This window comes from Acartia tonsa, chromosome 7 (assembly GCF_053477335.1).
Source record: "Acartia tonsa isolate MP-2025a chromosome 7, ASM5347733v1, whole genome shotgun sequence".
Taxonomy (NCBI): domain Eukaryota; kingdom Metazoa; phylum Arthropoda; class Copepoda; order Calanoida; family Acartiidae; genus Acartia; species Acartia tonsa.
In genome coordinates, this window is record NC_137266.1 from 29,378,257 (window position 1) to 29,447,496 (window position 69,240).

Genomic DNA, 69,240 nt, shown 5'->3' on the forward strand with positions numbered 1-69,240 from the left:
TATGCTTCATCTATTTCAATCATTGTAAAATAATAAAAATCCCTTTATGAATTTAAGTTAATAAAATCATATTTTTTTCTTGAGTTTCTATTAAAACAAAAAATAATATCTCGGACTTCAAATGTACATGATTTATAATCTTTAATTCGTAATTCGTATCTATTATAAACATTTAAAATACATAAATTCATAGTTTGTTTCATGTTTACCTCGAAATAAATTATATAAAAATAAAATAACAACAAATAGCAATACAACAGTACATTCGTTACGTTTTCAACAGGACCTAGCGTTGTACTGTGTATACACTGTACACATATGGGAAAGGGAAAGGGCATATTTTTTTCATTTTGTTCATATAAAGAGTCAGCTGTAAATAGTTGCATTTCTTAAGATAAAGCTTTTCTCACGTAAATTATAATTTGTTAAAATTTATTTTCTAGTATAGTGTAAAGCATATTACAAATCCTTTAATAAGTTAGCTATGAATTGTTGAATTCCTTAATATAAAGTTAGCTTTCTAGAAATTATATACTCGAAAAATTTTAAAGTTTTTTGTCAGCTGGAGGAGTTCCTTTGTCAGATTTACGAAAAAGGGGTTCACACTATAGTTCTTCTCTCCTATTTCTATTGGGACATGGAAGGCAGAAAAATGAATAGCCAAAAACCAAACCCAGACTTTTTTTTATAAAATGAAATAGCCTGAAACCATTCCAATAAGAGGCATCACTGTAAGAGAGAACCATATTTGTTCAGCTGTTAGCGAGATCCTTCGCTAGAGACAAAAAAAGTTTACTACTTTATATAATAGCACTAGCGCCTGAGCCCTAGCATCTTGGGGCTATGTATTCGAGGGGATAGAAAAATAGCTTAGAATCATTTGTTGACTTAAATCTGTAAACAAGATAGCATCAAAGAACCTATGCGAAACTTAACCCTTAACGGTCGGGGGGGGGGGGCGTTGAACGCCCCCCCATCCGGTTTTTTCTATCTCATTTTCTGTGTGTGAAAGATAAAGAGCCCAAACTGCTTGACTTTTTAAGTATGGGTATGACACATAACTGAGTTTTGGAATTTTTTGAATATCTCCATCCTGGCGGGCACAGGATGCCAGGAAACCTGGCAGGGTCATCCAGGTAAAGAGCAAAAATATTTTTTTGACTAAAACAAAGCATTTTATCATACCAAAATACTAAAAGATCCTCTAGTAGTACATCCTTATATGAAATACAGGTGTTCAAGTCACTTTCAGGTTCCAGGTATGATCCTGCAGGTCCTGATCCTCCAGGTCTCCAGAAATCTTTAAAAGGCTCCTGTGGCCGCATTTTTTGACTTAGAGACTTCAAATTTTAAACTTAAGCTTTTCTTACATGTCTACATAACGTATTAAAATTTCATGAAGATCCGCCGCCGTTTTCCCGCCGACCGCCGACTGCGGCGGCTGGCAGCTGCCAAGTACAGCTGCGGCCGCTGAAATTTATATTTTGATATTTCTAATGTAAAATTTACATAAAAATAAACATTTTCTGGGAAAAAATTTTTCTTCTAACTTCAAAAATAAGAAAAATACAGCCGTTTGAAATTTTTAAATAAAAAAAGACCTAAAAACAAAGGTTGTTAAATAAAAGGGTGAAGGAAGCGAAAATTGACTTAGACTTATAAAAGGTCGGAAATTCATTATCAAACAGGGGACTTGCACAAAAAAAATTAGCCCTCTAGCTCTAATAGGAACTGAGATAATTAGGGGGGGCGTTGAATGCCCCCCCCCCCCCGACAGATTAAGGTGCGGCAAGGGGCCCGACTGTAAAGGGTTAACTTTTAAAAAAGTCAAATCGGTTTAGTGGTTATTGAGATACACAAGCTTAGACAGAAAAAACCTTATTACTTTATACATTAGGATAATATGTTCAAATATATTATTTATTGTTGCTATTATTTGTCCATGCTTCTAATAACAATAAGGAAAGGAAAATGATTACTGTTGACAAATAAGATAAATACCAATTATTGTAATTGATTCTTTGTGTAATATTAGCTCCCAATATATATCAGAGAGAGAGGAGACAAGGGGCTGTTTATTACACTAGTCCCCAAAGTTTTACAATAACGTTTTCTTATTCTTTGACTTAACAACTTTGGGGACCGTATTAAATTTTGATTGGTTGATTTATTAAATTGAGTGTCCCTAACGTTTCAACTACTATTTTTAATCTAAGGAATGGGTAATTTTGTGTATCGTCATCGGGGATGTAAATCAATTTATAATTTTATTAGCCATTTTCTTATTCCTTAATTCCCTATTGATATTAGCTTCACATTTATACAATCATCATTACTTTATCATTTTTATAAATGCAATGGATAACTATTTTAATTTCAGTAAGATATAGGACAATGGATTTTAAGGCAAAGAACTGACTAAACTTTTATTTTCTTAGCAAACTTTTAATAACTTAAGGGTGAGCGACTTGTAAACTCATTGTTCTGCTTACTTGAATAATTATTACAAAAAAAGCAAACAGTAAAGTTCAGAATATACAAATTACCAATCTATATTTTGGTTGGTTCCAAAAATGCCTTATATTCTAATAATGGGTTAGAAAAGACAGCAATGAAATAGTCTAAAATCATCTGGGGACCAATTTGAAGCTTCTCATAAAATGAAATTTTAAGCTTCTGACAAGAGAAAAAAAATTACTACTTTATATGTTAGGATTGTCAATAAAACATAATGATGATTAAAAACCTTTTCTAAGTAGAGGTAAAATACAAATAAAAACCTGATATATGTACTTAGAAAATAGAAAAGGAAAATTTATTTTAAATATACAATTAAGAGGAAACATTCACAGGTTATACAATTAACAGAAAATTTTTATGTTAAATAAAAGAATGTGTGTCTATCTTCCTAAATGAGGAAAGTTCAGAATATTGATCAAAGGCATGTTTAAGGTTTTTTTCATGAAAGGGGGGGAAATGTAATTTGTAGTTATGGCCCCGAAAAAAAAATCTTTAATCCTCTAAATCTTCAATATTTTTTCTATATTCATAATCAAAAACATTATGTTCATTTCATTGTAATGGATAAAAGTTTGTTAGGTATGAAAAAGCCATGGTAAGGATTTTCTGATATATATAATACAAAGTAGAACGATGACCGTCTGTCTGTCTTCTTTTCATCTGAAGCTTCATATATCGGTAACCACTGAACCTATCTTGTCGTGCTTTACATGTCCTGTGTTGGTTTTTATCTATTTTTCGAAAAAAAAATTATTTCTTTTTACATTTAATAAAATATTTGCTTTAAAAATTCCCCTCCATCTCAAAGCTCGAAGCAGATCATACAAAAATCATTCCTTAACTTACTTCAGATTCATCGTGTTTGTTTTTTTGAACAATTATCTCTGTACATAAAAAATAGATAAATAAAAAGATATAATACTTTGTATATATTTATGTGTATGTATGCAGAAAGCATCTTTCAATATATTTAGGATTAGACAATACCCAGGGGTATTCTCAAAGTAATTGATTTTTAGTTGCAGTTCTTCTCTATAATTCTATAGTTTGTATGTCTGTGAGCGTAAAGAAAACGGACTAAGTTATCATTTGTTTTAAGCGCAAAATATTCAATAATTTTTTTAGCTAGAGGAAAAATAGTTCTAAAAGTAATTGATTTTCATTTCTATTACTTTACAATTCTATAAGACTATGAGAATCATTTTAATCCTCCCTATATGAATATGAGCGAAGGTACAATTAAGAGTGATTAAGAATTAATTATTTAGTCATACGGTCGTTGCGTGATAAGAAAATTTATCAACCTTTTTAATTGTTTTACACTGGTAAATCACCTGTCTTGCTATAGAATTAAATATTGGCTACGCATCTAGAGGCCTCTAGCTGCACTTAAAATGTTTTCTTTCAAAAAAACCAAGCTGAGAAATAATTAGTCTATGTAAAGAGATCAGCTGTTTTATTCATGTCTTTACACCACCAGTGGCGCTGCCTAGTGGCCTATAAAATATTTATTTTTTTGTATTGATTTCTCTTGGGAGAATAGTGCTACACTTTTCCAAAATAGTTAAAAACCTTTCCATGACCTATTAGAAGCTACATTGTAAAGTAGAACCATATCAATCCAGAGGACAGCAAGATCCCTCGGTAAAAAGATGACACACACACACACAGATCCAGCTACTTTATTACAAGGATATACTCACAAGCTCCTCTCCTCTGAACGTTGCCATCCTTGTATGGCTTAGCAAACGTGTAACAAAATAGTATTATTTTCAAGTAAATAGCAAGCAAGCAAGGTTATTTGGAAATTAGTACTATTGCTTCACACATTTTTTAAGGAAAATTAAGTATATTCATGGTTTTAAGAAATATAAAGAAATATAACCCGCGACTGTGGCATATAACATAGCATATCCGCTCGCTGTAGGGAAGGTGATAGGTTCGTATCTCGGCCGAATTCCGCGTCATACTTGAAGATGTTAAAAAATAGTTTCTTCTACTGTCAGAGGCGAACCATAAATATTTAGATTACGGGGAAGTTCTTGGCACAAAACAGACGCAACTCATTACCATGCACAGGGGAGATTCAATCAAAGAGTTGGTTGTCCGAGGGACGTTTGACCGAATAACAATAGTCACCACTCAATAGTGAAGTCTTAATAAATTCAAACACCTCCCTCTTAATTTTAATACATTTTTCATTTTAAATCACTTTAAAAATAAAAGTTTCCTTTAATTTTTTTACCTAAGATATTAAGATAATGAAAATGTAAGTAACCTTTATTTTCCTGTTTTGATAGTAAACCAAAATACACCTTATAAATACATAAATGTCAGGGATCTAAAGGGATAAGACAATGGCGACTAAATTTATGTACATCCCCAATGACGATACACAAAACTACCCTTTCCGTAGATTACAATTAGTGGTTGAAACTTATAATAAACAGTCCAATGTCCCTTACTCTTTGCATGAATGTACTTAGCATGGAAATAATATCATAACATAGAATACTTTCATTTATATCCTATTATATACAGACTAATGTGAGTTAAGATCATGCTATTCACTGAACCGATTGGGTTCTCCTTATAAGAGAGCTTCACATATATATCTCAGGATGGTTTTAGGCTATTTTATTGGCTATGGGTGCAACCAATAATAATTATCTGAATATTTAGTTCCTATATTTTACAAAATCTTATTGAATATATAGACTAGCAGTTTATAGACAAAAAATAAATTAGTTTAACGAGCTACCGAACGAAAAGAATTAGATGTTAGAAAGATAATCTAAAAATCATTTATTCAGAAATAAAAATGTAGAAAACATTTACAATTATTTTATTATTATTCTATTTTATCAATCAACTTCTTCTGGGTCCGAAATATCATCGCTGAAATAAAAGAAAGAATAATTGGATCTGGTACAATTCACGGTAAATTGGTCCCGGGATCTAAATCTCCAAAACTCTTTGCCATTTAAAGGCTGTTTGCAGCACAACGTAAGTATTAGGTTCGCACAAAATTTCAACCGATAAAAGTAGGCCTTCGATTTATTTGGAATAGTCTTTACTCAATTAGTCTCATAGAGCACATTAATGCGCGAAAAATACTTACTCTAAGAGTATTTAATCCTTACATTGAAATAAAGTGGTTTTTGACAATTTTATTCAATTTAACTTTATCAAAGTGTTTGATGAATGAATAAGATTAATATTTGCACATAAGCAGGACTAAATGTTAACATTTAAACTGTGACATGAAACTAAAAATGAAAAAATGATTCCTGTGATGTTAAGGTACAAAGGTATGAGCATAGCATCTAAATAACTCATAAATTAATAGTGCTAACCCTATATCTTTGAAAAGTTCTAAGCATTTTATTTTAATAATTATCTTCTTTTAAAATTATTGTCTACCGTTTTAGAGTCAGTCATACCTTATGTTTTAATTATCATTAGAATAAAACATCATGTATAGTATATTAACAGAGTGCTCCCTGCATGAATGCATGATTACTACTTACTGCAAAAAGACCATGAGTGGATCATGTCGACATAACATCACCAAAATAATTCTAGAATATTTAAAGAACAAATCAATAAAAATAACAATGTAAAAGTTAGTTTTTGAAAATGTGTGTAATTCTCAAACAAGCTAAGAATATTTAAAAGATAGATGACTATATCAATCCCTTAAGTTTAAAAAAAACAAGGATGACAACATCCATAAGTAGCGAAGCACAAAAATTATGGGTGGATGTCCAGCCCGAATAAACTATGGAGCAGTTTCATCCCCACGAAACCTCATAAGATTTATAACTTGAAAATATATGAATTGATCTAGCACCTCAACCAATAAGCAAATCTTAATGAAACTTTGTAGGGATATGTAAATTTTTAACTTTTTTAATCCCGTAAAATATCAGCCGTCTATCTTAAATATGAGTAAATAAATCATGAAAACTTAAAAATCTAGGAATCGATCTAGCACCCCAACCAATAAGCAAATCTTGATAAAACTTGATTAAAGTATGCAGAATATGAAAGCATTCAATCCCTGAAAATTTCCGCAGACTATCTTGAATAGGAGTTGAGAAAATCATGAAAACTTAAAAATGTAGGAATCGATCTAGCACCTCAACCAATTGATGAATCTTGGTGAAAATATGAAAAATGTTAAAAAAATGAATACCTAAAAATTTCAGCTCTCCTTCTTTTATAGGAGCTGAGAAAATCACGTTTCCCCCTTTTTGTCTCAGACGGACGGACGGACATTTCGAATCATAGAGTAGCTTCGCTACTAATACTAAAAATTATGTTATGGGTGCAATAGGCATGATTTTTGGGAAGGGGGTGGTCGGTATTACCAACGAAATCCTAGCTAGAAAATATTTGTGCTTCTTTCTAAACAGTCATCCCCTCCCACCTCCCATCTCCATAAAGTTTGGACATCCTTGTCACAAACCTTAGAGTCTGTCGGTAATTCTAAAGTATTTGCGAATTTATGGTTTACAGAAAGAAATTTTTACAGTACATATGAGCTGCCTTTGGACGCAGTTGTCTCTGTTAAAGCCCTAAAAGGATTTTTTTCTAAAAATCTCTAATGAATTTATTGATTTGTTCTTTTCAAATTTCCTGTTCTATTCGTTCTGACCTGATAACATACTTCAAATTCTGAAAAAAATACATAAAGATTTAATTTTTATCAGCTATGGAAAATCATGGAGAGAACATTTTCAAAATATTTATGAAAATGGTTATAGATTACGCCAATCTTACACAATCTAATGCTTTTGTATTCGACACTCAACATTTTAACCAGCAAAGCTTTGTATTGGTCGAGAGAAAGATTTAGGCTATTTTATGGGGATATATCAAACCTATTTTTCCTTTTTTTTCTTATAAAATGAAATATTTTTACTCAAACCCGAGCTAGGATTTTTTGCCTAAAGTTGAAGTATGTCCCCCTCGAGCCCCCATCATAGCCTAAACACTTTAAGTTATCTGAGAGACCTATAGATATAACAAGACTTGTTTCATGACATCTGAATATAATAGTTATTCATCGTTTCGTATTATAGACATCTTTCCGATGATTGTAAAATGAAAATTTAAATATTAGTCTATAATATGATACATACAATATATACAAAATTTTCAACACGGTACTAATCCAACATGGCTCAGAACCGGTACTAATACAACATGGCTCAGAACCGGTACTAATCCAACGGAATTGTTTGAATTCTTAGCACCACTGTAAAATATTTACCTCTGGAAGGTTGTTGTTATTATAACTTGTCAGCATAGGTTTCTCTACACCAGTTTCGTGGCTTATTTTTATGAAAATCTTTCCCTTAAAGTGCATTGTTGAACACCCCCCCCCCCCCTTTTTTTTGTCTTTGATAGTTCATAACTATAGTTCAGGCTAGCTAAGATTATAATGGGTTCTGGGTAATCCCGCAGGGTTATCCACCCAATATTATTTTTTAAATTTATTTCGAGAATATCAGGGGGGGGGGATGGGGTGGTAATGCTCGAAATGCATTTTGGAAAATCTTTAAATTGGTGAAATTCAAAAATGTTAGTTTGTATAAAAATTAGTTTTATAAACAAATCCCCTGAATGTAACGACATAAAAAAATAGAAATAGAAGAATAGAAGCATATTCTGAACCCTTTTTTCATCAAATCTAAGAAGGAACATTTCTAGCAGACAAAAGTATTGTTTACTTTCGACTCAAGCTGATGTGGATTCTTAAAAAATTATAGACTCGCTACTCGATAGTGAGGCAAAATTATTTTTGTGAAAAATCATCCAAAAGCACATTAAAAATCTACAAAATTAAACAAAATCATATGTTAATAACCCTTTTAAGATTTTATTTAATTTTTGTAAATTTTTTTATTCGATTTTGGAGGATTTTTCACAAAAATAATTTTGCCTCACCAGCGAGTAGCCAGCCTAACTTTTTTTAAAGAATCCACCTCGTTTCGAAGCTTTCAAATTTAGACGAAATTTTTGGGCAATTAATTCTGATTCCGCAAAGCTTTCTACTAAGAAAGTATACTGTTTACAGCTGACTTTTATCTATGTATGAAATGAAAAAAAACATGCATTCGTAACAAGATGTGTACAAAATTTCAACCAATGAAATTAAATGTATGTACCGATGCGATTCTCCTATTGGCTCAATCAGACATTCCCTCTCTTTCTTAGTACCTTTATTCATAAAAATAAGACAGTAAGAAAATTGTTCATAAGAGTTCAAATTTGAAATTCTAATTTTTATGTTTCAATGCAGACATTGATAATAGTATAATTAATGTCTGAAAAAAGCTTTTAGAGCAAATTTTTTCTGCAATCTTCATAGACAAATTTAAAATAGAATGAAAATAATGACAATCAATAATATTAGATTATTTGGTATGCAGCTACTCTATAAATTAGATATCTACAAATGTTACTACGTCCGAGTAAGATATAGAAATAAGCAATTTATATAAAAAATTAAATAGGCTTCCTGATAAATTAGTGATATTAAGGGATTTATTTACAATGCCAGCTAAATACAGAAATTTTATTTCTTTACAAATATCCACCCTTTTATATAAAAAAAGGTTTTAAATAGTCTTAAAATGGGTTTTAAGAGCATATTAGCTTTTTAAGTTTTTAATTATTCATCTGTGGTTCATTGTAAAAATGATTTAATATGTTAAGATTGTATAAAATTTGAGAACAAAGAACTTATCAAATAATAGTTTTCTTCTCTGAGCTGTCAACATTGTATCATAATTAAATTATGTATATCCAGGGACGTGCAAATATGGGTGTTGAAACACAATTTATAAAATCAAAAAAGTGAAAGACCCTATTGTAGAAATGTTTCAGTGCGCTTCGCGCAGGAAAACCTTTTAAGCTACCTTAATATAGACCCCCATATAATCAGCGGAAATTACAAAATATTTTTTTTCGAATTAATTCAGTTGTTGTGATTAAATACAGCTGTTTTAAGATATCAAAAGCTTGCTGAAAACAAAATTTATACATTAAAAATGCTTTTATATCTTTAGATATAGGGCTAGGTAGAATTAAAATCAGCCTGTTAATCTAATGTAACTCGTTAAATTAAATATTTAAATCCCCATAGTATCCAATTAATACTCTCTAGATGATGATTTTAAACACCTTAAAAACATCTATTCTATAAAACCAACCAAAATTTTGATTCATTGGTGGGTCTTTCAAAATATTCGGTTTGTTTTTTAAATCTCCCCCTCCTCTGACAAAATCTTGGGCACGAACACCTGTTTTCAATAAAAAGTTTTGACAATGTATTGTAGTGATATGGTCTAATTAGATAAGTCTCACTCTTCCAAAAAAGTCAAGCTGTTCTATGATTTGATTTACCAATAAGTTTTAAAATGTGTATTTAAGAGATTTTCTGTAAAATGTAATATTAATTCAATTATAAAGTTTCTTTAAAAGAATTTAAATTAGAAATATATTAAACTTTAAGACAAATGTATGTTTGTCGTTATAAGCTTTTCTAAGCTAAGCTTTTCTTTAGATTTCTTGTATTTTTTATTAACATATTTTCTTTTCTTAATTAGAACAATCTCTTTAATGAATTAAATAAATTTATAGAATAGATGTATAACCTGGATCCCCCTGTTAAGGACCTTTTTTGTCTGCTATATATTGCTTTCTGCACTTTTGTAGCAACTTGGCTGTAACAATATTCCCAACGCCATTGGTGGATTTTCAAAGACCGAATTGAAAGTCGGCACCGGGTCCTTGGGAAGGGGACTTACAGTTATTTGACCCTTTCCCCCACTAGTGTTTTACTCTAATGTAAATTCAATTAAATGTGTCTAGTGTATATTTAGATAATTAATCTTATAACAAATATTTGATAAGTTTAATTACTAAATATGTTTAATTAACCATTCAATAGTTATTTTACTGAATAATCCTAAAGATTAATATCAATAAAATATAATACTCTACCAGTTTACATGAGGGATCTAAAGGGATAAGACAATTGACAATAAATTGTTAATCATGCCAATGATAATAAACAAGATTGCCCCTTCTTAAGATTAAGATTATTGGTTGAAACGTTTGGACACTACTGGTGTTGAACAAACCAATCAAAATTCAGTAAAATTACCAAAATATTTTGATCCTGAAACTTTAGGTACAAGTGTAATTAACAAGCCATTGCGCTCTTCTTTCTTGGTTATCAAGGAAGTTTTATACTGTACAGTATTAATATTTGAATCAGCAAAAAGGTATAGGCAACTAGCGAAATAAATCTAAAATAATATTTTGGGGGCAGTTGAAAAGGTCATCAATTCTACTACGAATGGACCCAAAAGACAGCTGAAAATTACGTATAGGTTTCGTGATTATTTTTTAAATTAATTTCTTTGTTGGTATTTGAATGATTAAGTACATTCTTGTCAGGTACAAACAGAAACTAGGAAAAAAAGAAAGGAATTGTCAATTTCAAAATAAGCCTATGCCTAGAAGTTCTGGTTTAAACCTGAAATAAAATAAATATTTGATATTTTTTTAAATATTTTATATTTAGTTGATACTTTTTACAGTTTAGTATAGTTCTGAAAAGTAAAAAAAATTCAAAATTTTAATTTCTACGATCATTACAAAGCTAATTTATTTTAAACTAACCGGAAGTAACTGTGAAACTATCAAAACTCAACTAGGTGCCTTTTATAGTTTTCAAAAGTTTAATGGTTCAAAATTACATTTGGATGGCTTTTTGAATAAAGGGCATCTAGTGTTCACTTCTTCCACCAATTCAAAAAAAATTAATGCCTTCTCGTCATTTCTATTGCCTTAGGGACTTATTCTATACAGGTACCCAAAAGGTTTGTCGGTGTGTGTGTGTGTCTGTGTGTATCTTCGTTTCTAAGAAAATATATTTTTTGTCCTGCTGTCTGTTGGTCATGCTTAAAAAGACGAAAACTTTATTTTTCAGTTCAAAATGGCATTAGATTTCATGAAAACTATTTTTGTTTGAAGTAAGTAGTTGCTGTTTTTTTTTACTTTTATTTATATTTTACCTTGTATTGTTATAAAAGAGTTGAATATTTTAAACATTAAAGTTAAAAGAAAAGAAAACACAAGCAAATTCACATAAAACAATATTCAAAAAAAAACTGCATAAACAAGCTCAATTTGGTTATATTTACATTTTCGAACATTATAAAATCTACTTTTCTTATTCTATTTTATTTTAGCTTAAAATGTAAATTTAAAAGTAAAATGTCATATGTTGAAATCTTTAGAAAAAAACAGACACCTATTTTAAATAGCAGCTGAGTAAAAAGTGTTATGAATAATGTAAACTTACAAATATTTTAACAAAATTTAGTTATAAATTAGCTGTGCAACTAAAAAAATAAAAATTTCAAACAATTACTGGAAAATGATGGAAGGAGCTTTTTAATTTAAGTTCAAAAGATGATATTAATCTTATATAATGTGCACTAAGATGATATTTAATAGAGCTGCTTTTCTATAATTAGGGTAGGATCATGTACGTCACTTTGTCTTTGTATAGTAACGGATCTTATAACATTCTATAACATATTTTTCTAAATATCTAAAAAAAACAGTGATTAATTTAAATGTCACCTCTATTATAATTTTCAACAAAGAAAAAATTACCTAAAATCTTATTACTCTTACATTAGAACTGTGATCACTTTGGTGATCAAAACTACTGTTTGTCAATTGTTGCTGCGTTGCTCATGAATATAATTGTTCTTTCCAAAGAAGGTGTATCAACTTTTTTTTTATAGCTAGCCGGTTCTTTTAGTAAGTAGTAGATGTAAAATTTTTCATAGAATTCAGATATGCAATCGTTTTTTTTGTAGACCTCTTATTTTTTAAGTAATTTAAGTTTTTTAAAAAGATAATTAAGTCGGTTTTAAGGTACTAAAACGCAACAAAATAAAAGAAGAAAATGGCCAGTAAGAACAAAAATAGTAAGATCTTTAATTTGACACCTTACTTTTAAAATTCTGTTGAGTAATTATTGAAAAAATCTATTTTTTTAACCTCGGGTTAATAAAAACTTTAGACCTAAATATTTTCTCAAACAGACATAAAAAACATGGGTTCATATATACCTTTAGAATCAGAAAAATATTACCAATCCATTGTAAGCAAAATTGAAAAAAAGTAAAAAATAAAAAAATAAACAAATGGCCAATTATATTTTTTGTTCAGGCAACACTATCGTCTTCCCTTTTTTACCCCCTCTTTACCCCCTCTTTACCCCCTTCCCATTTTTATACTCAATTCAAGAATTAAGATGTTGCCTGTACAATATAATATGATATTTTCATATAATTCCTTTTATTGTAGTTTATATACTATATTGTAAACTTTTTTTTTCAATTTTGCTTACAATGGATTCGTAATATTTTTCTGATTCTAAAGGTATATATGAACCCATATTTTTTTACCTGTGAAATAATAAAATTAAGTTCAAAGTTTTTATTCTCGTGGGTTTAAAAAATCGATTTTTTCAATAATTACCTGACAGAATTGAAAAAGTAAGGTGTCAAATTAAAGATCTTACTATTTTTGTTCATAATGACCATTTTCTTTCTTTTTTTTGTTGCATTTTAGTACCTTAAAATCGACTTAATTTTTTTTTAAACTTAAATTACTTAAAAAATAAGAGGTCTACAAAAAAACCGATTGCATATCTGAATTCTATGAAAAATTTTACATCTACTACTTACTAAAAGAACCGGCTAGCTTTAAAAAAAATAGTTGATATACCTTCTTTAATTTACTCACTAATAATGTCTCATTAAAAATTTAATAACAACATCTTTGATCATGGTAATATAAAAAAAAGCGACAGCTAGGTATCTTTCGTACTAGTGGCTTCGACCCTAGCCTTTTCAAGCTTGTTGGTAGGGCCTACTTAACATTAATATTTGTTTTCAATAAAAAAAAATTGAGATGGGATGGAAGAATCTTGCTTTCCTGCTTAATAGCCTAAAACCCTTCCTAAACCAATGTAAAACAGCCGTCTTCGAGGTTTTAACAGTCATACAGAAAGATATCCTGTTACATTTATTAAGGATTAACCACTTACTTAGGAAAGAGATAGATCCAAACTTTCAGGGCAGTGGAATCATTCTCTAGCTGTACTTCTTCCACTCTTCTCGTATAATATCTAAATTGAATTAGGTATGTAGAGTAGAATTAAGATCATACTTGAAAATTTCAATTATAAAAGTAGAACAAAATAAAATGTTTAAAAAGGGTGAGGGGTATTTTCCTAGAGGCGATATCTGTTAGGAAGGTATGATACTTCTCCCAAAAGAGATAAAATAACTTCTTAGGGCATACAAGAATCTTTAATTTAAATATTAGCAATTTCGGTTGATCAGTTAGTGAGATCTTTAATTACAGGCCAAGAAACAGACAGACAAAAAACAGATATCCTGTTACTTTTGTAAATTGAGTTTATTGACCATTATGAATAGAGTATGTAAATTTGTATATTTTGACCTAGGTCTGTAAAACAATATCATAAGTTTCTGTAAAATGCTCTCTTACATAACTTTATTGCAAGAGTCTACACAAAATTATTCAGGGAAATTAAGAATATGCCAATTAAAAAAAAAACAATTACAGTTTCCTTTCCCTGTAGAGCTCTATTCTTACAAGTATTTTAATCCTTACTTAACCTACCCTTACATGCAAAAATACGGATTTTCTTCAAAATGATTATTATTTAATATGAATCTTTAAAAAGAAGAAACACAATCAATCAATCATTTTTGTTTAAATAATAATTATTTTACCATTTTCTATCCCTTTTATCTCTCTGTAAACAAAATTTCAGCAATTTCATGTTTTCAATTTACACAAATAGTTTCCAAGTAATTAAAATACAATTTAGATTTTTCAATGTACTTTTAAAGGATTAGGTTTTTGGGGTTTGGTCTGTTTGTTTCGCTTAACTAATTGATTGGGACTCAAGGAGAGCTTAATATTGGTAATGTGCAGGCCTTTTTATGTGGTTTATTAAAAAGTTTAAATAAAAACGAATTTAATTATCCTTACATAGAAGTAACAGGATGTATGTCTGTCTGTACCGATGGTTCTCGCTGGATGGAACGTCTGAATCGATATCGTTTTCTATTTCACTATTTTGGGGGAGGTTACCACCACCATTCAAAGAGAAATCACCTGAGGTGGATTCTTTAAAAAATTTGCCCCACTAATCGATTAGTGGGGCAAAATTGTTTTCGTGAGAAATCCACCAAAATCACATTAAAAATCTACAAAAAATTAAACAAAATGATAGAAGGGTTATTAACATAAGATTTTATTAAATTTTTGTGATTTTTTATGTGATTTTGGAGGATTTTTAAGTGATTAGTAAGGCAAATTTTTTTTTTAATAATCCACCTCTGTAGAAAAAATGAACCACCTTGCCCAATATTATCAATTATTTTTAAAAATAAGATTAAAAATGGTTGGGGGGGTGACTTCCCTCTTTAATTTTTCTAATAAAAGGAATAAGACCGGTGTGGATAGTATCCCTAAGTAATAGGGCCAAAAAGGTTTCAAGCTTCCCTCGGGAGCTAAAATATGTTTCTTTTTATTAATCAACATTTCGAATATGGGTTAGGGGTTTCATAGTTCAAGAAAAATGTTTGAAATAAAGCACAAACTTACTTGGGATGGTCTTCAAGTACATCTAATCTAAAATAATAAAAGATTATTTTTAAGATATTGACTATGAAATACACAAAATTAACCCTTCTGTAGATTACATTTAGTGGTTGAAAAGTTTGGACACTCAACTTAATGAACTAACAAATCAAAATTCAATAAAATTCTCTAAAATTGTTAAGCAAACGAGTAAGAATACTTTATTCTGAAACGTTGGGGACTAATGAAATAAACAGCCAATGTCTCCCTCCTCCCTGTTAAAAAGTGAGGTATAGTTTATATTTTAGAGAAAAATATATTAAAAGCTCATTAACTTTTATAAAAAAAATTATTTTCATTGAGAAGTAAAATTAAATTTAAATCACAGAAAACTATTAGTTTAAAAAGGTAAATTAATTATTTTAAGTAAGTAAGATAGAAAATGATAATATTTACAGAAACAAAGAGCACAACTTCCATAAAAGCAATACTGTAAAACGGTAGGACATACAAACATTAACAAAGTCGAGAGGTAGAACTTACTAAGAAGTCTTAACACAATTGTATGTAAATTTGTTGCAATATTGTAAAAATATAGGATATTGTCAGGAAATACTTACATTTTTAAGACTTCCTTCTAGCTTATAACATTTTACCTTGTTGTCGTAGGTATCATTATTCCAAAAATCAGATGAATAAAATAATTACGTCAAAATAGTTGCAGAAAAATATGATTCAAATGGAATTTCTAGTAACGATCATAGAGTTGCTACGCTTTCTAAATCGTACCTAACTGTTATAAGACCTGTCATGACTAATTTTGATCGACTGGACAAATATGATATGCATAAATTAAGAGCTATCTATAACGGACGTATGTATATGCACTAATTATAGAAACGCTTCGCTTGTAACTAGTAATAAAACTCAAAAATCAAATGTACCTGGACAGCATTTGTTCGTCAACTTCATAAACCTCTCCTTCAACCCTAATTATGATGAGGAAATTAACAATATTCTAATAATTTTCACCACCGATGCAACTATACATATATTCTTTGTATGTTAATCGCTATCAGGGACAAGGGAATGCTATTCTGGCAAACAATGCTATAGAGCTGATTTCATAGATTTCCAGTTAAAACTAGATGATGAGATTAAGCAACTTTTGGCAGAATTTCATAAGAAACTAAAGTATTACTTTATCAGTTTTTGCTTACTTTACTAAGAGCCATGCAAAAATGATTGTCAGAGATTAGTTCCCTGTTCAATTTTGAATTAGACAGGCAGAAATAAAGATTTTACATCCCTTAAATATTTTATCTAGATCATAGACTGCTCATAAATTATATGTTAAATAGTGAATAAAATTGATTGAAAATCCCCAAAAGTGGATAGCTGTAATACTTTGAAAAATATTTAAAATTGTTTAAATATTTATCTCATCTAAAAATTAAAAATAAAAAAAGTTTTTACGACATCTAACAATGAAATTCTGAACTACATAACTATGCTGTTCCAAATCATACATTTAATAATATTTGTTGTGGTTTAATTTGGTATTTCTTGACAACATCTTGCCTCTAATTGCGAAACAAGTTGGAGGGAAGTGTCAAAATAGGAAATGTTAATAAGAAGCTTCCCTGAAATCATAAAATGATTTATCATGTCCTGCAATACTTGAACATAAAAACAACTAATCTTCTCGAATATTAACAATTTACAAACTTATTACAGAATTTAAAAATGGGTAATTTTCCCCAAAGTGCCTTGTAGAGCAGATAATCCCCCCTTTCCCCACCATTAACTTAAAACAAATTGTAAACGATCAAAGGGGCGGGGGTCCTTTTGGTATAGCATTAAAGGAAGCCTGCAAGAAATACCACGCTTTAACTGCTGAAAGACTGCCACAAGTAGACCAAATACCCCAAATTTGAAGCCTTCAGCTTCTATAACAAAAAAGTTCTAGGCATTTTAAAATGACATTTTATGTACAATGGAAATTTTGAAAGAATTGTAATGCTCATGTTGAAAACTTTGAAATTAAACTACGTGGACTAAAAACAAAATTATAAGCTTATTTTTGTCATAAATTTAGGTTTCCAGTAACTAATTATATTTTTACAATAAAAATACCCATTTTTATAGTCAAAATCATTAAAAAAAATTAAGTTTTACTTGCGTTGTACCGAATGTACTGTAGCCAATCAGAAGGCTGAATCAGCTTAACAACCAATCACAGCTAAGCTTGTATTAGTTTACCCCTTTGTTTCCGCTATGATTTTCGTTTAAAAATGCAATTTAAATCGAATTTTTTTCCATAGATTTTGACTATGAAATGTGGTGTTTTTATTGTAAAAATGTAATCAGTTACAGGCAATCTAAGTTTCTAACAAAGATAAGGTTATAATTTTATGTCTAGGCAACGTAATTTAATATTGTTTTTTCTTTTATGAGCATTGGAAATCTTTCAAAAATTCCATTGTACATAAAATGCTATTTTGAAATGCCTAGAACTTTTTTGTCATTGAAGCTGAAGGCTTATAATTTGGGGTATTGGGTCTTCTTGTTGCAGTCTTTTAGCAGTTAAAGCGTGTTATTTCTTGCAGGCGTCCTTTAAGGAAACCAAAAGATATAATCTTAATAAAGAGGGGGATCAGTGCTTAATAGGCAACTTTGTGGTAAGGCACCAATATATATATTTTTTATGCTTATTTGTTATTAAGGTGTTCATCAAATAGAATTTAGTATTTTATGTTTTATGTTTATTTATTTTTTTAAAGCGAAGCTTTTCTATAATTATGGTCGGTCCGTAAGTCCGTACGTCTTTCCGTTACAGTTAGCTGTTTCTGTTAATTTAAAAAGGTTAGAATTGTCCTATCAATTCAAACTTTACATGCTAATTCCTATAGCTGTTAGGTACCACTTAGAAAGTGCAGCAACTCTATAATCGTTACCAGAAAGTTCATTCGTTCATTTAAAACAGGCTGATTTTTTACTTTTTTTACAACAAATTTTTGTATGTTAAAATTATCCTAGTCATCAGATTTTTTGAATACTGATTCCTATTACAACAAGGTAAAGTGTTATAAGCGAAGCATCTCTATAATAAAGTCCTAAAAACGTCATTATGTCCTTAAACAGTAACATGTATTTAATCAGTTTTGCAACAAATTTACTCACAATTTTGTAGACATATGCATTAATATTCAGTTTATTCAGTTCTGACACTCTACTAGAGTTAATGTATGTTTGTCCTTCAATTTCAGAGCTTTGCTTATGAATGTTGTCATCCTTGTTTTAATAAGTAATGAACAATGAATTTTATTTTTGAGCTTTAAAGTAAAATGTATTTTAATCATTGAATCAATATGAAACTTTTGTCTTAACTTTCTTTAAGGGGTTAATAAAAGTGTTTGAAAATGCATCAAAGTAAAAATTTATCAAAATATTTTGTTTTTTGTCTTTAATCAGTTACAAATATTATGGAAAAGAAAAAAATTTAAAGATTTAAATTTTAGGAAGTAATTAAAAATACTACTTTTGAATTGTTTAGTAAGAATTCTTTTGTTTGTTTTGAAAAATGGTCTGCTAATTTCTTATTTAATATTGAGGTTTAGTGATGAGATTTAGCGAATTTAAACCCTTATGTTCTTTACTATAAACCCTTTTTGATAATAGTTGAATCATCCATAACATTCAAAACTTTTAAAGGTTTCGTGATGAGATTGAATGATTTTAATAGAATTGTTGGTCAGAAAGACATTCCCTTGTCCCTGATCGCTATGCTTATGAGTCATTACAATGCACATTGGGGCAAATCAAGCAAAAAGAGGATTTAATTATTTAGTACCCTTAAAATTCATCCCACAAAAATTTCATTTTATACTTTTTTGTAGGCAACTTAACAACGAACAAATTTGCTTTTATGTTTTTTTCTGTCATTTGAAAGGAACATGGAGATAAAGGTCATTTAATGAAGGTAGATAGAAAATTACCGGAATAACACCCCACGAAAATAGCCCCCCTTTACCCTATCCATCTATCTATTAATCTCTCTATCCATCCGTCTATTAATCTCTCTATCCATCCGTCTATCTATTCATCTATCTATCCATCTATCTATCCATCTATATATCCATCTATCTATCCATCTGTCTATCCATCTATCTATCCATCTATCTATCCATCCATCTATTCTTCTATCTATCCATCTTTCTATCCATCTGTCTATCTATCTATCTATCCATCTATCGATCCATCTATTGATCCATCTATCTATCCATCAACTATTTATCTATCTATCCATCAACTATCCATCTATCCATCCATCTATCTATCCATCTATCTATTCATCTATCTATCCATCTGTCTATCCATCTATCTATCCATCTGTCTATCCATTTACTCATCATCTATCAATCCATCTATCTATCCATCTATCTATCCATCTGTCTATCCATCTATCTATCCATCTATCTATCCATCTATCTATCCATCTATCTATCCATCTATCTATCCATCTATCTATCCATCTATCTATCCATCTATCTATCCATCTATCTATCCATCTATCTATCCATCTATCTATCTATCCATCTTTCTATCCATCTGTCTATCTATCTATCTATCCATCTATCGATCCATCTATCTATCCATCAACTATTTATCTATCTATCCATCAACTATCCATCTATCCATCCATCTATCTATCCATCTATCTATCCATCTATATATCCATCTGTCTATCCATCTATCTATCCATCTGTCTATCCATTTACTCATCCATCTATCTATCCATCTATCTATCCATCTATCTATCCATCTGTCTATCCATCTATCTATCCATCTATCTATCCATCTATCTATCCATTTATCTATCCATCTATCTATCCATCTATCTATATATTTATCTATCCATCTATCTATCCATCTATCTATCCATCTATCTATCTATCCATCTTTCTATCCATCTGTCTATCTATCTATCTATCCATCTATCGATCCATCTATCTATCCATCAACTATTTATCTATCTATCCATCAACTATCCATCTATCCATCCATCTATCTATCCATCTATCTATCCATCTATCTATCCATCTGTCTATCCATCTATCTATCCATCTGTCTATCCATTTACTCATCCATCTATCTATCGATATATCTATTCATCTACCTATCCATCTAACTATCCATCAAAGTGTTTAAAGTGTCAAATTTGGGGTCATAGAATTCATTTCAGTAGAAGGGGAGAGGATGGTGTAAAGGGGGTGGATGGGGATTCTTATTTTAATAAGCTACAAGTTTCACTTAATAATAAATCCATTATAAATGTGGGCATTATTGACATAGATTTTTATTAGCTAATATCTATATTTATAATGATATTATGATTCTTGTTTACTGTTTATATGTATACTAGCGGCTTCGCCCCTAGCCTCTATGGGCTTTGCTCCAAGAGGTAATTAAACAAGGATGACAACATCCATAGAAGCGAATCTCTGAAATGGAAGGACAAACGAACATTAACACTTGTGAAGTGTAAGAACTGAATATTAATGCATGTATATAAAAGATTGTAATTAAAACTGATTAAATACATGTTACTGTTTAAGGACATACTGACGTCTTTAGGGCTTGATTATAGAGATGCTTCGCTTATAACACTATACCTTAATGTACTAAGAATAAGTACTGAGTATTCAGTAAATCAGATGAATAGGATATTTTTAACATTCAAAACCATTATTTGTTGTCATAAAAGTAAAAAATCAGCTTGTTATAAAGGACCAGTAGATATATTCCCTGAAGAGTAGAATCTAATCGGTTTTGTGGTTACCGAGATCTATTGGTACGGACGGACAGACAAACATACATCAAGCTACTTTGTATTATAGATTAACATCCAGGGATCTAAGGAACAAAACAATAACCGATTAATGTATGTACTTGTACATCCCCAATATATGTAGATACATTAAATAATAAATTATTTTACAAAATTGATTGTCTGTAGATGACAATTAGTGGTTGAAAAGTTTTGATACTCATCTTAATGAACCAACCAATAAAAAATCAAGCAAATTTCCTAAAGTTGTTATGCCAACGAATACAAAAACGTTATTATAAGACTTTGAAGTTTAGGGACTAGTGTAATGTCCCCTCCCTTTCTAAATAAAACTGAAGACGCTAAACATGAAGACCATGTAACTACAAAACTTAAAAACAAAGCATTACCAATAGACAGATAGATAAACTACTTGCTAATTCATATTTAAAATGATTATAAGAACACTACGTTATTTGAATGTTAGCTTTACCTTTCCGCAGTGAGGGAGGGGACATTGGGCTGTTTATAACACTAGTCCCCAAAGTTTTACAGTTGTGTGTTCAAACATTTTAACTACTAACTTTGATCTACACAAGGGGTAATTTTGTGTATTATCATTGGGGATGTACATCAATTTATTGACATTTGTCTTCTCCCTTTAGATCCCTGATATTTGTAATAATCCATAGAAACGCTTATTTAGTTACATTAAAACATCAAACATAAAGAGGTTTAGATTTAGGTTTAGCACCCCCCCTTCCCTCCCCTCCCCATCATTTAGTCAATAGAACTTGAAAATATTCATTATCAACTTATATTCAAAGTCTGATCAAATAAATATTTCTCATAACTATGTTTTTGCGTCTTTTATTTATATGTATTACATCTTACAGTTGACTTTAAAAGCGCATTTAAAAGCTTTTTCTTACAATCTTTTCTTGCACCCACCTTTAGAAAACGGGCTAAAAACCCCTACGGGGGCGCGGGGGGGTAAATGAAACCAGTACAGGCGATTATAATATGTCTTTGGGCAATCAAATATCGTTTTTTTAGTCGGTGGCAACCAGTGAAAACATGTTTCCTGATACTGTCTACTTAAATGTTGATTTTAAAACAAACAAAAATAAACTAAAATCTTGACTTCAACTAGAATTATTTAGGACTAATTTCTTTAATTTGTGTTTTTTTCTTTTATACTGTCAAAATATATGTAATGCATGACTCATCAAAAGTTATTTTGTCTAATTACGTTAATTCTAAGAGATTTTATAATACTTTTAAAATTGTTGGTGAAACACAAAAAGTATGCCTTTTTCTGTAAGAAAATTTTTGCATTTCTTGACTTCCATGCATTAGAATGCTTACTTGAAAAGCGTATTTTTACGATTCCTTTGAAATCTGATGTACATTGGGTATGATAATACTCATAGAATGTTTAAAACTTGATTTGGGGGTGGTGAATTGATGCCCCTTGTTGCCCCTATGTGCAATGGATATAGAATTTACGTGGATATAAATTATAATGAAATGGGAAAATTGGTCAGCAATAAAGGTTAATATCACAAAACTCATTTAATGGTTAGTTCGTTCATCTTGTAGGAGAAGAAGGGTTGGGTAGAGAAAATCGTTATTTTAGCCCGATGCTAGTTTCACTTTATTAGAGAACATGAAAATCTGGTGCAATATCCAAGTAACAATAAAACCATTGTCATTACATGCAATTAAAATGAAAGCCTGCATATAGAAATAAATTAAAAGTAAACTAGAAAGACAACATCCAAAAGTAAAAACAGTAACAAGCCCTTTTCACTCCACAGGGGGAGCATAGGCCGCTGACAATTTGTCAGTGTTTCTGTAACAATTTGGCTTTTAATGGATATGGGATAGGGTTGTCAGCCCTAAGCCCTATGATTGCGGTGTAAAGCGTCCATATGCCCATCAGACAACCAACCCTTTGATTGCACGACCTTTGTCTGAGAAGTCCTTACTGTGCATGGTAGTGAGTTGCGCCTGTTTTGGGCCAAGGCATTCCCCCTACTCTTACTATTTATGTCGCGCACCTGACATAGCAGCAGTAGGAACCATTTTAAACGTCTGTAGTTATGACGCGGTGTCGGACCGAGATTCGAACCTATCGCCTTCCCGACGACGAGCGGATGCGCTACGTGTTGAGTAACGGAGCAAAAAAAAGTCTTGATTGGACGAACGGTCAAAGTCAGTTGTATGGAAAATAGAGAGAAAGGATATAATCAGGAATAGTTATTTCTCGCATCGTATTATAAACGGATTTCCGCGGATATAGAATGTACAATTATAAGATTAAATCTAGTTTTTTTAGCCCCGAGGTGCCGAAGGCACCGGCTAAAAAAACTGATTGTACATTTCTATATTCGTAGAAAACTGGATATAATACGATGCTAGACATAGTTTTTTCGTATGGATGAGAACCGGTTCCTATCCACCGGATTCGAATGAATACGAGAAAACTTATTATGGAACATGACCGACAGAGAAAGTCAATTGTAAACTGTAAGCTCATTGTTACACGTATAAAGGGTTAAGATAATTGGGTTTTAAATAATTCGCTGTCGAAGGTAGAATTTCTTTATGAAAAGGGAGGGGATTTTATTAGATCATTATATGGCTAATCCCTTAATCCAACAATTTTAAATATTTAAAAATTCAGAAAAAAAGTTTATCTGACATATGCACAATATACTCTATTAGGTTTGACTCTACAGAACTTTAATATCAATTACTCTAATAGCGTTTTATGTGTAATGCATTACAGAGATATTACAGTATGGGGGAACATAGAAGCTTTATAGAACACGCTTTGTGTGTTAAAAAATACAAAAATAGTTATTTCTCGTATCGTATTATAAACGGCTTTCCGCGGATATAGAATGTACAATTAAAAGATTAAAACTAGTTTTTTTAGCCCCGAGGTGCCGGAGGCACCGGCTAAAAAAACTGGTTTTAATCTTATGATTGTACACAGGGGCGTCCAAGCTTTTTATTTTGGGGGGGGTAAAAATTTTTTAAGGGGGGGGTGATTCGGTTTTGGGGGGGGTAAAATGGTGCGCGAAGCGCGCCGCAAATTTTTTTGGCAGGGGTAAAATTTGTTTACCCCCCCCAAAATTTACCCCCGGGGTAAAACTTTTGGGGGGGGTAAGTTAAATTTTATCAAAAATTTAGTATTAAAAATGCGCGCGAAGCGCGCAAAAATTTTTTTTTGTTAAAGATTTTCTATTTTGGGGGGGTAAATACCCCCTCCTAAATGGTTAGGGGTGCCTACGGCACCCCCAGGGTAGGGGTAAATTTTAAATGGGGGGGGGGGGGTAATCGCCCCATTACCCCCCCCCCCCTTGGACGCCTATGATTGTACATTTCTATATTCGTAGAAAACTGGATATAATACGATGCTAGACATAGTTTTTTCGTATGGATGAGAACCGGTTCCTATCCACCGGATTCGAATGAATACGAGAAAAATATGTTAAATTTCAATTAATTAAAAATTCCTTTGATTTGGGTACTTATTGTTCTTGTTTTATATAACCTCTAATTATATGATAATTAAAATAATTTTATATTTTATTGCAAACAATGATTAATCAAAACAATATTGTGGTTAATTCAGGGAGAGAGGGGACATTCAGCTCTTTATTACAATAGACCCCGAAGTTTTATTATAACGTTTTCTTCTTTGTTGGATTAACCACTTTAGAGACTTATTCAAATTTTGATTGGTTGGTTCATTAGGTTACTATCCAAACGTTTCAACAACTAATTGTAATCTTCGTCGGAGTAATTTTGTTTATCATTACTGGAGAAGTACATCAATTTATCGACCGTTGTCCTATCCCTTTAGATTCCTGGGTTAATTTCAACATTTATAAAACTCACTAATTTGATGATAATAAGGAAAATAAATTGATCTTTTGTAATTCTAAAGATGAAATATCACGTACTAACTAAACAGTTATATGATCCATTTTATGTTTTATTCATATTGTATTGATTGATTAGGCCGGGTTTGGACCTAAGTCGTCATAGAGTATGAGACACTTTTGTAAATTTGTATAGCCACTAGGGTCAACTCAAGCTCCAAGGTAAAGCACATTATGACTTGACACATAATCTCATAAGAGATCCTCATTATTACCTCACCCTCGCCGAGTATATTTTATAGAAAAGATTAGTCTCTAGATACAATTAGTGGCGTGCACTGGGTTCGACATTTTTGACACCTCCCTTAAACCAAAATCAAGGGGGTTTATGGGGGTCTTAGCACAAATCAAGAGCGGTGTTATTATAGGAGGGGGAGTGATCATTAGGGTGCAGGGTAGACAAAAGGAAGGGGAAGGGAGTTATTCAATATACTAAAAAGTCATACAGATAGACAGAAACTTTTAAGAATTGGCGCATGAAGGGGATGGACCCTTTAAACATCCTGTATGTTTGTGTGTTAATATTAAGTAATGCAAAATCTTGAGAATATATAAACAAATATACAATTACTTTCAAAATAGCTTTTGACGTAAAATTATTCTACTTGAATAACACAAAACCTTTAAAATTAAAGTTTGATTTTATTTTTAAGATTTGATGATTATACCTGTTTCCAGAACCTTCTTTGTCAAGCAGATATGGAATGTTGTATCTAAAAAAATCATGATTTATAATTAAATTTGTGTTAAAAGGCGATTTATGGACAAAAAAAAATCCTCTTTTTTAGGTATAGTCTTAATTATGAGGGCTCGGCAGTGTTAACTACAGCTGCCTGCCAAATTTCTGTCCACAAAGAGTTGTAAAAATTCAGAAAAAGAAACACAAAATAATTAGTGATTAGACACAAATTACCTTTAGGAGCACAGATATCTCCCCTTCCCCTTATTTTTCAGGTTAGGTTAGGCATAGAATAAAAAATCTAATTGATATTTCTAAATTTTTTTTAATAAGGAGGCAGGCACTTTATATTAAAGCACCAAGTAATTTTAGTGCAATTAACAAAAATAAGTCCTGGAAACTGTTCACCTGGAAGCTACCACCAGCGGAAAAGATTTTGATGTTTGAGCTATGCCAAGAAATTTCTGATAGCCATTTGCAGTATCTGATAACCAATGGTGATTTGGTTGTCCTAAAATAAACATCAATTAAAAGAAGAAAACATATTCTATTATATCTGGGATCTAAGGGGATAAGACAACGGGTGATATATTGTTACAACCACAATGATGATGCACAAAATTACCCTTTTTGTAGATTATGATTATGATAGGACCCTCAACTGAATGAACTAACCTATCAAAATTCAATATTAGAATCCAAGGTTGTCAAGCCAACGAATAAAAAAGGTTATAATAAGACTTTGTGGACTAGCATAATAAACAGTCCAATGTCTCCACTCCACCCTCCATCTATTATACAGAGTACAATGGGTGGATTATCCTATATTTATTTAAATTGATGATCTATTTTAGATTGTTAATTATCTTTAATTCAAGATTGTACATACAGGGAAATTATTTTTGGAGGAAGTGGACATTGGTGTTTATTAAATTAGTTCCCAAAGCTTTGAAATAGCTTTTCTTATTCGTTTGCTCAACACATTTCGGTCCATGTATTGAATTTTGATTGGTTGGTTCATTAAGTTGAGTTTCCAAACGTTTCAACCACTAATTGTAATCTACAGAAGGGCTTATGTTGTGTATCATCATCTGGGATGTACATAAATTAATTTTCCATTGTCTTATCCCTTTAGATCCCTGGAAACTATCCATTATAAATTCAATTACAACCAAAGGGAGATGGTAATTTTTGGCTTTCATTTTCATGTTGATTGAAATTAAAATCTCAAAATAGACAGTTTCGCCTTATATAAGGGTAACAGGATGTATGTGTGTTAGGGTGAGTCGATTTTGGTCATTTTTTTCTGAGACCAAAGCGGGGATCTGCAAATGGTTTTTATGAGTATAATACACCTCTGGATGATTTAAAATTAATTCTAATTCTTAAAACCGCTGACGACCAGACATTCAATTGTATACCTATTTGTAAATGGTGTTAAAAATTTAATGAATCAGAACTATGGCTTCATGGTGCTCCCAGGAAGGGCATTGTGGAGAAGAATCAGGAACTTTTGACAACTTCAAAAAATCTCGTTTTTAGTCTGAGAAAATCTCAAAAAACCTCTACAAATTGGACAATTCTCAATAAGCCCTAAAAAAGGTGTTTTTTAAGTCATTTAAGCCATATTTCTGATTCAATAAATTTTCGACTTCTATTTCCAAATAGCTATGCAATTGTATGTCTGGTTGTTGGTAAAAGGTTGGTAAAAAAAGGGTAAGGAAGCGAAACATGACTGATAGACTTTTAGGCGGAAATTCATTATCAAACTGGGGAAATGCACAAAAATATTTAGCTCTCTAGCACTAATAGGAACTGAGATAATAAGACTTGAATGTCGTTTTTGCATATTTTTTAAATGAAATAAATTTTTAAGTGGTTGCATTCTAAAACTCAATTTTTTTAAAATTCTTTTTCGGTCAGAAATTTTACTTAAGTTAGTTTTATCTGTTGCATATCCCCTCTTTGTCTAATTCCGATATGAACCCGCCCGTATGTGTGTGTATATCGAAGGATCTCTCTGACCACTGGGCTGATATGATTTTCTTTTACATTGTAGCTTCTCATGGGTTCTGGAAAGGTTTTTAACTATTTTGAAAGAGGCTACCACCACCTTCCAAATAGATATAGTTCCTAGAAATTTTTGGGGTAACATACACTGCTTTAATATATAAAAGGTATATTACCCACAATACCCTTCCCTACGTGGACTTAGTCTGTCGTTTAATTATGTTACTAAAATAGTACCTCTTTTTAACGTGCCATAGACAAATACTTTTGCTAGATTGTCTGCCATTCTATATCTGAAATTTATAAATAATAAAGATAAATTACATGTATTGAAGGATACCTTTAAAGTAAGAAATAAACATACTCGCTTTTTAAGACTCAAATATAGAGATCGTTCGCTTACAACATTATACCTGTAGTTCTAGGAATCAGTAAATCAAAACCAAGACAATAGTATGATGTTATTGTTATCATATATAAAAAAAATTTCAAAAAAACTACAGCTTTCAGTTGTACCCAATTGTGCCAGGAATTATCATGACAAGTTTGAAATCGATCGAAAGTTCGAAAGGACAATTCTAACATGGGTAACGATATGAGCTATTCATTACAGACAGATCTACCCTCAATGAAAAAAGGCCGCGCTTTTGAAAAAAAGAATACATTTCTTATCATCATTTTTCTTTCAGTATTTTCTCCTTCAACAATTCAAATTAAACATTTTTTGGAATCTAAAATTAAGGAGGAAAAGCCATCAGTTGACCTATAAGGTTGAAGATTTATGAAAACTTAAACTTGAAGTTGAAAGGAATATTAATATTGCTAGATACATAATTTATGCTGGCTTCATTCAAAGATAGATAGTTATATTCACAAAAACACAAATATTTGGAATATGTAAAATCAATGGCAAAAGAAAAAAATCAACTGGGGTTACTTTAAAATAGGTATGATATGGTTAGAATAATGTACTATTTTCTTTCATATTGAATGTGTGTATACTTCAAGGTCTCGTAAACGACTAGATTTTTCGTTCTAAGATTTGAAGTAAAGTTTATTACAGGATAATGTAAGGTTTTTGGCTATTTGACTATTATAAGAGTGGAGATTGTCACACCAATAAAATATCCTCCAAATCAAAAAATAATTATTCGCTTTCTTTTCAACAAAATGGATTAAGGGGTTGAACCCTCACCACATTATGGGCCAAAGTCCTTGGAAGATTATGATGGAGCCACTAGTTAAAATATGAAGTTTGTTGTCAATTCCTATACCACGGCTCTGGCATATATTTAGTCAAAGTTGTAAATGTTAATTTCCAATGCACTGTGTTGTTCAGTACATATGTATTTGCTAGGAGCATAACTACTCTTGTATTGTTCAGAACATATGTATTTGCTAGGAGCATAAATACTCTTGTATTGTTCAGTACATATGTATTTGCTAGGAGCATAACTACTCTTGTATTGTTCAGTACATATGTATTTGCTAGGAGCAAAACTACTCTTGTATTGTTCAGTACATGTGTATTTACTAGGAGCATAACTACTTTTGTATTTGTAAGCAGTGCGCATCCACTCTACAATTTATGTAAAATTCATATTTTAGCAAAATGTATCTATTTCCCATTACTATTTATTGACAAAAACATTCAAAACAAGCTTTTTGAAGAAAAAAAATATACTACTATTTTGTGGATTTTTCATCATTATCCTATAAAATGGTCAGTAGTAGGCTGCCAAATACTTTTTATTTTACTAAGATAGCTCAAATATTAAGGGAGTAATAAGCGTTTAAAAAAAAAACAGTTTACGTGGGACACCCTGTATGATGTTTTTTCTAGGTTTGCTTAGTTGTGGTAAGTACGAATTAGAAGATCCCCTCAGGGCTAAGGTTCAGGTTGGTTAGTAGATCTCTAGTATAGAAATAAAAACACGTTCTTTATGGAGAGTATAGTTTTAGTGGTCCATTTGCTATGCGAAAAATTTTATTATAGCGTAGACTTTTGCAATGTTATTTTACTCTTGACTAAACCATTGAAGCGAGCAAAAGGCCAAATCCTATAAAATTTTCTAGGCTAGCCTTAGAATTTTGGGAGCTATGTTTTTACCCAAAGTAATACAGAACAACAGTCAGCTACCTTAGTATGCAATATTCATTACTAGCGGCTATGCCCCTAGAGGCCTCTAGTGGCATTTAAATGTTTTTAATTTATTTTAAATATCTAATTTAAGAAATAATTTGTCTATTTTATCAGCTCTTAAATTCATGCTTCTACGCAGCGCGACTACGCTAGCGACACTATGCGGTGAAAATATTAAAACAATTTTCGATTTTATTGTGATTTCTCTTGGGAGGGTGGTGGTACCCTCCCCCAAAATAGTTAAAAACCTTCCCGGGACATATGAGAATCTACCCTGTTAAGGAGAACCCAATCGGTTCAGCGGTTAGCGAGATCCTTCGATACAGACACACAGATACACACACAGACAAACAAACATCCTGTTACTTTAGTATAAGGATAGATTTATAAATTATTCTTTAAATTTACAATAGCCTTGTTACTTATGGATATAAATGCCCTAGTAACTAGTGCACAAGGAAATGCAAATAATTGTGTTTGCCTACACTAGTTTACATTCTATTAGGGTATCTTCACTTTATAATTTTTATTTTCAGTATACTCAAGCTTCTTAAAATAAGGAATAACTAAAGCTTTCTCTTAAAGTGCCTATCAAGCACTGTACACCCCCTTCTTATTATTAATAAATTGGTTTTCCTATGCCATGCCTAGTCCTTGCTAGATACTTAAACCTGCGAGTCCATCCAGTACCCAATTTAAACTAACCCAAACATACCTCAAGTAAAAAAACAACAACAAAAAACTATCCCCCCCCCCCCCGTTATTTTCAATTTATTCAAAAAAAATTTAACTCAACACCAAAATAACAAATTGTTAACGAATATTAATTGTTAATGAAATACAAACCTAGTTAATATTATTTCTCGTATTCATTCGAATCCGGTGGATAGGAACCGGTTCTCATCCATACGAAAAAACTATGTCTAGCATCGTATTATATCCAGTTTTCTACGAATATAGAAATGTACAATCATAAGATTAAAACCAGTTTTTTTAGCCGGTGCCTCCGGCACCTCGGGGCTAAAAAAACTAGTTTTAATCTTATAATTGTACACTCTATATCCGCGGAAAGCCGTTTATAATACGATACGAGAAATAACTATTATCAAATAAACATAATAATTATCGCATAATGATTTATAATTCATATACATATATGTATTTACTTGATATCACTCTTGTGAAGTTTATTTACAACTAGTTATATTACGGATTTTGTTCTCAGGAAATGAAAGATTGGTATGTTAATCATAGATAAAAACTTTTTTTGTAATTCACAAAATAAATATACACAGCAAAGTAATTATATCTTTAGGATAGTAATATTTTTTTGTTTTACATTTTATTTATCAGTCAAAATACCTTTTCTTACATTCATGAGATATCAAATGTTTACTTTTTCTTAACATCAGCTGATTTGGATAAAAGTTGTCCCAATAATTAAAGTTGGGACCATGAAACCAAACTTAATCCCTGAATGCTGAACATTAAATGATAGAAGGATTGATTGTTAACATAAGTTTTTGTATAAAATCACAATTGCATTCCTTTGAAAAGGTTGTAAAATTAACTTGAATTATATTCTTTGACAATTTAGCATGTGTAAGTAACATGAAATGTTTGTAAGACTGTACATTTTATAGTTCTGAACTTGGTTTCTTAGAAAAGCTACGTCATGGTTTTGATATTTCTTTAAAAAGAGAATTTCTTAATGAAATGTAAAATTAGCCAGACTCTTAAGCTTAAACTTAAAAATTCAGTTTTTAAAACAATCAAACTTGTTAATTTTTGCAGCCTAATTATCACACAATTTCAAACTTTAAGAAATAAATCTGACTGTCTGTTCTTAAGTGTTCGTTCGGAGAATTATGTTGTATCAAGCTGCTATTTTAGACTGGCATCTTTTTGTGGTGATTTCCATGACAATAATAAGAGGTTTCACACGGCAGTCAATCCATTACCCCTCAATTGCGTCAGAAGTTTCTTAAGTGCAGTGCAGATTTAACTGACCAATAAGTAACTACTCTATAATCCATTGTCTGTACGTATATCAAAAATGCTCTGGAGAAATTATTATTTTCTAAAGAGAATTCTTAGCAAACACATCTACTCTTCAAATTACTATATATCTGCTTATTAGCGGCTACGCCCATATAGGTCTTTAGGGGCACTTGAGGATGGGGGAGTTGAATTTTTTTTTTTTTTTTGGTGGGGGAGAGGAATTTTTTTCTAGGGGGGATTTCTCAAAATAGTCATAAACCTTCCCGAGACCCATGAGAATCTACTCTTTTAAGGGGAAACCGATCCGTTCAGCGGTTAGCGAGATCCTTCGGTACAGACAAACAAACATCCTTTTACTTTATTATAAGGATTTGTGTATTTTTATTGTTTTCAAGTATGGAGCATAACTGTCTTTATTTTTCCTATAGATAAAGTTCAGAGTCACACTGAAAAAAAAATCACTTTCATATCCGAGGGCAACTGTTCATTATAAGTGGCGATAAATATTTATTATAATTTTGTGTTATAATTTATTTTCTCGTATTCATTCGAATCCGGTGGATAGGAACCGGTTCTCATCCATACGAAAAAACTATGTCTAGCATCGTATTATATCCAGCTTTCTACGAATATAGAAATGTACCTCGTCACCTCGGGGCTAAAAAAACTAGTTTTAATCTCATAATTGTACATTCTATATCCGCGGAAAGCCGTTTATAATATGATGCGAGAAATAACTATTCCAGTATGTTGGTTTTAATCTTGTATTTTTTTTAATTTCCGCGGAAAGCGTCTATAATACAATGCGAAAAATAACAATTCTTTGTCCTCATAAATTGTTATTGTGTTATTGTCTATTTAATACTGGCGGCTTCGCCTCTAGGGGCTTTGCCCCAAGAGATTTGATCAAACTATTTTTGTGTTATTAAGATTTAAAAAGAAAAAGCAAAAAGAAATTTGTTTCGGAGGTTGGGGGAGGTTGAATTTTTTTTTGTCGCCTCCCACTTCTTAATTTTAGCCTTAAAAGACATTTTTTTTGGGGGGGGGCGGGGTATTTTTAATTTTTGGGAGTGTTGTGGTTGTCCCACTTTCAAGAAAATAGCTTAAAACCATCACAGGACCAGTAGGTATATTCCCTGAAGAGCAGAGCCCAATCGGTTCAGTGGTTACTGAGATCTTAAGCTTCAGACAGACAGACATCGTACTACTTTGTATTATAGATTGTATGATAAATACAATTTTAGTTTGCATCTCTAAGTTCTCTTAGTTATCTTGAAAATTTTTCTTTGTCTAATTAACAAAGGTGTCAGAGTAGGAAAGTGAATAATAATGATTATATTTCTGCTTAATAGCGAATTCTAAAATTCTCCCTTTTAACTTCTTAAGTATTAGAGTTGGATACTCAATATGATTTCTGTGGATTGGTAGCGTTTGAGTACAATTATATTTTATACATAGACGTGCATATGTGTATAATCAACAGGGTGTGATATAATCCCCTATACCCCCTTCACAGTGGCCTTCAATCCTTAAAACAGCCTAAGGGGTTGTCAAGTTATAGAAGTCAAACCCCACCCTCCTACATTGGGTGTTTAAAACAATTTTGCGCTTTGATTTTCAATTTATCAATCCATTTCTAAAAAGCTTGAAAGTTTATCTTAATCTACAACAACTTTTACCTCCATTCCAGTAAACAACAAACATTTTATCAAAATTTATTATCTTACTTGTCTACTAGAACAAATACTTATAAATGTTTGTTTTTTTAATGATCATTACAAAGAATCTTGATATAACAGTGTAGTTTTTGTAATTCTTTACCTACCTATCCAATACATTGAAATACATTTGTCCATTAAACACTAAACAGTATTAAATAGTTTCATTTGAAATAACAGCATCGCATAACAATTGCAGGATAGCTAAGACCTGAACTTTGCTGTAAAATCAAAGCTTTCAAATTTGTAGTTTTATTCTATTGTCACCCTTATAACATGTACATGAAACAGAACAATGCAATGGATAAAAATAAACAAGGATGACAAGGTGAAGAAAAAAATGCTTAAAAGTCACACACTAAGCTTCTCTGAAAGAACAACACAATCCGTCCGACAATTTTTTACATATTTACTTCATATAAAGTTTATACATTTTACATTGTAATTACATTATTGTTTTTTTGTGTGATAAAAAGCATAAATGTCAAGTAAAAGCTCTATACAAATATGAAATTTTATACTTCTCCGTTTAAAGCTTTTATTCTACATCTTACCTTTAGGACATACTAACATATCAAAATTTAGAGTAGCTACGTATGTAGAGGTAATACACCCATTCAGTGAATATGTAAGATTGCGGACAGAAAGCCGGACCTTCCTTGCGCCTCGCTGAAATCAAGGGGTTGCCTGCTTAATTCACTAAGGGCTCAGGAAGGGATATTATTTAATAACTAGTTTAAAATAATCCAAAAATATTCCACCTTAAAATATCTGGCATATAAACAAAATATTCACCTAAAAAATCTAAATATATTTATTTTTATTTGTACAATCTTAAGTTTAGTTAATTTAAAAGAAAAATCTTCTCTTCCAATAAAATTTAGTTTTTCGCCTCTAGTCTATAGGAATTTTTTTTGTAAAATAGCCTAAAACTAACTTTGTCTACTCTAGGTATGTTACTAAAATCACATTGAATTCAAATTGTTTTATTTGAAATTTAAGAAAATGCACACTATAATATTGTTTAGTGTATAGTGAAGGGGATAGTATCATGCATTCATAGCCGGGGGATTTTTTCCCCAATATTTTTTCAGGGGTAATTCTTCACCTTAAATTTATAAATTAGATACATATGATTTATAAGCGCGGCTGCTCAAAAGTTAAGTTACTCCTGTCCGTACATATGTACGTTTTCTCTGTATTTTAAATGGAGGGAAGGACAAAAAATAGCCTAAAACTATCCTAAGACTTAATTCTGAAAAATGGAACAGCCTAAAATCATCTTGGGACCTATGTAAAGATTCCCTAAAATGGAAACCTCAATCTGTCCAGTAGTTATCAAAATCTTAAGCTTCAGAAAAAATTTACTACTTTTTATTATAGGATTACTGTTAGATTTATAAAAAAAAACATATGTTATTGGTGTGTTTTTGCTGCGCCAATTTATAGACAAATTTTCCTTGTTTATTTTTTTAGTTGAAAACATAAGTTTGTAAAATCTAATTGCTATAGACCCCTGTCAGAGGATATATAAAATATGTTACCCTTAAACATACATTGTCCTGTCTTAAGGATATCTTACACACATACCTATGTATAGTATTCATAGGCTGACCCTTACATGTAGCTGCCTGCATAGGCTAATACAATAGAAATAGGGGGTGATTATTATTATAGCTGACCCATCCAGCTAGTAACAAATACACAGGGGTGTAACACACGCAGTATGTGAGATTCCTTACAGTTAAAGTGATATTTATTGATTCAGATATTTGACCTACATACTAACTTGAAAAGGTAATATTTTTAGTGCATTAATGTTATTAACTAAAGTAGTAGGTTGTATGTCTGTATGTTATTCAAAAAGATGATGTATGCGGACGGGCAAATTGTTTGTGAAAAGCTTATGCTTGATCCTTGCATTTAAAGTTTGGGGGGCAGGTCAACCTTCCAATTGTTATGGACATGGTACATAGAAAAGTTCCCCCCCCCCCCCACCAATATATTTTTTTATAAAATCAAATGTGGATGCATCCATGGGTAGATTACCTGCCCATTTCCAAGATTAACCCCCACCAATCTATGGACGACGCCTAAAAAATGTTCGGAATTTCTTGGTATACTTAGTGACGAGTCTAGCTCTTGATGGTTTACAACAACAACAACCTGCCCATTTCCCTAACTATTATTTGCCTCTAGGCTATAAAGAATCCACACAAAAAAATTCTGTACCTTTTATTTTAATTATTTTTCATACTTTTACAAAATTGAAAGATGTACACTTGCTAAATTAAAAACAAAAAGCTACCTCGCAGGAATAAGGTATAGCCGACAAGTGAAATTAATCTAAAGTCTGGAAAAGTCGTTCTTAACGTTCAAGAGATCTTTTTGTAAAGACAGTGCGACTTCCTCTTATATATTAGGGGGATAAAAGGTTATAATATATAATATTATTAACAATTGTTTTTCTTAGAAATAAAGCTGTCAAAGGATGCCTCCGGTTGACCCTGCCAGCTCTTCTGGACAATTCCAGGTATAAATAGATTTTAAACTTTATTTACCAAGTCATCCTTATGACCTTTCATCTGCTTACATGCCGATGGCTGTATCTGTTGTCTATTAACCTTAAACCATTCTCGTGTATGATTTCAGACCTTTGTCCATTAAAATAAAGGTGAAAGGGTGAGTAATAAAATCCCCCTCCCCCCCCTCGTACGCCCACTATATTTTATCTTGCGGCAAGGTTCAATGTTTCATGATGACCTAGAGGACTAGAACCTGCAGAATAATACCAGGAGCTTAACATTTCTTTTAACATTTAAAGACACAGAAAAAGATATGGAGAGGCTGGGAAGGGGTTGGGGGGTAAGATACAAAACTATAAACTATAAAATAAAACTGTATTTTCTTATGTATATTTGTGTTCATCATTAAAAGACAAAAACAGATTTTTTATTCCATAAGGATAATGACTCAATAATAATTATATACTATACTCTATAGAGTATAGAATACAAATAAGGTAATAAGTGATCTTGAAACATGATTATTAATTTAATTTGTACAACTTGAAAGAGTAGACTATTCACTAGACATTAATTCAATAATGATTTACTTTACTTAAGACAAAATCAAATTTTAAAAACCTAATCTGTTAAGTTCTTTATCCAATTAATGCTCATCAGATAGGGAGGAGACATTTAACTTTTTATTACTCTAGTCCCCAAAGTTTTTGATAACGTTTTCACATTCGTTGACTGAACAACTTTGGGGACTTTTATTGAATTTTGATTGGTTGGTTAGTTAAGTGTCCAGACGTTTCAACTACTAATTGTAATCTACATAAGAGGTAATTTTGTGTATAATCATTGTGGATGAAAATTAATTTATTATTAATTATGACCAATTTTTAGAGGCGAAGCTACTCTATAATTCACTTTGCCTGTCCGTCAGTCCATATTTAGTGAAAACTCCTATGACATATGCTCATCTAATCTATACATTGTTTTGTCCGTCTGTCTGTTAATTGGGGTGCTAGATCGATTCCTAGATTTTTACATTTTTGCAATTTTCTCGATTCCTGTTCAAGATAAACGACTGGAATTTTCAGGGATTAAATAAATTCACATTTCTATCAAGTTTTATTAAGATGCCTTAATTGGTTGGGGTGCTAGATCGATTCCTAGATTTTAAGTTTTCATGATTTTTTGAATTTTTCGATCCCTATACAAGATAGACAGGGATTGAATAAGTTTACACTCTACTTATTTCCATTAGATTTTATGAAGATACCTTTATTGGTTGGGGTGCTAGATCGATTCCTAGTTTTTCAAATTTTTGATTTTCTCAATTCCTGTTCAAGATAAACAGTTGGATTTTTTAGTGATTAATTAAGTCAACATTCTACATATTTTGACAAAATATGTTTTATAAAGACTTACTTTTGTTTGGAACTTTTGGGTGCTAAATCGAATTTTAGATTTTAACGTTTTTCTTATTAGCTTAATGCTTGAAAAGACCAATTATACAATATACATTTTAAAAGGTTTCGTGATTTTTATTATTGAAGTTTTTTATGACATACTCTATAGATAATTTTTTCCAGATGTCTATTTATAATTTTTGAGCTTCGTTACTTATGGATGTTGTCATCCTTGTTTAAGAATGAATTGAATATGAAATAAGATAGCGACTTGAGTAACAACATCTTTATAGCTTGCATAAAATGTACTCTTTAAACCTTTAGACTTAACTTAAGAAATTTGAAATCTGGCCTATTTCTGTTCAATATTAGTCAAATTAATTTTGATTAATACATACATACTATAGTATGTAATTCGGCTTTGCAGACAAAATTATAAAAAAAAAACCAAGGATAAAGTCCGTTAGTCTTAAAGCTGAGAATAATTACATTTTTTTTCATATGCAAAATTCCGATTAGCGTTATGGATAAATGAACGGGCAGACTGGTGAATAGAGGGAGTTATAGAATAGGGTCTCAATTGTTAAAGAAAACCTTGAACAGATTTTTAAAAAGTCTATCTTATACATAAAGCCGCTAATCAGATCCTCCAAAGCAAAAGAAAAGTTTAATTTTAATAGTTGATTTTTTTATTTTTTCATTGCAATTTGCGTAATAAATCAACATGAATGGATGTAGAAAATACGTTGATATTATGACAGGGGAAAATTGTCGTCAATTTAGGTTGCTATTTCCCCTGTCATTTATTGGTCAATTTTTTTTATCCAGTAGGAGGGAAGGAGATGGGATATAGGGAAGGGAAAGGGGTAAATCAATATTTTAGCCCACTTCTGTTTTACTTTATTGGAGAACATGAAAATCTGGTGTAAGATCCAAATAATTAATAACATTAAAGATTACAATTTTATAAGCAGCTTATAGTGACTAATGGATAATGACGTCATAGAATACTTATGATCAACAGTATGCCAGTATACATTTTACCATTGGTCAATTACAATGTATACTGGCCTATCATTGGTCATTTTTATTGTATGACGTCATTTTTCATAATATGACATAATTTTTTATTAGGCACTATAAGCTGCTTCACAATTTGATGACTTTATAATGAAATTAAAAGTATTATGATAAAAGTTTTCTTGTTTAAAAGTAATTAAGGTTAATGCTATTTCATTTAACTTCTCTAACTTTCTTTTATTAATCTGCAGAAAGAAACAATGGGAAATTAATCACACTAGTCCCCAAAGTTTTATAATAACGTTTTCTAATTCGTTGGCTTAACAACTTTGGGGACTTAAGTTGAGTACTCAATCATTTCAACTACTAATTTTAATCTAAAGAAAGGATGATTTTGTGCATCATCATTCTGGATGTATACTTATCAATTTATCTGCCATTGTCTTATCCCATTAGATTAATCTGTGCAAGGCAGCCGCAATATCAACTGCAACGGTTAAATTAGAATTTAAGACCGGCAGCTACGAATTAATAAAAGATTAGACATAGTGCTAATTCATCTAGCTGGAAGGTTGCAAGATACTTTTTAGAAAATCTTCGAAACACTTTTATATTTTTTTGTGGCTTTTCTTAGATAAAGAATTTTGACACGTGGCTGCGGCTGCCAAGCTTTGCTTACTTATAGCTGATTTTCAGTTAGTTTCCTTTCTTTTACTCTACATATTACATCTTCATATTTATGTTATTATCATTTTTTTAGCGAAGCTACTATTAAACACTTTAAACACTTATTGCTATTAAGGTAGTGGTGACTTTAATAAATCTTTGTTGGTTGGTTCATTAAGTTGATTGTCTAATCGTTTCAACCACTAATTGTAATCTACTGAAGGGGTAATTTTGTTTATCATCATTGGGGATGTACATCAATTCATTGGCGATTGTCTTATCCCTTTAGATACCTGGTATATTGCAGTGTTCTTATTGATACTCTTTAGAGAAATATAATTTTCATAAGTTTATTTCAACACTGGAAAAAAAGATTATATTATTTATTTGGACAGTTATACTGCTATCTTCATGCTGCTAATTTATATGTCAGGCCGATGTTTGGTGTTTTTTATTAAATGCCAGGCCTTGGTGGTATCCCGCATAGTTTCTTTTAGAGCACAGAACCCCTCTCCCCCCACTTTACTTGGAATAAATTGAAATTAACTACTACTAATTGTAATTTTTGGTTCTAAAATATAAATATAAATATGAAGATTTAATCCCTTGTATCTATTTAAAGTTGTAAGGTTTTTGTAAGCTAAATATATCATAAAATGCTGTTCAGAATTTGTTGAAATCTTCTAGCAAGCTTTATAAATGCCTTGAGGTAGTACAATTAATCTATTTCTTGACCTTTCCAGTCCTCTCCTAAATTCTAGGGGCGAAGCAACTAGTTTTTTATTAAAGCATCGAACATTTCTTGCGCCGATTCTTCACATTTAACAATGGTGAATAGTACATTAATGGCCTTCTGACATAAAGACATAAATACCAGTTTTTTTTTTGTTAATTCGACAATGTAAGCAAGGGATGATACTTGGAGATATCTCATAGATCATAGTATGATGGAGGAAATTACACAAAAAATGGAAATAAATGCCAGAAGTTAAAAGTTAAGAATTTATATCAATTAGACCTCATAAAACCTATTAAAGTACTTATAGTGATTTTTCTGACAAACTCTTTTTTTACAAATACAAATACAACAGTTGTTCAATTGTCCGCCACTCAACAACTCAGGCCTGGCATGCTTTTATACAACTCTTATTAATGGAACTTTATCCTTAAAAAATAGCTCTTTATTTTTAATTCACTTTCCATTTACATTTTTCTAACCTATTTCTAGACAACTGAAACCCACTCCCCCTTCCCCTAATTTACAATTTTGAATTTATAACACCTGCGGGGAGCTTTTACGATGCAAAGCCCAATTCCTATTTTATCCGTTGGGCTCTTATACCCTTTACTTCACCTAACCTAATCTGAAACAAAAATTAAGAATATTTTTTTTTTGTTTAGACCTAATATTAGGGAAACCGCCTCTATTTCATTTTATCTAAAAATGTTTTTTCTGACTTAAATTTCAATTTAAGTATAATGAATAAACTAACATTTTAAATTTTTATTTTCAAAATTGCTTGTTAGCTATTAAAAAGTTATTATATAAATTTCCTTTTATAATATCAACAATTATTGAAAAGAAACATGTATAACAATTTCCAGATGAAAAATTAAAAGTTAAATCACCAAAAACTTTCATTCTCCATGCAAAAGTTAAATTGAAGAAGCCACGTAGAGAAATTCTTTAAAATTGAATTGAAAGTTATTTTAATATGCTTACACAACTCACAAAATTTTATTGTTAAGAACAAATGTAGATGAATAAATTTGAATATTTGAAAATCATCTTTTTACTTTAGTGTCTATAGAATTTAAATTATGTATGATTTCACAGATCATGAAAGTAAAACAAAGTAGCGGGTTTCATGGTATCTAACAATGGTATCTAACCTAACTGATTTCACTTCTATAGGAAAGTATTCCAGAATCTTCTGAAGCCATGGAATAAATGTCGGCTTTCAACTTGGCCACATAGAGAAATACACCGCGTCTGCAACTGTACTCTAATGTTCTCCCATTATGGAAGCTTTTGCAGCAAAGGCAGTTATATCGGTTTTTTGTCCATATTTTAATGGGTTAAGATACATATTTTATGTCCAAAGAAGGTGTCTTAACTTTTTTATTCTTATTTTAAATAGCTAGTTGGTGTTTTTTGTAAATAGTAGATGTAAAATTTTCCATAGAATTTAGATATGCAATAGGTTTTTTTTAAGTAATTTAAGTTTTTTTAAAGAATAATTAAGTCGGTTTTATGGTACTTAAATGGAACAAAAAAAAAGAAAAAAAATTGCCTTATGGACAAAAATAGTAAGATCTTTAATTTGACACCTTACTTTTTTAATTCTGTCAGGTAATTATTGAAAAAATCGATTTTTTAAACCTCGGTTTAATCAAAACTTTGAGCATAAATTATCCTTACACAGGCATAAAATACATGGGTTCATATATACCTTTAGAATCAGAAAAATAATATGAATCCATTGTAAGCAAAATTGAAAAAAAGTAAAAAAATTTAAATAAAAAAATGACCTGACATATTATATTATACAGGCAACACTTACTTTAAGATGGTTGCCTGTATAATATTTTCATATAATTTCTTTTATTGTAGTTTATTTAATATTTTGTAAACTTTTTATTTCAAATTTTGCTTAGTATGGATTTGTAATATTTTTCTCATTTAAAAGTATATTAAACACCAAATCTTATGCCTGTGTAAGGATAATTTAAGTTCAAAGTTTTGATTATTCTGAGTTTAAAAAAATAGATATTTTCAATAATTACTCAACAGAATTTAAAAAGTAAGGTGTCAAATTAAAGATCTTACTATTTTTGTTCATAATGGCAATTTTCTTCTTTTTTTGTTGCGTTCTAGTCCTTCAAAACCGACTTAAGTTTCTTTTAAAAAAACTTAAATTACTTTAAAAATAAGAGGTCTACAAAAAAAACGATTGCATATCTAAATTCTATGGAAAATTTTACATCTACTACTTACTAAAAACACCGAATAGCTATTTTAGAAAATTAATTAGAAAATAAAAAAAGTTAAGACACCTTCTTTGGACATAAAATATGTATCTTAACCCATTAAAATATGGACAAAAAAACGAAATGACTGCCTTTGTGGCAAAAGCTTCCATAATGGGAGAGCAATAGCAAAGAGTTGCAGACACCTTCTATAAAAAAATTATTTCAGGCCCAGAGCAACAGTCCTAATGCCATGAAGAATGATGTTCAAAATAATACCAATGGAGTTTCAGCAAATGGTGATAAAGAGTACCATGAAGAAGTAACCATTGTTCTTCATGGTAAAGCAGAAGCTTTAGAGGAAGATCCAGGTGAGGCTTTGATAATTAACAGAACTGTCCTAATATTAACAATGTTGGAAGTTAAAATATGTCAACTTTTAGAATCAAAATTGTCATATGTGAAAATGTTATAAAAACGTATTTTGATAATTAACAGGGAAGAAAAATTATAAAGAAAGAACACATAAAATATTAAGAGTATAGTTTAAAAATAAAGTAAATCTTTAGAGAAGGAAAGGTACATGACAGTTTTACTCTAATGATAATAAAAAACTACACAGTGTACAGATCAAAAGATAAACAACAAAAATGACTTTTTAACATGTTCCTAATCCCCAATCATATTTTTTTATAGAATCAGAATATGAAGAATATTCCTATTATTCTGATGAGGAAGAAGAAAACGTTGAAGAACTTGCCAAAGATGATGTTAATCAAGCTAACATAGTTGAAGCTAACATTGAAAAAGTAAAGAACAAACATTTAGATGTTGTTCAATGTGAAAAGAGAAGATCTAGAAGCCCCAGTATTGAAGTTGAATTACAAAGACTTGTCAAAGATGTTTCAGATAATGTAAAAGAAATTATTACATATTATGATAAATATTTGTATTGGTTTTTGTTTACACTTTTAATCCATTACATTACAATTAGGCAATTTACTCTTTTGCTAGAAATTAAAGCTATTTTAGATTACTCCTGACTTTATATTTTTCTCAGAGTAAACATAAAACATGAACAACTTATTTAAACGAAATTTTCTTTGATAGGTTGACCAAGTTCTTAAAGAATTTAATGAGAAAAGTGAGACTCCTGTAGAAGAAAAAGGAATTAATTTCAGGTAAAATATTTAAAAACCTTTTTAATGAAAAATTTTCTTTAAATTTTCTAAACTATATTAGGTTGAGAGAATCTTTTCCATCATCTCCTGTTCCAGAAAAAGAGGCTACAGAAAGAACTGATAACTCAACAGTTAATCTAAGGTAAATGTTGTAACAAAATATTTTAACAAGTAACAATTATTGTTTTTCTACAAATGATTTTTTTAGATTGAGACAAAGCTTTCCAAGTTCACCAGTACCTCCATCAAGAAGAAGATCTATGTTTTTAACAGAAGTAGAAATAGAAGATGATAAGCATTACAGGCAATCTGCAGATGAAGCTTCTAAACAATCAAATATAGTATATAATGAGGAAATGCAAGCACAATTTGATGAAGTTTTAGATAATCTATTAACCCTTGCAAACAAAGATAACTCAGAAGCAAATGATAATCTTCAGTCTGAAGAGTGTCCATTAAACAGCGAAGAGGATGCTTTACTGAGTGAACATGAAGCAGATTCAGATCTGCAAAATGACAATACATTGTGTGACAAAGGTGAATCTACAATTATTTTACTTGAGAAAAAGGATGATACTTTAGAAAATAATGATGATCAGAATGACAAATATGAGGAAAACATATTTATAACTGAAAGTGTGCCTCTGGTTTGCAATAAATCTAAAAATTCACATGATGAATATATTTCTAGTATCAATGAAGAAAAGAAGCCCATTATTGTTAATGAGGAAGAAGAAAATGAAGAGAATGAAGAAATGACAGAATCTTATTATCCTAGAAAGGAGGAAAATAATGTGGAGTTGAATGAAGGATCTCCTATTATAATTATAGAAAGACAAGATGACAGTGGATTAAATGAAGGAGTTCAAGTCTTAGAAGATCAATTAGAAGAGTTAAATAGAGAAAACAAAGAAGGTCCAGTTTTTATCTTTGAGAAGAAAGAAGATTGTAAAGATGATAGCAATCCACATGAAATAGAAACTGATAAAGTAACTGCTTATGAATTAGAAGGAAATGAGAGTAATGCTGGTTTTGAAATTGAACAAGGTAATGTTGTAATAATTGAAAAGAAACAGGATGAAGATACTGCAAATGATAATAATACAGAAACTAATCAAATGCAAATAAATGAATGTGAAGAAAATGAAAATAAAATAGAGATAGTATTTGAACAAGTTCCTGTTGTAATAATTGAAGAGAACAAATCTAAAGGTTCTGACTATGATAGTAATACAGAAACAAATCAAATACCTTCAAATGATCAAACAGAAAATGAGGATAGTGCAGATTTTGAAGTTGAAGAGAAAGAAGGTTACAAAGAGGACAACAATGAATATAACACAGAGAAAGATCAAATGACTGTTAATGATTTAGAAGAAAATGAGACCATTGAGTTTACAGAAGTTGCTGAGGTTCCTGTTTTATTTATTGAAGAAAACCTGGAAGATAATACAGAGAAAACTGATGAAAAAGAAAACAATGAAAATGCAGACTTGGGAGTTGAAGAAGGTCCTCTTATTGTTATGCAAGAGAAATGTGAAGACCAACCTGACAATAAAGAAAATTGTAATATAGAACAAAACAATAATGACAATGAAGAGTCAGAAGTTGATAATGAATTTGAAGAAAGTTACCAATCAAGTAGTCCTGATGGACTTACAATTATCATTGAAGAAAAAGAAGATGAACAAGAATGTGAGAAACAAAATGATTATCAAGAAGAGGAGGCTAATGAGGAAGAACCCAATACAATTATGATTATTGAAGACAAAGATAACTATGGAAAACAATCAGAAGAAACAAATATTAATGTAATTGACAATGTAGAGACAACTGCCAAAGAAAACCCCATAATCTTTGTTCAGGGAAAAGAAAACACAGAGGAAGGTATAGAGGGACAAGCTGTAAATGTAACATTTCCTGAAAATAATTCTGCTTTTCTGACTAAGAAACAAGTAGTAGATAATGAGAGTGAAGATTTTGATCCTGATTCATTGGAGGAAAATAACTTTGAAAACAGTTCTTTATTACTTGTCCAAAACAAAGAAGATGATGAATTAGATGACAATGTTTTCCTTGAAGAGGACACAATGCCAACATTAAGAATCAACACAAGAAATAATGATAAACATATTAATAGAATTGACTGTGAAAAAGATTCCCTAGATATAACAGATGAAATAACTAATATAGTTGATGCTACAGATAAGGAAGCTCTGCTTACTGTGCCCCACAACAGCTTTTGTATCAACAATGAACCTATTGATGATGAATATTCTGACACAGAAAACAGCTTTGAATATGAGCCATATGTTCCTTTAAAAAAGGTTGATTTAACTACTGATGAACATTTAAGGTACAATAATACAAGAAGCAAAGTATACTCTGAAGATCAAGAATCTGATGAACGCAGCATGTCATTTGTTTACATTCCAGTAGTTGACAATGATATAGAGGAGGATATTAGAAAGCAAATGCTTAATGAAGCTGACAGAACCCAAGATGATGAACTTGAGACTGTTATGCATGCAAAAAGATTTGAAACAAGAAAGTTATCATCAGATATTTTAGAAGCAGTTGAAAGTTTTCTTGACACTAAAATTGATCTAGAAAAGGCTCTTGAAAGAGACATGGCACAAGATGAGGGACCATATGTTGATAGCAATGGCGTAAAACTGAGGCGTAAACCAAGAACCAGTAGTAATATATCACTTTCCAGAGATGACATGCAAAAGGTAAAAAACAGATTATCAGGAGCAGGCAATGAAGAGGCTGTTGCAAGATTTGTTCAAGATCTTATAGAGGAAGAAATGAAAAAGGCTTCATCACCAAACAGAAGAGACAGCACTGACAAGAAACAACATTCTCCTGAGCTGGATGAAGAAGAACAGATGATAGCTGAGGTTGTCCAGGCTCTTATCAGAGAAGAAATGGAGCTAGAAAAGGAGAATGAACTCCTTGAACTCTGCCGCATAAACAAAGTTAATACACAATTGTATGAGGAATTTAAAAATGTTATTTTGTTTGCCTTATTTTTGTTTGTTATCTTGATAATTGTTAACTAAGAATGTTTTATCTAAAAATTAGATACTAATATTACATAAATGTATTTAACTACAATAAATAAGACTATTTATTATAAATGAAATAAAATGGTTATATTATGTATTATGCTTGATAAACAATTATATCTAATTATTATAATTTTATAAAAACTTTTATAATTCTAATTTTCACAATATAGATATGAATAAATAACAGGTATTGCTAAACATAAAAAGAAGGTTGACTTAATTTAAATTTATCTTTTCCATACCATTATTACTTGCTAATTATAATAATTTTATGAAGCTATTAGAAAACAAAGATGACAACATCCATAAAATCGAAAACAAATCAGACAAGAAATTGTAAACTAGGAGAAATAGATTGACAGCAAATTTTGTCACAAATCTATATAAATCATAATGTTTGAAATTGACATATGGACAAAATTTTCTGGTTAAAATTATATCCATGCAACTTCTTTCTAAATTTAAGCAACTGTTTCAGTGATCATAATGCAAAGTTTAAAAATCAGTAGGTCAATTCTAACATACTCTAATTTACTATTATGGCTATTCGACAATAGATATAGGATGTATTAATTTAGGATGCCAATATGAACCTCATTTATTGATCAGTTTGTTAATACAGTAGAAGGTGAGGGGATGTGGTAAAGGGTTTGGTTTGGGGGTATTGCTATTTTAGCCAGCTGCGAGTATTACTTTATCAGACTCTATGATTATCTGGTGCAACATCCAATTAATAATACATCGATTTATTCCTTTAAAAATAAATTTTGGAAAACATTGCTTTGAAATAACACAGTGAGGAAACATGAAATGAATCTACCTCCCAAACTTTACATAAATAATAAGATTATTGTTGGAAAGTGGAAGAAATAATACTGCATTACTACAATTATTAACGAAATTTTGAGCAATCAAACAAGAAGTCACAGTTTGCCACGGGGTCGAAACAACAAGTTACTGGGTCAACATCATCGTTCTAAAATACAAAATCTATTAATATTAAATGCATAATACTAAAAGTGTTTTGAAATAGACTTAAAGTCACAAAATCCAACATAATGCAATATAATGTACATTTGTGTAGAAGTAAAGAATTTAATTTTTAGGAATATTTCAAAACATTCCAAGTGGAATTTAAAAATTTGAACAATTTTCACCTTTATCTGTTTGAAGAAAAATGGTCCAATTCTGAAGGATAGTTTTCCTGGATTTTTATCAGGAGGCTGAAATAAAATAAAATCTTTTAGAATTTAGAATTAGCTATAATACTCTATAATTAAAATGTCGGAATGTCCTTGAAGCAGTTAAGATAAGGATGAAATTAAAATTTATTTGACCAATGAACCTACAAATTTTAATTTTTTGTCCACCTGTCTGTCAGTTATGCTACAAAAGGTATTAGCTTTCTGTATAAAAGGGTTAATTTATTTGTCGGCAGTCTTAGATAAATGGTGGTTCTGACCTATGGGCAAATACTCTCAAGCTTCCTTTTTTTTTTTTTTTAATTTTATGACCACTGAACCAATGCTTTATTCCATAAGACTTCCGATTAGTTATGCATACTTTTTGTGCTTCGATTCTTATGGTATTGTCATCCTTGTTTTACTCTAATTAATAAGAAATTTATCAAAATAGTTTAACATATGTTTAGATTCAAAAGAATTTAAAAATTAAATAAATTATAGATTATTAAAGAAATAGATTTCTAAACATGATATATTTATTGCAACAAAAAATGTAAAAAATTTAGGAATTTAAACTGAAACAAATATTATTATGGTTTCTCGTAAAAAAAGCACATTTCATAAATTTCACATCGTGGTTCAATCGCATAAACTTTAATTAACTTATCAACATATTAAACTAGGCTCCTAGAAGTGTAGTGTCAAAGTGTAGTGTCAAAGTAATTCAAATTCAAATTGCTAAATCACAGCCCTTGAATAATTTTGAACAATTAATGAATTTGATAACTAAAGGAATTGAACCTTTCTGCTTATATAAAAATAAAAAAATATTATACAAAAACTGGTTTCTGGCTAACATAACTGGTATCAATTTTATTCGTAGAAAATTGTCTGTAATACGATGCTATACATGATTTTACAGTATGGCTGAGAGCCGGTGGCGGTGCTAATCTAGCGGATATAAATCGGTTTCGAAGCCTTACTGGAAAATTATTCCATTTCAAGAACTTAATTGTAAAGTAAACATATTCTTTCAACTTAATTTTCAGTTTCATCACAGAAGGTTGCAAAATTCTATGCAGCAAAGTTTCTCTATAATTTAAATTGTCCTTGTCCATCAGTATGTTATAGTTGTTGTTTTATTAGTCACTAGCGGCTACGTCCCTAGAGGCCTCTAGGGGCACTTGAGTAAGGAGGGTAGGGTCGAATTTGATAACCCAATTTCTTATTTTAGATTTTAAAAGAAAAAGTGGGGGAGAAATTTTTATTTGGGGGAGGGGGGAATGCCCCCCCATCCCCTTTTTCATTTTTGTTTTAAAAAAATTAAGGGGGGGGAGGTAATTTTTTTTCTAGGGGCGATTTCTATTGGGAGGGTGGTGGTACCCTCCCCTAATATAGTTATAAACCTTCCCGGGACCTATGAGAAGCTACCCTGTTAAGGAGAACCCAATCGGTTCAGCGGTTAGCGAGATCCTTCGGTACAGACAAACATCCTTTTACTTTATTATAAGGATTTGTTTTTCATTTTCCCATCCCCTAAACCTTTCACATCCCCTGTCAAAACAGAATGCATACAATTTTATAATTTCTATCAGTTGTCGTGGCTCATACATATCAAAGACATAATATTATAATTGACATTATTTTGAGTCGACTTTATAGATGACACTCAATGTCCGACATTAAAGCATATATGAATTATTCATATAGTCATTTTCTAGTATAAAGTTAATTTATCTTTTTAACAAGATTCGCTAATAATTAATTTTGTTGTCCTTGCTAAAATTTGAGTTTATGCAGGGTTACTCAAGGATGGTACAATGGACGATTAATTTGTAGACTTCCCAATTATAATAAACTATATAACCCCTTTTCAAAATTTAATTATGAATTTGGACACCGATTATTTGTACAAAGCAATCATTAAACATTTAAAACCCTCCTTCGTTGAATTTCTGGGAATGAGTTTCTTTAGTAAAATATGAATATGACATTATCTTCTCAAGATAAAAGGATTTCAAAACTTTTGAAGGACAAATTCCACTTTACTCTTTCTCTGCTAGGTGTGCCATCACTCTCGTAAAAAACAAGGTATTACAACATCCAAAATAAGACTAGTCTACAATCCAAAAATATTTCAACAAATAATTGTAATCTACAGAAAGGTGTATTATCATTGGAAATGTACATCAATTAATCGTCGATTGTCTTATCCCTGCCGACAATCACATAATTACAAAATGAATAAATGATAAAAAATTTAAGACATGTCTTTTAAATTTTAATTTAATAGGGGTGTCGACACCCCCTACTAAACACCACTTATTGATACAAACTATATTGTATTGGCGGTAATATTAGTGAGTACACAAGGAAATAATGGGACACATCAACTAAATTTGCATCATTTTCGCATGTGCAAACATAAAAGAGACGGAAAACAAATTTTAGTCAGAAACAAGGAAGGCCAATACTTATATTAGTTAAATCTTTATTTTTATTTTTCCATAAACACAAAAATAAGTGAGCAATTATTACAATGGTTTAATATTGCAACATCGCGGGAAATGTATTTTTTGTAAAAAGGATTTTCTACATTTTTGGTATTTCCATAAGTCCTCCTTCGTAAGGGATAAAATTAATCGTTATTTTAAGCATACTAAAATATTGCAATTGAATTCAAGCTTTGCTAAAGGATTCATGTAAAAGTTTAAGCGTAGCAACTCTTTAGTCATAAAGTTTGTACACCAACTTAGAAACTGGTTGATTTTTTATAAATATCTTAACAACACTTTTATGAAATGTCATAATCTTTTAAAATGAAGTTTCTACTTTTTAAAAGCGATGTGACGGATAGCTTTTTTCGTTAATTTAGACACGTTAGAATTGTCCTATCGATTTCAAACTTTGCATGGTGATTCCTGTGGTAGTTAAGTACGATTTAGAAAGCGAAGCAACTCTACTATCATTACCAGAATGTCCGTACGTCCATTTTAAACATGTTGATTTTTTACTTTTTCAACAACAAATTTTTGAGGGGTCTAATTATCCGATTGTTCTGAATATTGGTGTATTGATTCCTGGGACAACAAAGTACAATATTATAAGCGAAGCCACTCTATAATCAAGTCCTAAAAATGTAAGTATGTCCGTAAACATTATCCTGTATCAAGAAGTTTTTCAACAAATTTACTCACAATTTTGAGCTTTGACTCTTATTCATTTATATTCTGATTATTCAGTTCTGACACTATACAAGTGTTAATGTCCGTTTATCCTACCTTTTCAGAGCTTCGCTTTTATGGATGTTGGCATCCTTGTTCTTTTATCTAATAGTTGTCCTTTATTTAAAAATACTTGACTATCTATCCATTTTAAACACTTACCCTGGCATATGGCGGACTGCTCCGAATCTCTTCTCCTGTGATTTGCCTAAAAAATATAACAGAATTATGAGTTGACAAGTGTAACTTTATTAACCAAATACAAATGGAATGATAATTGTATTTCAAGATTATTTGGCTGATTAACCTAACCTACCCAAAATTAGCTAAAAACCTGACCCTAACCTATATTCAATAAACCCTGATAAGCAACAATAAATCGGTCTTAAGTTCATAGGTTATCGTATTATTTTGGAAGTTACTAATATATTGATAGACATTCTACCTTTTATATATTGAATTTTAAAAAGACAAGTAATGAAACATCTCCAGCAAAAGTTTCTTGGGAAAGAAGCGATGAACTTTGAAAACAAAAGATCGCTTAAAACATTTAACATTAATATGACTATATTTTAACTATAAATATTTTTTAATGAATTGTTACCAGCATTTTGTTTAAAATAAAATACTAAACTGAAAGTAACACCACACAGGGAGGGAGGGGACATTAGAGTGATTTTTACACTAGTCCCCATACTTTCATATAACGTTTTCTTATTGGTTGGCTTAACATGCAACCTTGGACACTTTTATTGTATTTTGATTGGATGGTTCATTCAGTTAAATGTACAAACGTTTCAACCACTAACTGTAATATAAAGAAGGGTGTAATTTTATGTATCCTTAATGAGGATGTAATTGTACACATATTTATCGGCCATTGCCTTATCCCTTAGATACTCAACCTCTAACTCATAATGTTGATAAAATTTTTCCAATTTCGATATCAGATTCCAATAAGCCGGGAAATATGTATTGTATACATCAATATAGTTTTACCTGTCGAAAAAGGATGGTAACATTTATAGAAGGGAAGCTCAAAGCACAGGGACGGTTAAACGGCAGGGAGGGATTATCGGCCATTGTTTTATACATTTAGAACCCCGGTTAAACGGTCATTACGAAAGAATATATATTGAAGAATAAAACATTATAAAAAAAAGTAATAGCAAAAATTCTCAGTTAAACTGTTGTAAAATTGCATACAATCCTCCAGGACATAGACGTCCAAGGGGGGGGGGATAATGGGGCGATTACCCCCCCCCCCATTTAAAATTTAGTCCTACCCCCCTATTTTAGGGTAAAAAAATTTACCCCCCCCCCCCAAATACGAATTACCCCCCCCCAAAAAAAAAAATTTTACCCCTCCCCCCCAAAAAAAAGCTTGGACGTCTATGCTCCTGGAAGGTTTTACACACTGCGGAATTCTGTCTCTGAAGGGGTCCCCCAATCCTTATGTGATTATTTTTGTTATAGTTGTGTGTTTGCTGGATATAGAATATGTAAAAGATTCTCGAATATCCTGATAAAATGTTTCTCCCATCTGGCTAATATAAGGATCCCTCTTTGGATATAACCTAATCCGCTCAACTGTACATGGAGGAACTATTTTAGAAATATAAATTGATGACAAGAATTCTCCTGTCACAATATCCACATATTCTTTATCCATTATGCTATATATAGATTAATATTATCTACTTCAGTATGAATATCACAATATTTTCTTTAGGTTAGTTTTACATCATTTTAAATTTTTTAATAATAATAGAGAAACAATCTCTAAAATAACTAATAGGACAACAGTTGAAGAACAATCCGGCAATGTTATTGGTTGAAATATGTACAGATTTTGAAACATAAGTGCATATTTTTTTAATTCCGTTCGCATTATGAGTTAGCTGTAAATATTAGTATTTCTTAGGATAAAGTATTTCTTGGGTAAATTAAATCGTGTACAAATTTCTATTCTCGTATAATGTAAAGCATATAACAAAACATATTATTTGATCGAAAAGTTGAATTTCTTTGTATAAATTTAGCTATCTAGAAATTATATCGCCGAAAAAATATGTAGCTCGCATTAGGTGAATAAATAAAGGTATTTGTCTGCTACAATTTCTTTTTTACATTTTGGGCCAGTTTGACAATCTAGCTTTAATATATCTATTCCAAAAATACAATAATGAAGGAATAATGTAAAAATATGTTCTATCCATACACCAATAAATGTATAAGTATAGATGTATGACCTAGACAACCATATACCCAGTGGTGTAGACCTTTTTCGTATGTTAGCCTTTTGCCATCTGATATTTTGTAGCGACTTGGCTGTGCTAATTTTTCCGACGCTATTAGCTGATATTTAAAGAATTAACTAAAAATCGACACTATGTTACCACCCCGTGGACTTAAATTGATTGTAGGGACATCGCATAGCCGAATCTTAGCCCATCCAAACTTTGTTTACCTGAAACGTATTCCAGCAATTGTGAATGATAATACGCCATCTCTCTAAATGATATGTTTTAATAATATTGAGCATTTAAAGTTATATAAAGTAAAGATTTAAAATAAAGTTCTGTTTTTTGAGGGTTATCAATGCTGTAAAGTTTAGGGGATCATCATTAACTAAATGTAAACATAAAAGTATAAAATGAAAGCATTGAATGCTTGCTAATGTTTAAATTTGTATTTATTTCATAGGAACTGAGATAATCAATTTCTTGTGAACTTGCATGAGAACCTAGTAATAGTGTCTGACTGATTATGACGTAAGAAAAAAAATTAGCCAATGAGAGGCCACTATAAATTTTACCATTGGTCAATAATGACCTCTCATTGGCTATTTTTTTTTCTTACGTCATAATCAGTCAGACACTATTACTGGGTTCCTTGCATGAAGTGAAGACCCTGGTTTTAGAGAAGCTGTGTTGAAAAGGTGTTACCTTTGGTATAATTTGTTGTTGGTTTCTGATGGGTATTAACTTTTGATACAGGCTGGGAGGAGGAATCATCACATGTTGGTACGACGGGTATTCTAAAATATAAAACAAGGATGAATGTCTTATGATTTGTATAGCTATTTATTTTCGCAATGATTTTTAACAGGCTAGGAGACAATTTTTAGTTCGGTCATTTTTTTTTCAGAATGTCTGACGTCCAACCTTGGATATATTTTCAAAATGGATGGATCTCTTATTATTGTCATTTTTGCAGATTCTTTATATAGGGGGAGGAATCATCACATGTTGGTACAACGGGTATTCTAAATTTAATTATCAAACATGAATAAAAATGTTTTGGACAACATGAGGTTGTGTTTTACTTTTAGCTTTAAAAGAGCAACACCAAAGTGTTTGTGAATGCAAAATAGATTTCTTTTTTAAAGACTAATTAATAAAGTATTTCCTTGATTATTTTTATGTGAAATGTTTCAAAATGTAACTAATTGTGTTATTTTTTTTATTACAGATGTCTTACTGTTTTCATGGATTGAACCTAGTAAAGTTGTCTGACCCTGATTATGACGTAAAAAAATTAGCCAATGAGAGGCCACTATTAATTTTACCATTGGTCAATTACAGTGTATACTGGCCTCTCATTAGCTAATTTTTTTACGTCATAATCAGAGTCAGACAGTTTCACTAGGTTCTATGGATTTTAATAATTCATTGACTGATGCATGAGACTTTATCCCTTTCCTGGCCAAAGTTTCTCTATAAATTAGGCATCAATATGTCCTAGTTTGAAAAGACGGCTGATCAGTGGACAGCCGCGACAAAAAATAAAACAAAGCAAAAGCATACAGATTGAATTTGTTGATTTTGGGTGGTTAACTATTTTTAAAACAGGCTAAGGGGTGAAAAATTCTCCGGATTTCCTCAATGTTTTAGCGGAGCTCAGTGTCCAACCAGCCCCTCCAATTTTTAAAAATAAATTTAAAAATTGGGTATAGTGTTTAGACAAAGCAGGTGTAAGGTTTGAGGTCCTTATTTTTAATCTTAGCCAAACTAAACCTACTAATGTATCATAGAAATCTACACAAGAAAAAGATGGCTGTCGTTTATACAAATCGGAAAACAACAAAACAAAAAGGTGCTAAAATCCATTAAAGGAGTAGTTTGAATGCAATTGGCATGAAATGCTTAAACATACGTTGTAAAATCTGCACAGCAAAACAAGTTTATCCGAGGAACGAACAGACGGTAGACCCATGTTTTAAAGCAGCTACGCTATACAAAAGAATTTACCTGGCGCCATAGAGTGTCTCATCAAGAAAGAATTGGGTAAATGTCGTCGTATTATTGGATTTCCCTGCAAACAAAAAGGATATTTATAAAACTGTTTTGGGAAAACTTCGGGTAAAGTCCCTTTCGTAACATCGCACCTTATGGGGCGATTCTTCGTATTTTTTACGGGAGCTTTTCTCCTATTTCAAATGCATAGTAAAGTATTGTACAGAAAAAAAAACAATTAAAGTAAATTTCCATATACATTTCAAATTGTAATAACTGATACGTTTTTAAAACATGCAGCTTGGTGTATTTGCCAACTTAACATGAATGTCATTAGAACTGTAAAGCACATATATACACACTTGACTGTTTGTTGTATAAACGCAATCTTGACAGACAGATCAACATGTAGACGTTGTATCAAAATTGAATACTTACATGATTGAAATCCAAATAGGCCCAGGAAACTTCAGGTAAAATACAGAACAGAAAAATTAAGGCGGTTGTCATTTTCATTAATTATTTTTGTTTTAAATAGTCATTTCCATTTTTTCTGAAAATATTGACAATAGTTCGCACCTTAAATAAACAAATTTCCGCGAATATTAAAACAAAAATTGTCTGTAGTACGATGCTATACCGGTTCTAATCCAACGGATATTAATTGGTTTTGAAGCCAAGCTGGAGATAATGTTACAATATCATTATATCTAATAGGAGATGTAGCGCAATGCTTTTAAAAATATCAAAAGTCAATGCAAAAATATGCATTTTTTTCTCCCAAGACGTTCTTTTTGATAGAGATATATATTCTTATACTAAAGTAACAGGATGTTTGTGTGTCTGTGTGTTTGTACCGAAGGATCTCGCTAACCGCTGAACCGATCGGGTTCTCCTTAATAGGGTAGAGGTCCCAGGAAGGTTTATAACTATTTTGGGGGAGGGTACCAAGAGAAATCACAATAAAATCGAAAAAAATTAAAAATATTCCCGCCGCATAGTGTCGCTAGCGTAGTGGCGTAGTGACATGAATTTAACAGCGGATTGACCATAAACAAATTATTTCTCAAATTAGATATTTAAAATAAAATAAAAACATTTAAATGCCACTAGAGGCATCTAGGGGCGTAGCCGCTAGTATTAATAAACGCATCAAATATTGCTGAAAAATCTACAACAATGTAAATTAATACTTTTGGGAATGGTTGTTAGCCCCTATAGTTTGTCCCAAGACACTGACATCGTGACTATTTCAGACAACCCATCCTTTGATTGGGTGACTTTTGTTTGGAAGTCGTAACTGTGCATGGCAATTTTAAACACAACATATTTTTATTAAAAAAAGTGATAACATTTGCGTACAAGATATATTCACAAACTAAAATGCCCCCAAGAAGTAAAAAAAAGCAGTGTGGCTATTATTCAACTAGAAATTAATTAGCTAAATTTAATGTGGTTAATCCTAAATATGAATAGAGTATTCTGTTTTTTGTTGTTGAAGTAATCTATCTCGAAATAAATTGGTTTGATTTTTAATGCTTTTTAGGAAAGTGCATATTTTCATTTTGATGGTTTTGGGCTATTTTGTCTCGTCATCTAGCAATAGCAAGACCCTAGATTAAAGTGGTATAGTCGCCGGTTAACAGTAGACGGTTGAAAGAGTTTTTTCAATTAATGATATAAGTCTTTTATTGTTAGAATTGTATTATTAAATTTCGTTAAACTTTGTTGTAAAAAAATTTAGTTTTGCTCAATTCTTTATGTAATTATGAACCCACACCATCTTACGCGCGTAAACTTACGAACATTTACGAATACGCGCTTGCATGCACACAATCACACAAGCACGCACGCACACACACACCTTCCTTCCGTCAACATTGTAGTCAGGATCATAGTTGTATAGATAAATAAAATGAGTTTTTTTTTTGTAATTATATTCATGATTATAATCTATGATGATAATAATCTATAAGTAAGGGCTGTCCGTACGTAATAGATTATTAAAAGAAATGTCTCTTGCATTTTGGAGCTTGGTATTCAAAGGTGTAAGAAAGGGGCAGTATAATAGCCTAACACCATCTAAAGGCCTAAATCTAAAAATAAAATAGCCTGAAACCCGCCCGGTACCTACGTGAAGCTTCCCTACAAGGGAGAACTCAATCAGTTCAGTAGCTTCAGACAAAAAATCTTACTATTTTATATGTATATTTGGATTAATTATAGTGACTTACTTAATATATAACTTGATATTAGTTTAATGCTGCGCTACTTATGTACTTAATTATCCTATTTCTCCAGTAATCTATACAATACAGCTATAATGTTTTCTTTCTGTGATTACATATTGTTACATCCCTGTGGGCTGTGTCTTTCTTGTTATTCTTTGTTTTGTGGGCTACCAATTTGAATTATAGTCGCGTATACAAACACTGCCATAGAAGTATGTTTTACATTTTTTGAAAATGTGAAAAGAGAAGGTTCTTTATTTGTTTCTTTGCTTGTATCATCATTTTGCTTCATGTGATAGTTTTCAAATAATTTAAATGTGTGTTTTTACATGAACAAAAACAGGAGTAAATATAATATATATATTTAAGGGTTGCTAATCACATATTCTTTGGAAAATTCATCCTCTCGAAAAATCTCGCTAAACTGCTCAACCGATATGGTTCTCCTTTTCAGTCTAGCTTTTCATATGCCCTAGGAAGGTTTTTAGATATTTTGGGGGAGGGTACCATTACTCTCCCAAGAAAAATCCCTTTAAAAAACTAGTGGATCTTTTTTAGTAAACAATAATCTCTTAACATAGATTAAAAAGAAACTTGAGGTCTCAAATGCCGTAGCCGCTAGTATGCAATATAAATATATAAAACTGGGAAACAAAAGCATTATACTGACAAGATAAAATATATTACACACCACCAAAGTATAAAGTCTGACTATGCCTCAAACCATAGAAACTGTATATGATATTATATAATACTGAGTGTTGTTTTTTAGTGTGTGAGTGTATGTGTGTGTGTGAGTGTGTTTTAATGCAAAGATACTCTACAAGTATTCCATAAATCTATATATACCCCCTGTAAAAATGGTAACAATTTTTCAATACACATTTTCAATGGTTAATGAAAATTATATCATGTATCTAAGCTTTTCTAATAATATTAATACTTTTAAACATATATTATATATATATCATAAATTTATAGTTGAAATATTAACAACAAGTTGATCTTAGTTGAAAAAGATTGACATGGCAATCCCTATTAAAAAATCTAATATAGCTCTACCTGATGACACTTTCTTATTTTATGCTTATTTATATTTCAACTTCGCCATCGTTCTTGCGTAATTGAGTATGTCTGTTTGCGTATTTTGTGTGTATAGGGGTGTGTGTTTGTGTGTGTGTTGTGTGTGTATGTGTGTGTATGTGTGTGTGTGTGTGTGGTGTAATTTTGTTTTAAAACAGTTATGACATAGAGAGTAAAAATTACATATAATTATCTATATTAGCCAAGCAATACAATTTCATTTTTTGGGGTAGTCGAAACAGAGACATATATTCTTGAAAAAAATTAATAAAACGACAGAAAACATTATACATGAAATTGGAATAAAATCAAAATGTTATTATGCAATGTATTAATAGGACCAGTAAGTCCATATCATATAGATAAGAAAAATATCATAAAACCATACTAAGACTTAGATAAAACAAAAGCAAAATAGCCTAAAACTATCCTGAGACCTATGTGATACTTCCTTCAAATGATGAACTCAATGGATCGATACAGAGGTTTGAAAAATCCTTACGGACAAATCAAAAATTTTTACTACTTTACACAACAGGATAATTACTGACCACGCCAATCCTGCAAAGAGGTAACCAAATTTTGTTTGGGTTTTTGGTTTCAGGGGATTAATGTAGCCAGGGATTGGTAGCTTGTCAATTTTAGAGCGATAGACAGATGCTGTGGATATTGAAAAAAAATCCTTGTGAAGTTGGGGATAACCAAAAATTTTACTACATGTTAGCGTATCGGCTGCAAATTGTACAAATTCAAAACGGCTGGCTGCTGTTTAATGTTTATGCTTCGATTTATCTGATTAGCTTCTAAAAATTGAAAGCTGGCTAAACAATTATAAAATTTTTGTTTTTGTTTATCCTAATGCTTGAGCTTGCTCCTTTTGAGTGACTAATACGCATGCAAAAGTACGTCTTTCTTTAGGCAATACCAACGCAATCAGGTATTAGGTATCTTATGTCTGTAAGTAGCGCAGCAATAATAAACTACCAATATTAGGGGGAAAATGAAACTGTCATTTGCCAAAGGTATTAAATAGCATGGATCTAGTGCAGTTCACGGAAAAAGATAACGTATTCTATGGCAAAATCGATTTTTCAAGCAACAAAATGGTTAGAGCATTAAAGTCATGTTGTAAAGAAGGCTTACAAATAATCTAGATTAAGCTATATTCGATAATACAAATGATTGGTTACTTGCAGCGGACAAAAATGCGCGGAAAAGACTTATTTTGTTCGTTTTTTTTTCAGGTCGAGCTCTCCCTGTACATCTTTGGATTTTGGCTATTCCATATCATTTAAAGGCCTTTTTATGCCGCTGATAAGTAGATGATGGGGCGTAACATGAACAAGCACCAAAAATTTAGTTTTAATATTTATTATAAAGATTAGTTACCCCTTTAAGCCTGACTTGAAGAGACATATAATGACACAAATTATGGCATTTTCACATAAAGACAATTTGCGCTATTAAACAGTTCTTAAATTTGAAAAAAGAAGCTTTTTTATAACAGTTATTTGACTAAAATATACTATTCTTCGATTTACATTTAAAAGATTTTATTTGAAACTTTAAAAAGTTGAACGTATACCTATTATTTCTATGTCAGATAAGCGACTTTAGGGGGATTGTCTTGGCCCGAAACAGACACAACTCATTAAAATGCGATTAAGGGGTTGGATGCAATAGTTTGTATGTTAGTACCTATTCTAAAGATCTGGCCAATTTCAATCATTCGTTGACTTAAAAACTTTTTAAAAATTTAGATATTGTTATAGTGGTACAATCTGGCATGTCAGTGTCAAAACTATTCCTCCAATAGATTAAATCAACAAAAGGGGTAATTTTGTTTATACCTTTATCTTAAATTGTCTCTGGACTGAAGATACCTGGTTTACCAAATCTTTTCCGTTATTATAGTCAACAAATTATATACAAGCTAGCCATTCAGAAACATATTTTTCAACTGCTAGATATGACGCTAAATATAAACGTTTGCTGATCCTTAGGTTAATGTAATATTTTACCTTGCTTAGTCAGAAATTTATGTGATAGATTTTTGTAAATGAATATTAGGGAGATCAAAAAATACCACTTATTTGTAAAATTAACCAATAAATTTGTCTGCATTAATGAGTTTGAAAGTCGTCATACCAAGAAATTATATTTTTCTTCAAGTTCTATGAGTAACTTTTTAAGAAATGCTGGTATAAATATGGTATAAAAACAGAAGAAAAATGTTTTAAAAGTTTTTATTTTATTCGTTGCTATGTAAGTTATAACACAATCGATTTACAATTACTTGGATGTTGTACCAGATTTTCATGTACTGTAATAAAGTGATACTCTCATCTGGCTAAAATCCGTACCCTCAATCGACCTCCTTAACCCTATTGAATATTCCCTCCTATTAATGGATAAACGAAGTATGCAATAAATGAGTTCCATGTTAGCAACCTAATTTTTCCCCTGTCAATATATGAAACAGATAGAAATTAAATTTTTTGGAAAAAAGATAAAATCACTAAACCCCTCAAAATTTGATGTATAATTTATATGATTAATAATTGGTCATTTTGTATTAGTCCATAATAATTTAGAATTATAAATGTTCTCTATGAGGTGTTTTAAATATCCCTGTACAACCTTGCTAACCGCTGAACCTGTATGGTCCACCTTTAAAGGAAAGCTTCATATAGGTCCAGAGAAGGTTTAAACTATTTGGGAGAAGGGAACTAAAAAAAATAACCCCCTTAAAAATTTTATTTATACTTTAAAAAATAAATAAAAATGTAGATTCGACTAACCACCCTCCCCCCTCCCCCCCCCTCTCTCTCTCCTTTTCTCAAGGGCCCCTATAGGCATCTAGAGGCGTAGCCGCTAGTTGATATAAAATAACACAGTCTTAAAGTTGTTGTTCATTGGTGTTTGTTAATTCTAATTACTGAAACTGTGATATTGATTATTATTGGCCTATAATACTTTGATTGATATTGATGAAGTGTCATTCACACCTTACACACAAATTTTGTGTGGGTAATTGTGTGGGCATGTGTGTGTGTGTGTGTGTGTGTGTGTGTGTGTGTGTGTGTAGGCTCACCCACGGGAAAGTTACATTGGCCTGAAACTTTTTCATAAAACACAAAAATATATATTTTGTAGGGAAGCAATTCTTCAATCGGAAAAGCAGGTCCATATATTTGTCAGTTGGTAAAAGAATGAAGGAAAACATTTCTCAGCTGAAATATTTGTGAAGATTCCTCATATAAGTAAGCTTTCTTTATATGATTTATCAGGTCTGACCGTAGTTTGGTAGTTTGGTGACAAATGCGCAAATGCTCTTTATTCTCTTCATCTGTGTAACACTGAGGCATAAGATTTTATTTTTCTCATCTGTTATTGAAGATAGACTGCTGGAACTTTGTATGAAGATTAGTATGAACACTAAGCATCTACTCTATAACGTATCATGTCTGTGTGTCTGTCTGTTATGCTGTGTTAATTCTAACTAAACTATATCTAAATGCGAATGTAGACATTAAAACAATTTTTGTTGTCCCAAAGTTTTTAAATAACCTAGTGTGTAAATAAATTGTAATTACAATAAACACACTTAGCACTTATTTTATTCAAATATGACAATTCTAATTATATTCATTATAGAAAGGTACAGACTAATTTTATTTACATTTTCTTTCATTTTTAATACAAAAATACATAAATATTGGCCACAAGCGAAACTGTTATATCTGATCATGATTAAAGGCCTGGTAGAACTGTCCTATTCATTTCAAACTTACGAATATTTTCTCAAAATCAGGTACAATCAAATCTACAAAAGAAGCATTTTTGTCAAATTTGAAATGTCGATTCCTATGTTGATTAGTCAAAATGATATAACATCTATAAAACAGCAACTTTACAACAAATTTACAGAGATTTTCATGCAGGAGATATTTGTGCATTTGTGCATTTTAAACTGTTTTTAAAGTATTTTTGAATGGGGGGTCAAAAATATACTTTGCCACATTTAGAATAAGACTGCAGGGCCTCAATTTAAATTAGGCCCCCAAGTTAGTTTTTTTGGGGATTTCAAAAATCATTTTTTATAGTGGATTGGGTAATTTTTACCCCAGCCGATCGATTATTCATTTTGTGGTTAAATTGTCGCTTATGGAAGAATTTTAATAATTCACTTGATATGCATAGCATACAAAAACAATGAACTCTGTTAAATGCAAATAATATTTTTTATGAATAAATGAATTCAATAGAGAAAACTAATAAAATGAAAAAAAAGTTTAATGGCCAATTATAATTATAATAATATGACTAATCATAAGACCATATGAATTAATTGTTTCCATTTTTTCTCTACCAATTTTGCTTTGCTCTATATTTTTACTTTAAGGAAAATAGAATAAATTTGGGGAAAAAATGTACAAAGTTATTTATCCAGAAACCATATAAAATGGTGCGGATACGAGTAACAAAAATTCTCCCATTTTTTTAACCCCCAAAATTTTTTACAGGGAAAAGACGATAAAATTATTCAATGAAGAAATTGTCCAAAATTCCTTTTATTTACCCGTCCAGGTTGTTTCGTTAACAAAAATGCAGATTATATAGCTGAACGATATTCTTAAACCAATGTATTTTACTTTCATAAATATTTTTTATTTGTTATACCCAATCAAGGGCATAGTAGAGTGTACAAATGAAAAGAAAGGAAGAAAAAAGCAATTAAAATTAAAAATGCTTCCGCTGTTGTAAAAATTACCCAATCTACTATAAAAAATAATTTTTAAAATTCCAAAAAAAACTAACTTGGGGGCCTAATTAAAATTTGGGCCCTGCAGTCTTGTTCTAAATGTGGCAAAGTATATTTTTGACCCCTCATTCAAAAATACTTTAAAAACAGTTTAAAACAAATACGTACCATATTTCAGAAAATCAATAAAATGTAGCTTTAAAACCATAATTTAAACAAAAATGATTAAAAAATTTAATTCCGTCTAATTGTTGTATATTTTACGTATTTAAACTAATATTAGTAGATGTATAATTATTTTTCTCTCATGTTCTCAAATGTGATATGCATTCACAAAAATGAATTGTTTAACAATAGATAAAAATATCTATATCAAGGACGTCCAAGCTTTTTTATGTTGGGTGTTAATGGGTAACGACCCCTACCCCCCTCCAAAACCACACCAACTTAACAACAGACAAAAGCCATACTCCATTTTTTTTTTAAACAAAAAATGTTGCCACTTGTAGTTTCAAGATTAGTATACTGTAAACAAAATTCTATACAGGCTAAAACTAAACCATTCATTGTAATGATCTTTATAAATCAATGTTTTATTTTTAATAATGTTTATCCCTCATCTTTGAGCTTTTTAAAATTTGAGAGAAGCAATTATAAAATTAAAATTTGTGTCCTCAGAGAAATACTCTTGAGAGCTAGAGTGATGAATTACAAACTATAATAGAGTGTCGTGCTAATAGTAGAGCTACATGTAGAGTCATCAATTACAAACTAAATAGACTGTCGTGCTAATAGTAGAGCTGCAGGTAGAGTCATCAATTACAACTATAATAGAGTGTCGTGCTAATAGTAGAGCTACAGGTAGAGTCATCAATCACAAACTAAATAGACTGTCGTGCTAATAGTAGAGCAATAGGTAGAGTCATCAATTACAAACTATAATAGAGTGTCGTGCTAATAGTAGAGCTACAGGTAGAGTCATCAATTACAAACTAAATAGAGTGTCGTGCTAATAGTAGATCTAAAGGCAGAGTCATCAATTACAAACTATAATAGAGTGTCGTGCTAATAGTAGAGCTACAGGTAGAGTCATCAATCACAAACTAAATAGAGTGTCGTGCTAATATTAAAGCTACAGGTAGAGTTATCAATTACAAACTATAATAGAGTGCCATGCTAATAGTAGAGCTACATGTAGATTCATTAATTTAAAACTAATTAGAATGTCGTGCTAATAGTAGAGCTACAGGCAGAGTCATCAATTACAAACTATAATAGAGTGTCGTGCTAATAGTAGAGCAATAGGTAGAGTCATCAATTACAAACTAAATAGAGTGTTGTGCTAATAGTAGAGCTACAGGTAAAGTAATGAATTATAAACTAAAAAGAGTGCTAATAGTAGAATTAGAGTCATCAATTACAAACTAAATAGAGTGTCGTTCTAACAGTAGAGCTACAGATAGAGCAATTAATTACAAATTCTCGTTGAAACAATCAATGTAATAATATATCTATTATCAAACCTTTCCTTAACTTTTCTTTTCTATTGTAATATTTAACATGGCAAAATATCAAAAAAGGAAAAACTTTCACAAATAAAATTAAAATTTTTAAATAGAAAAAATATTAAAACAAAGCCTCATCAAAAAAGCTAAGAAGTTAAAAATTGTAATTTATTACAACTAGTAGCCATATCCCTTGCCTCTAGTGAACTCGCTTTAAGAGTAGGTGAGGGCATACCCTTGTAAATAAACGGATGTTTTAAAGTTAGTATGTTTTTCAACCTATTTTTATAAAATACACTATTCTAAAACATGAATAAACGGATGGACATACATCGTCTTACTTTGTATTACAGATACATAATCATTAAAGCTAAGCCACTATAGATTAAATCAGATTTAATAGATGAATAAATAAATTTTACTATAAAATCTATAATCCTTACTTGTTATTTCTTATTATTATATGTCATCATGTAGCGCGAAGCTTTTCCATACTTAATTACTTATTGCTTTCCTTATCGAATAATCTTTTGTGTAGAAATTTGTATTTAATACGTCCATACGTGTATAATCAATTATATTGTCCATTTTAAATATGAAGATTTATCTATCTTAAAAAAAATATATCTTAAGCTTATAATGAGATAATCATTCTTTTCATTTCATTATATTAGAATATTGATTCCTACGATGAACAGGCATGATGTTGTATGTGAACCTTCAAAATGTAAATATGGCAATACTAGATAATTCGTAATTTTGAAATAGATTTGTACGAAATAATTTGTTACATTGCACATTGGGGCATATCAGCCAAAAAGGGGATTTAATTATTTAGAGCCCGAATTTCTTGTTCAAAATGTCAAATTAGAATGTTTGAGGCCAGGGAATGCATTTCTTAACTTATCAGAGTAGTATGAAAATTTTTCAGTAGCGCAGCTACTCTATCACTAGCTTTTTGGGCCCTTTAAAGTGTATCTATGTCAATTGAAGTCCGATTTTAGTGTTCAAAGTGTCAAATTAGGGGTTGTTGGGGCCTGGGAATTCATTTCGGTAGAAGGGGAGGGGATGGATGGGAAATCCTTATTTTAGTCAGCTACAAGTTTGTTCAGTGATAATAAATCCATTATAAATGTAGGCATGATTGACATCAATTTTTATAATCTAATATCTATATTTATAATGAAATTATGATTCTTGTTTACTGTTTATCTGTATATTAACCCTTAACAGTTAGGGGGAGAGGGTCGTTCCCCCCCCCCTCCTCCCCTCCGCTTTTTTTCTATCATATTTTCTGTGTGTGAAAGATAGAGGGCTTCTTAACTATGGCTATGCCACATAACTGAGAGTTGGAATTTTTTGAATATCTCCAGCCTGGCGGGCACTGCATGCCAGCAAACCTGACAGGTTCATCCAGATAAAAAGCAAAAACATTGTTTCTGACTTAAACAAAGCCTTTTATCTTACTGAAATATCATAAACCCTTATGTAAAATGTAGGTATTCAAGTCATTTTTAGGTTCCAGGTATGATCTTGAAGGTCTTGATCCTCCAGGTCTCAAGAAATCTTTAAAAGCCTCCTGTGACCGCAATTTTTGACTTAGAGACTTCAAATTTTAAATTTAAGCTTTTCTTGTATGTCTACATAACGTATTAAAATTTCCTAAAGATCCGCCGCCGTTTTCCCGCCACCCGCCGACTGGCAGCTGCCAAGTACAGCTGCAGCCGCCAAATTTTATGATTTGAGATTTATAATATAAAATTTACATAAAGATAAACATTTTCTGAAAAAATTGTATTTGTAGCTTCAAAAAAAAGAAAATAACAGCTTTTTGAAATTTTTAAGTAAAAAAGGACCTAAAAACAAAGTAAGCGAAAATTGACGTTTAATCACTTGTAGTCGGAAATTCATTATCAATCAAGGGACCTGCAAAAAGAACCCCCTCCCCCCCGACAGATAAATGTGCGACAATGGGGCCCAACTTTTAAGGGTTAATTAACAAACAGGGATCTAAGGGACAAAACAATGACCGATTAATATATGTATCATTGTATATTGTATATACCTACATAATATTGATACATCAAATTATATTACGAAATTGATTACTGTAGATGACAATTAGTGATTAAAATATTTCAACACTCTACTTAATGAACCAAGCAATAAAAAATCAATAAAACTTCCTAAAGTTTTTAGGCCAAAAAATATAAAAATTTTATTTTAAAACTTTGGGGACTAGTGTAATAAACAGCCCAATGTCCCCTCCCTTCCTAAATAAAACTGCAGATTTTAAAATGAAGACCAAGTAATTACATAATTTAAAAACAAAGCATTACCAATAGACAGACACATAACACTTGCTAATTCCAATTTCAATTAATTATAAGAACACCACGTTATTTGGATATTAACTTAACCTTTGGGACATTTGGCTGTTTATAACACTAGTCGCCAAAGATTTACAGTTGTGTGTTAAAATGTTTTGAATACTAATTTTTATCTATACAAGAGGTAATTTTGTGTTTTATAATTGGAATTGTACATCAATTATATTGACCTTTGTCTTATCCCTTTAGATCATTGATAATGGTAATAATCCTTAGAAACAATTATTTAGTTACATTAAAACTTCGAACATAAAGAGGTGTTGATTTAGGCTTAGCCCCCTCCCCACCATTTAGTCCAATATCTATTATCTATCCATCTATCTAGTGTGGTAAATTGCAAAATCCATCTATCTATCAATCTATCTATCCATCTATCTATTCATTTATATATCCATCTATCTATCCATCTGTTTATCCATCTATCAATCCATCTATATATCTATCCATCTATCCATCATCCAACTATCTATCTATCTCAACCTCTAAGGAAAACAATAAGGATGATACAATTCATAAGTAACGAAGCACAAAAAATCTACTGTGATAAATTGCGAATATGGTCAATTAAAGAGCAAATGCTTAAATTTAATAGTAAATTACATACTGAATAGCTTTTATAGTGTTTCCAATTTATCTAAACACTCTAAAATAATAGACATAATATACGTGGATATTATAACTGGGTAAATTTTGTTGTCAATTTAGGTTCCTCATTTATTGGTCAGTTCTTACGTCCAGTATGAGGGGAGGGGATATCGTTATATTAGCATGCTGGAAAAACCATTTCATTTTAGGTGGAGAAAATATGGTGCAACATGCAAGTAATTATATATCCCTTATTAAGATTCTAATTTCGGGTTGTTACAATATTGACAGGGAGAATTAACTAATAAATTAGCGCAGCAATATCAAACTTGAAAAAACCCATATATTTTAGAGGTAAAATAAAGCAGGGATTTAATGAAATAAAACAACTATGTTATTAAATTTTGACTTTAAAAGCGCCTTTAAAAGCATTTTCTTACAAAGTTTTTGTGCACCCTCCTTCAGAAAACAGGCAAAAAACCCCTACGGGGGCGCGGGGGGGTAAATGAAACCAGTACTGGCGATTATAATATGTCTTTGGGTAATCAAATATCGCTTTTTTAGCCGGTGGCACCCGGTGAAAACATGTTTCCTGATACTGTCTACTTAAATGTTGATTTTAAAACAAACAAAAATAAACTAAAATCTTGACTTCAACTAGAATTATGTAGGACTAATATCTTCAATTTGTGCTTTTTTCTTTTATATTCTCAATATACATGTAATGCATGACTCAACAAAAGTTATTTTGTCTAATTACGTTAATTCCAAGAGATTTTATAATACTTTTAAAATTGTTGGTGAAACACACAAAATATGCCTTTTTCTGTAAGAAATTTTTTGCATTTCTTAACTTCCAGGCATTAGAAAGCTTACTTAAAAAGCGTAATTTTACGATTCCTTTGAAATCTGATGTAATATGGATATAATAATACTCATAGAATGATTAAAACTTGATTTGGGGGTGGTGAATAAAATCCCCTGGTTGCCCGTATGTGCATTGTCCGATTTGTTAAGATATTTTGGATACTATCATTCTTATTTTGTTATAACAATGTTATTATGATAACAATCTAGATAATTATTTATATAGTTGGTTTAATATTACATTGTAGTTTAATCTATCTGTCCTATACATCAAAATTTATCAACATCAAAAGTAATCAAATTCTTTTCCCTCTCATCAGTCTTTTTATTTACTAGCGGCTGCATCCCTAGCATTTAGAGGCCTTTAAAGGTGTAGGTAAAGGCAGAAAAATAGGCTAAAACAATATTAAATTGAAATCTTAAATAGGTAGCCTAAAGGCATCCAAGGACCTTGGTGGAGATTCCCTAAAATAGTGAACTTAATCGATTCAGTAGTTACAGACAAAAAAATCTTACTATTTAAAATCACAGGATACTAAACCCTCTTATATTGTCCTTATGTATATGCTTAAATAGGCTATTATCTACTTTAGAGGCCTAACTATCCTACATGGTCTGTGGTGGGATAGTTAGTCGTTCTTGTAAAATGATTATAACTAACTTCATAACATCTACTTGGCTATTATTACACGTACTTTGTTCTATGATTTTTTTTTTAATTTTGAATGTTAGAATATTGGTAGAATTTTGAAATTTTT

At 30.9% G+C, this 69,240-nt stretch overlaps 3 protein-coding genes across 6 annotated transcripts; 1 reads left to right on the forward strand and 2 right to left on the reverse strand.

Annotated features, from left to right (window-relative positions):
• Positions 1-5,307: 5,307 nt before the first annotated feature.
• Positions 5,308-28,005, reverse strand: LOC145325227 (putative gamma-glutamylcyclotransferase CG2811). 4 transcript variants are annotated; one of them, XM_080168145.1, is made up of 11 exons: positions 27,953-28,005; positions 26,114-26,216; positions 25,695-25,739; positions 16,185-16,229; positions 15,265-15,291; positions 13,670-13,750; positions 11,055-11,074; positions 7,799-7,842; positions 7,162-7,200; positions 6,051-6,101; positions 5,308-5,418 (listed from the first exon to the last, which is right to left on the reverse strand). In XM_080168145.1, the coding sequence occupies exons 1-10, from the start codon at positions 27,999-28,001 to the stop codon at positions 6,072-6,074; spliced, it is 483 nt and encodes a 160-aa protein (XP_080024271.1). In that variant the 5' UTR covers positions 28,002-28,005; the 3' UTR covers positions 5,308-5,418; positions 6,051-6,071. The 4 variants fall into 4 exon arrangements, with proteins under 4 accessions (XP_080024271.1, XP_080024270.1, XP_080024273.1 ...); XM_080168144.1 differs by having other exon boundaries at positions 11,049-11,074; XM_080168147.1 differs by lacking the exon at positions 6,051-6,101 and having other exon boundaries at positions 7,181-7,200.
• A 7,170-nt stretch (positions 28,006-35,175) lies between these two features.
• Positions 35,176-46,597, forward strand: LOC145325228 (uncharacterized). Its single transcript, XM_080168148.1, has 7 exons — positions 35,176-35,374; positions 36,051-36,110; positions 42,385-42,526; positions 42,852-43,069; positions 43,266-43,336; positions 43,398-43,478; positions 43,545-46,597. Exons 2-7 carry the CDS (start codon positions 36,069-36,071, stop codon positions 46,399-46,401), a joined length of 3,411 nt encoding a protein of 1,136 aa, XP_080024274.1. The 5' UTR covers positions 35,176-35,374; positions 36,051-36,068; the 3' UTR covers positions 46,402-46,597.
• On the reverse strand, positions 46,428-55,611 carry LOC145325229 (uncharacterized). The gene is made up of 7 exons (XM_080168149.1): positions 55,495-55,611; positions 55,072-55,135; positions 53,767-53,858; positions 53,289-53,332; positions 50,981-51,026; positions 47,568-47,633; positions 46,428-47,386 (listed from the first exon to the last, which is right to left on the reverse strand). Exons 1-7 carry the CDS (start codon positions 55,570-55,572, stop codon positions 47,303-47,305), a joined length of 474 nt encoding a protein of 157 aa, XP_080024275.1. The 5' UTR covers positions 55,573-55,611; the 3' UTR covers positions 46,428-47,302.
• Positions 55,612-69,240: the final 13,629 nt, after the last annotated feature.

Excerpts from the sequence above, each read along its gene's own strand:
- LOC145325227 (XM_080168144.1), bottom strand. The coding sequence starts at position 28,001 with ATGGCAGACAATCTAGCAAAAGTATTTGTCTATGGCACGTTAAAAAGA. Across the intron at positions 16,230-25,694 it reads AAAGAAGGTTCTGGAAACAG|GGTTGAAGGAGAGGTTTATG; the intron begins GTATAATCATCA and ends CATCATAATTAG. Across the intron at positions 6,102-7,161 it reads GGTCAGAACGAATAGAACAG|AATTATTTTGGTGATGTTAT; the intron begins GAAATTTGAAAA and ends TAAATATTCTAG.
- LOC145325228 (XM_080168148.1), top strand. The coding sequence starts at position 36,069 with ATGCCTCCGGTTGACCCTGCCAGCTCTTCTGGACAATTCCAG. Across the intron at positions 36,111-42,384 it reads GCTCTTCTGGACAATTCCAG|GCCCAGAGCAACAGTCCTAA; the intron begins GTATAAATAGAT and ends AAATTATTTCAG. Across the intron at positions 42,527-42,851 it reads AGCTTTAGAGGAAGATCCAG|AATCAGAATATGAAGAATAT; the intron begins GTGAGGCTTTGA and ends ATTTTTTTATAG.
- LOC145325229 (XM_080168149.1), bottom strand. The coding sequence starts at position 55,572 with ATGAAAATGACAACCGCCTTAATTTTTCTGTTCTGTATTTTACCTGAA. Across the intron at positions 53,859-55,071 it reads GAGACACTCTATGGCGCCAG|AATACCCGTCGTACCAACAT; the intron begins GTAAATTCTTTT and ends TTTATATTTTAG. Across the intron at positions 47,634-50,980 it reads GCAGTCCGCCATATGCCAGG|CCTCCTGATAAAAATCCAGG; the intron begins GTAAGTGTTTAA and ends ATTTTATTTCAG.